The 72,089-nt window shown below is 38.5% G+C and overlaps 2 protein-coding genes across 2 annotated transcripts; both read left to right on the plus strand.

The window, feature by feature from the left end:
- The first annotated feature begins 21,962 nt into the window (after positions 1 to 21,962).
- On the plus strand, positions 21,963 to 24,562 carry LOC143869803 (triacylglycerol lipase 2-like). Its single transcript, XM_077376360.1, has 9 exons — positions 21,963 to 22,389; positions 22,485 to 22,592; positions 22,670 to 22,810; positions 22,907 to 23,017; positions 23,114 to 23,257; positions 23,341 to 23,381; positions 23,461 to 23,540; positions 23,629 to 23,724; positions 24,234 to 24,562. The coding sequence occupies exons 1-9, from the start codon at positions 22,198 to 22,200 to the stop codon at positions 24,560 to 24,562; spliced, it is 1,242 nt and encodes a 413-aa protein (XP_077232475.1). The 5' UTR covers positions 21,963 to 22,197.
- A 2,643-nt stretch (positions 24,563 to 27,205) lies between these two features.
- Positions 27,206 to 57,215, plus strand: LOC143869804 (uncharacterized). Its single transcript, XM_077376361.1, has 3 exons — positions 27,206 to 30,776; positions 56,818 to 56,929; positions 57,155 to 57,215. Exons 1-3 carry the CDS (start codon positions 27,206 to 27,208, stop codon positions 57,213 to 57,215), a joined length of 3,744 nt encoding a protein of 1,247 aa, XP_077232476.1.
- Positions 57,216 to 72,089: the final 14,874 nt, after the last annotated feature.

Below are 72,089 nucleotides of genomic sequence, written 5' to 3' on the forward strand. Positions count from 1 at the left end.
TATAGCCGTTGGGATTTGAATTAATTCTTGTATTTTGATATTTCCACCCCAAACGGTCATATTCTTTGGAGAGGCTATAAATACAATATGTAGAGAAGTTTTTCTCACTCTCTTGATCATTTGAAAACATCCTTGAGCATCAAAGAAAACTTGCAACCTATTATTGCTTGAGATTTTTGTTTTCCCCAAACTTGCCTTGCAACTTGCAAATCTATTTGAGTTGGGATTTTAGAGCTTTCACTTGCAACCATCATTGAAGAGCAATCAAGGATCTACAAAGAGCATCAAGCTTTCAAGAAGAAGCCAAGCTATTCAATCTTCATTCCTTGTATAGGTGGCTAGGGCATTCCTTATTTTAATTCCCTAGAGAGCAACCGCTTAGAACTCGGCGGAGAAGGAGAGTCTTTGTAAAGGTGTAAGGGCATCCTCATTTAATATCCCTTGGAAGTGTAACCGCCTCGGAGCCGGGCATCGTGGAGGTCTCCAATAGTGGAAATCCTTAAGGACGATCTTAAGAAGAGTGGAGTAGGGCTTTGCCCGAACCACTATACATCGGTGTGTTCTTTCTTGTCTTGCATTTCCATTATTAACTTTTGGTTTGACATTTCCTTTTTGTTTCTAATTATTTACACTAACCAAATATTTAACTAAGTGAAGAAAATTCCAATTAGGGTTCATAGGTAATTTTCAAAAGGCCTAATTTCTAACATTCCAGTAATCTAAGTTACTGGTTTGTAAAGAAAATTTCGAAAATTTACTAATTTAATACGAAATAGAATTACGGCACGTAAACCGAAGAATCGATTAGAAAATAGTAAAGAAAATATTTATTTCAAAATTTTATTCCATGAAAACTTCAATTTATAATTAAGCATGAGTTCTGGAAAGTTTCATCAATTTTTAAAATCGTTTGATATTTATTGAAAATAACCCAAAATTAAAATTTATTAAAACCGGATTAAAAAAAATCAAAGAATTCCAAAACTTTATGGTCAACTGAAAATCCAAAAATCGGTTTGGAACCAAATTTTCATAAAATTTGGACTTGATTTGACCCATTTTCCATTTTATTCTTCAAGAAATAACCCTTTCCCGGGTTATCTTTCGAAAAATAAAACGGAAATCTAGGCGGTCAAACCGTGGTCCAAGATTTCACTTTCCAGTAGTTTTGAAGTTTTTCTTAACCTAAAAAAATTCATTTTTTGAAAAAGATTATGTTTTCAAACACTTGCCTTGAAAATTGAATTTAAACTCATATTGAAGAATAAAGAAAGAAAATTAATAATTATATGGAGGAAAACTAATTTTTTATTGAAATTTTAGATTTTGAAAGCCTTTAATCTATACTATAACATATTGGAATTTCAAAAGAAAACTCATTGATTTGATATTTCAAAAATAAAACCCTAGCATGCTTGTTCTAATTCGCAAAGAATAGAGATCCTTATCGTTGATCGCGATCTTTGTCTCTAGGGTTGGTGATCCAAGATATACGCTTTGTCCAACCCTTTTATACGCTAAAAAAGATCCAAAGAACACTCCAATAATCCTTGATTGTGTGATGATGCCTTAAGAAAATCAAGAAACCCTTTTGTGAAGAGCACTTGAGAGAGATGAACACACTTGAAGAGAGAGAGGTTTTTTTTTTTTGAGGAGAGAGGAGAGAGAAAATTGGATTTTTTTTCTTGGGTGGGAGAGAGAGGGACGAAATTTGATAAAGCCCGGCCAAAGGTTGTGCTTGCTTTGTTTTTATAGATAAAGTTAGGGTTAGATTGGATTTGAAAGTTTCCAATGTGAGGACTCCTACCTTTAGTTAAGTTCTAATTCTCACCTATGACTTGCTTTTCCCTTACCTTCTAAATTGTATTTACTTCTAATATTGATTTCTTCCAAGCCAACCAATACTAAATTATACAATGGAGATCCCTCAAGATCAATCTAGAAGCCTCTCACATAGGAAACTAGCTTTTATGAATAATTTTCGTCCAAAAATGGCTGCCTGACGTTTGAGCTCAGTTTTGACCTATTTAGAGGCTGATTCAGGAAAAGTCATAAATTAAAAGGTTGTAGATCTTTTCGAGACGTTTGAAATAAGTATAATTGCAAATTTTGTGAAAAAAAAAACGTTATGACAGTTTTAGTAACCTAACCATACAAGTCATTTCTAATTATAACTCTTCCTTTCTTTATTATTTTTCTAAAACAAATATGATGTCACCAACCACCTCATCCCATGTTGGACGTTTTTGCATGTAGCCTCCTCATGTGGGGCGCCCACTTATTTGGTCGACCCACATGGGTGGGTCCACATGGACCCCACCTTGTGTGCTTTAGCCCAATAGGCCTTATGGCATGTATTTTGGGTTTTTTTTAATGAAAATTCAATAAAATCCTTTAAATTCAAAATTTTTATTGATGAACCATATGATATTCATAGTGCACCTCTTACACGTGATCGAACCATCTTTTTTGGAAAAATAACTTTTCGGGCCAAAATGCCCATATTTGACTATTACACATCCAAATGCGACCAAAATACCCTCAAATCGGTTCACCCCTAAAGGAAAAAATAAAAAAAAATGAAAGTCTTTGTGGTCAAACTTCAAATATAGAAACTTTTAAAGTTGGGTCCTTTCGGTGAGCAATATCAAACAGGATCATTTGGTATCCCCTGAAAATACCCAAAATGCCCTCAACACTAAGAATTTCCAAATTAAGCGAAACCCCTGAGAAATTCTAAATTTAGCAGGTTTTTCAAAATTCAAGAAATAATTCATAATTTCTCAGACACCTTTCGGGGATCAAAAGAATCACACAGGAAAAGACCAAATTACCCCGATGTGCAAGAATTTGGAGAGACTAGGGAAAACCCTGAGAAATTCCAAAAATAGCAGATTTCTGAAAATTTATGAACGGACTCAAGATTTCTTAGACACAACTTAGGGATCAAATATGACATGTTGAAAATGTCTAAAATACCCCCGAAGTGCAAGACTAAGAGAATACCTTGAGAGATCTAAATTTTGTAAGTTTCCAAAATCTTACGAAATTACTCCTAATTCATCAGCCGTACCCTCAATATGGTTTTGGATATATGAGAAATGATTGAAATATCCATAAGATGATGAAAATGTGGAAGCCCCATGAGTTTCTAAAAATAGCAACTTTTTTAAAATTTGTAAAATCAATCAAGATTTCTCAAATATAACTCGGGCGTCAGACGAGACACATCGGGAATGACCAAAATACCCATGTAGTGTAAAAATGGGCAAAAATGAGGGAAACCCCGAAAATTTTAAAAATAGCAGATTTTTTCACTTGCTTGGAAACTTGAATTTTCATCTTCTAGATACCATTGGAACACCCTTTTCAAAATTTGTAAAATCACTCAAGATTTCTCAAATATAACTCGGGGGTCAGACAAGATACATCAAGAATGACCAAAATACCCCTGTAGTGTAAAAATGGGCAAAAATGAGGGAAACCCCGAAAATTCTAAAAATAGCAGGTTTTTTCACTTGCTTGAAAACTTGAATTTTCATCTTCTAGATACCATTGGAACACCCTAGAAACCTTTAAGATCGTGATTCAACATCAGAATTCCTTCAACGAGGCAAAATCTACCCTAAAATGCACAGATGCCTAATCCTAGGTGGAATACAGACTCGAAACTTGACAAACTACCGAATCTTTTGCTTTTTTAAAGTGTAGCAAAATGGGGGTGTCTACATTGAGCACCAACAAAAGTCATTGAAACAAGTAGGAATTGTGCACCCTTATGAGAAGGATCTGCACAACATGAGAAGCTAAATATTATGATTTTGGATGACCAATACCGTCGGTGAAGCTCTTTGGGGGCCAAGCTTTCAAATGTGTAAGATGAGAAGATCAAAAGAGAGCAAGGGTGATGGTCTCCTAGTTGAAACTCTTCATTCTCTAAGGATGGTGTGGATTTGCAGATCTTCACCATTTTCAACAATAACTAACTTTTCATGATTTTAAGTAGGGCTGCAACAGGGTCGGGTTTTTCAAAACCCTAGCCCAACCCTGGATCCCATTATCTCGGCCATGACCCGCCCTGACCCTGAGTCAGGGCCGAAAAACCTCAACCCATTACCCGCCCTACAGGGTATTGTGCTGGCCCTGGCCCGCCCTGATTGGCCCTGATTGGGCAGGGCCGGGCCGGGCCGACCCTAATTGACCCTAGTGCAAATACTTATTAAGAGTGCCAAAAATAAAGCAACCACTTATCATATGGAACAAAATGATCAATAAACAGAGAAAGGGAACAAAATAAGACAATATGAATTCAACAACATGACGGGCAACAGAGACAATTAATAATAATAATCTAAAGAAACATCAATCCAAGATAATAGAAAACATTAGCAAAAGAAACATGCACAGATGGTTCAATTCTATAATAGAAAACTCAGGGTCGGGCCGGGTCAGGGTACCCGGGGCATTAACCCAAAACCCGCCCGACCTGAGTCAGGGTCTAAAAAAATGAACCCTGACCCGCCCTCAGGGTTAGAAAATCCAGCCCTGACCCTGTTCGGGGTCAGGGCCAAACTTGCACCCCTAATTTTAAGAATATATACAGTACCTTTATGACATGTCATTTATACACATCAACACCTTGGAGAGACTTTTGGATCTCATGCATGGAGAGACTTTTCATCTCCAGCATTGCCTATCTTTTAGGTCCATTCATTATCAAATCAAGGGCAAGATTATATCCTTGGAGAGACTTTTCATCTCTAAACATGGAGAGACATATCATCAATCACCACCAATCACCCACACGAAGCTGATTCCTAAACTGATGTGGCAGACTCATTGAAATACTACATATGTAATTTTATTTAAACCTAAGGGTTTTTAAGTCAAATGGCAGTTAATCTGTATTAGGGCTTCTAAAAGAGGATATAAATACTAATTTGCGTGGTTATTTCTCCAAAAACAACCCTAACTCAAGAAGAGACTTTCCTGGAGAAAATTGTGAGCTGCCAGAGTTCCACAATCAGAGGGAATCGAATCGATGTAAGGGTAGTTTAGATTATAATTTTGGTATTGACTGTGATGGTATGCTGTTTTTGAATTAGTTAGGGTTTGGTCGAGGGACTCTTTTTCATTTTTCGTCGCCCAAATGAGTTTCGACGAGATTACGGCAAGCTTGTTGGGCTCTTTGAAAACCTCCCATCACGAGCTTTTCAACAAATCCAACCTCCCTTAATTCTGCTGAGAAACGAAGAAGTTATGACGCTCCAAAGATTGGTGAAAATTGGATGGAAATTGCCCTAGAAGAAAAATCTCAATTCATCAATTCTGATGCCCAAAGGATCAATTTGGGCACCGGACCGACCTTTGGACACCCTAAGAAACCCTTGGGCGCCCCAATGAACTAAACTGTCATTTTTTTGGGGTTTCTGATTTAGATTGGCTCGAGCGTCCAAACGAGAATCGGTCAAGCATCCGAAGGGTTGTTCGGACTTCCGAATTCCAAAATCTGGGTTTTATTTTTTGTGGTTTGGGTGACCAAACTTCCACTCGAGTGCCCATATCTCATTGGGAAACTTCATATGTTTTACTTTAATGATGTTTCTGGCTAATGTACCTCAGTTTCGCCCAAAACCATGATTGACCTATTGTGAGCATCTTAGTTATACTTCTTGAGACTGATATCACTGCTTGGACTTATTAAGTTATAATTTCACAATGGACTTGTAAGCCCAAGGGTTCCCATGGGTTAATCATTCACCTTACCTTCTTACTTTGACACTAGCAAATCAAATTGATTAGCATTTATGGACTAATGTGTTGCTTTGAGGTGTTGTGTTATATACAGGATTTTCATGTCATAATCGCCATTACACAACTCATTTCAACGCATGACATGTGGATCAAGAAGCAAAGGAACCAAGAGCCTCCACCTACAGTGAAAACATCGTCATTTGAAGATGTTCAAGTCAAGAAGCTCGAATATGAAGATCCCACAAGTTCCTAGCAAGTGTCAAGAAGGAGCTTGGAGTTGAACATGCCATGGTGACACCTCATGTACCATTCAACATGTATTGAAGATTAAAGGAGAAGTCACATGAGCCATATCAAGTTGAAGATGTTCACTCAAGCCAAAGAAGTCCAAGAAAGTGCAAAGGAGCGGATACATTCCAAGAAGACTCATGGTATACTCTTTTAGAATGTATTTAGAGTCCTCTTGATTTTATCTAAAATTGCACTTTCAATAGATTTTCAAATGATTTTCATACCTAAAATTTTATATCTTTGGAAATCATCAACACACCTAAAAATGTATTTGAAAACCTAGGACTTAAGCCCAATGACCATGGCCCAAAGGCCCCTAATCTTTTAAACTTAAAATGGAATTTTACACAGGGCCGGTCGACCAGGGTGTCCCCGGCGACCGCGGCAAGGTAGTTGGAAATCCAGCACTTGCAAGTAAAGAGCAGGTCGGTCGACTGGGGTGAGCCAGGTGACCGCGGAAATGGTTCTGTGGAATCAAAACCATTCCATCATGGGTTTGGGCGGGTGACCGCCGTGGGTCGGTCGACTGCGGATAAATTTTTTAGCCAAATTTTTGAGCGAACAGGTAGCCCTCGCTAGGCCACCGCCATGGGACCGGACGACCGCGACGGTAAGAAATTTGAAAATAAAAAAGTGCGCCTGATAGGGGCGAGCGACCGTTGTGGCTTGGTCGACCGGTGCCGGTCTGGCAAACTAGTTGTTGGGGCTTTCGCAAGTTGACTTTTTCAACCCACTTTTTTACAATTTTACCCCCAAACGGTCATATTTTCAAATACACTATATATACACTATCAAAACCTATCTAAATAAGCTTTTGAACATTTGAGAAAGATCAAATCCCATTTCGTTGAGCCAAAACCTTTTTATCAAAAGCAAAACCTCTTTGAACTTGCATTTGCACATTCTGTCAAGAGGAACTCTATAGGCTTTACATTTTATCTTTCCTTGGAGTGTTTGTGAGCTATCAAAGTTTATAATCCGCCTATCAAGAGGCAAGAGAGTTCTTTTATTTTTTATTTTCTTCATTGTATTTGAAGGTCTACTCTTCGGCCTGTTAAGAAAGGTGAGAACATTGAGAGGGTCTACTCTTCGGCCCGTTAAGAAAGTTGAAGACATTATAAGAGGGTGTGACCACTCGCCAAGGCTTCATGCAGAAAGGGTTTGTTCCCTTTGGAGTTGGAGAAATTGGATGTACGGCTTGGAGATTCGCCCTATTGAAGAATCTCACTGTTCCCTTTGGAGTTGGAGAAATTGGATGTACGGCTTGGAGATTCGCCCTATTGAAGAATCTCACTATTTTAGTGGAGCGCCCAAGGAGGTAAACATGGAAGAGTGGAGTAGGTCTTGTGATAGACCGAACCACTATAAATCTTGAACCTTGTGGATGCTTTCTCTTCTCCTTCTCTGTTAGCCCAAGGGTTTAACAAGTACTCTCATTGACATGTTTTAATGATTAACAAACTCAAATTGATATAAAAAGACCTTATGTACTAATGATTTCCATTGGCTAAGTTATTTTGTTCATAGCTTTAGTACATTCAAGATTGCACAACAAATGGCAAATCATTCAAGATCAAAGTGATATTAAAGGCATTAAGAAGGCATCACCATCACAAAGGTATTCAAAGACAAGGTTGAATTCAAGCCCAACAAGAATAGAAATCAACTCAAAAGCTCAAACTTGGCTCAAGCATCAATGGAGTTGAGTGAAGACATGTCAATGCCTCTATAAGGTGCCAACAAGATTGAAGACCAAGCAAAATTAGAATGTAAATGGTCTATCATGTATAGTCTAGGTCTAAGGCACAAAGGAGAGTTAAAATCAACATAAATAGGATTTAATTGGTTAGTGAATGCTCATAGTGGTATCCCAACATAGTTGGACCCTCATGACATTCCATTTATCTTGATAAAATAGAGTTCCAAAAGCCCAAACCAAAACAGCACAAAAAATAGGAAAATATGTTGTGTGTAGGCTTCTCGGAACTCCGAGAATTGTTCCAGGTTCAAAAATTAAAGGGACTACGGTCACTCGGAGCTTCGAGCCCGGACTCCGAGAAGACCGTTGGGGAGCTCAAAAAAGGCATATATTTCTCCCTCTATATATATGAACCTTGGGAGCTTTGGGAACTCATATAAGGAGTTCACCTAATATTCTAAGTGCTTTCAAAGGCATTTATGCTCAATTTCCTTAAGATTTTCACTCTCCCTCTCTCTCTTGTGCCTTGACCTTAGTTTATACTTGAGAGACTTTAAGATTTTCATTTGTTGATCTTTTTATTGTGAAAGTGAGTGAGCTTTATATGTAATTAGCCTATCTAGAGGCAAGCAAGCTAAACCATTTTCTCTTCATTGTATTTGGCAACAAAGGGCGCCGTTGAAGACCCTTGGAGCTCGGATTGTACAAGGCAAAAGGAACGTCGTATTTAAGTTCCTTGGAGAAGATAGTGGAAACCTCAAGGAGCCAAACTTGAGAAGAGTGAAGTAGGTCTTTGGTTAAGACCGAACCACTATAAAAATTCTTGTGTCAATCCTCTTTGTCTCTTCACTCCTTCTCTTGTGGTAAGCTCTTTACTTTTGTCTTGAACCTTAATATTGATTTTCTAATCAATCTAAAACTAGTGCAAACAAAGTTTTTAAATTAGTAAAATTTTAAAAGAAACCAATTCACCCCCCCCTCTTGGGTTGCTAAGTGGAATTTCACTTGGTATCAAAGCTAAGGCTCTTACATAGGATTTCTCTTTGAAAACCTACAAGAGAAAGATCCAAATGGCAACATTTTCTCATAGCAATGAGGGGCAATCCACTACTTGACCTCCCTTCTTCAATGGCTCAAACTATCCATATTGAAAAGCTTGAATGAAAGTGTTTTTGAAATCTTTAGATTTTGATGTTTGGGGAAGCATCCAAAATGGATATAAAGAACCTAGTATTGATATGGACCTATGGGATGATAATGAAAGAAAAGAGTTTACTATCAATGCAAAAGCAATGAATGCCTTGATTTGTGCCTTATCTCCCGAGGAGTTCAATCGAGTTTCTACTCTTGAAACCGCTAAAGAGATTTGGGATATGCTAGAAGTAGCTCATGAAGGGACAAATCAAGTGAAAGAGTCTAAGATGAATCTTCTCTTTAGAGAGTATGAACTATTCATGATGGACCCTAATGAAACCATTGCTAAAATGCATACTAGGTTCACAAACATAACCAATGGTTTGAAATTATTAGGTAAACAATTGTCCAACAAGGACTTAGTTACCAAAATACTTAGGTCATTACCTAAAGATTGGGATCTCAAGGTCACCGCCATTGAAGAAGCAAAAGACCTATCAAAAATGGGCTTAGAAGACTTAATAGGTTCTTTGATAACTTTTGAAATGATTTTAAAAGGAAGAGAAACTTTAAACAAACAAAAGGAAGATACAAAAAGAAAATGAATAGCTTTTAAAGCAAGAGTTGAGAGTGAATAAGAAGAGAGTGAAGAAGACATACAAGATGATGATCTTGCTCTCTTCACCAAGAGATTCAAGAAATTTCCCAAGTTCAAGAGAGGAGGCAACTTTAGCTAAGGAAGAAATAGGCCTTCAAGCAAAGAAGAGATGAGATGCTATAAGAGCAACAAGGTTGGTCATATAAGGCCAAATTGCCCACTCATCAACAACAATGACAAGGACAAGAAGAATAGAAGAAATGACAAAAAGGCTTTGTGTGCGGGGGCTTGGGATGAAGGGAGTGCTTCATCCGAAAATGAATCCAACGGAAAGGATGAAGATGACTTTTGCTTCATGGGACTCGCCGATGTGACACAAGACATCTCAGTATTCGAGGTAAATGATGTTGATATTTCTCATGAATTTTCTAATGATGAACTATTAATTGCTTGTGAAAAACTTCATGAAAATTTGGATTTACAACTGGCCAAAAACAAAACAATGAAAAAGTCCTTGCATGATATAAGTAGGGATTTTTGGTTCTTGAAAAAAGAATTTGATTTGCAAACCAATGCAAGTGAAAATTTTATTTTGGAAAACAAGGCTTAATGAAGAAGTAGATAATTAATTTTTGAAAATACAAGCTTGAAAGAGGAAAATGAGAAACTTGTTTTGAAATACAAAGAACTTGATTTAACGTTTAGAAAATTCTCATGTGGCAAAAATAAACTAGATGAAATTCTTAAAAATAAGCTTGTCTCTCTAGAAAAAGTTGGTCTTGGATACCAACCATTTTCTAAAGGAGAAGCCTCATTCAAGAATAAGTTTATAATGAATTCTTCCCACATGTATCCTAGTATTAGGGCTTTTATTCCTACTTGTCACTATTGTGGTAGAATAGGACACTTAAGGTTTGCATGCAATGTTAAGAAATCAAAAGCATCTAAATTTATTTGAGTTAGAAAAGATGAGCTTTATGATGTTGCTAACCTTAAAGGACTCAAGAGAAAGTGGGTACCTAAAACTTCAACATGAGCTTTGGTTCTTGTAGGTGTGCTTAAAAGGAAAACCCTCAAAGGACATGTGGTTCTTGGGTAGCGGTTGCTCAAGGCATATGACGGGAGACGTAACCAAGTTCGCCTTCGTCACCATGAGCCATCAAGGAAATGTCACATTTGGGGATGATACAAGAAGCAAAATCATTGGTGAAGGTACCATTAAAATTAAGGATAATAAAGTTGAACATGTTATGCTTGTTGATTGTCTTTCATTCAATTTGATAAGCATTAGTCAACTATGTGATCTTGGTCACAAAGTTCTTTTTGAAAAAGATAGATGTAAGATTTTGAATGCTAAGAATAACGAAGTTAAATTTGTTGCATATAGAGATGGTAATATGTATTCATTAGCACTAGAAGACCTTGAGAATCAAAACGTCCAATGTCTCTCCGCTATGGATGATAACCCTTGGTTATGGCATAGGAGACTTGGTAATGCTCATATGGATTTGATTTCAAGATTGTCTTCTAAGAATCTTGTGAGAGAGTTACCTAAACTCAAGTATGTTAGAGATAAAGTTTGTAGTGCGTGCATTCATGGAAAACATGCTAAAGACTCCTTTAAACCCATAAGTGTATTATCTACCTCTTGTCCACTACAACTCCTTCACATAGACCTATTTGGTCCCATGAAGACTCGTCGTAGAGGAGGAAGTAGATATATATATGTGATTGTTGATGACTACTCTAGATTTACTTGGGTGTTTTTTTTAACTAGTAAAGATGAAACCTTCAAGAAATTTGTTAACTTGTGCAAGAGAAATCAAAATGAACAAGGAGTTTTCATAAATAAAATTAGAAGTGATCATGGAACAGAGTTTGAGAACATTGAGTTCGATACCTTTTGTAATGAAAATGGAATCAAGCACAATTTCTCGGCTCCAAGAACTCCCCAACAAAATGTGGTAGTTGAAAGGAAAAATAGATCACTTATTGAAATGGCTAGAACCATGTTAAATGAGCACAATGTTCCAAGAAATTTTTGGGCGGAAGCCGTTCACACGGCTTACTATATTTTAAATAGAGTGCTCATTAGACCTCACCTTGACAAAACACCTTATGAACTATGGAGTGGAACACCCCACCCCCCAAAGTTAGCTATTTCAAAGTTTTTGGTTGTAAATATTTTATTTTAAACATAAAAGACACCTTGAACAAGTTTGATTCAAAATTCGATGAAGGTATCTTCTTAGGCTATTCAACCCATAGTAAAGTTTATAAAGTCTGTAACAAAAGAAATCAAATTGTTGAAGAATCCGTGCATGTCAAATTTGATGAGTCATTTGAACCTCCTAAAGTCATTGATAAAGATGATGATGGTGCCAATCTTCTAGAGCCTCCTAGTCAAGTAGAGTCTCTTGTTCAACTCTTAGAAAATCTTGATTTAGAAGGTCAACCTATAGAAGAGGTTTAAATAGAAGGTCATCCCAAACATAGTAGAATCTGTCTAGTCACCCTTCTACTCAAATCATAGGTGAAACCTCACAAGAAGTCAAGACAAGATCTCACTATAGGAATGTTTGTACCAACATAACATTTATCTCCCAAATAGAACCCAAGTCCATAAAAGAAGCCAAAAAGGATGAATTTTGGATGGTTGATATGCAAGAGGAACTAAACCAATTTGAGAGAAACAAAGTGCGGAGGTTAGTTCCTAGGCCTAGTGATCACCCGGTTATTTGAACTAGATGGGTGTCTAGAAACAAACTCGATGAGCACGGAGATATTCAAAGGAATAAAGCTAGATTAGTAGCCTAAGGTTACAACCAAGAGGAAGGTATCGATTATGATGAGACCTTTGCTCAGGTTGCTAGATTGGAAGCCATAAAGATGGTACTTGTATTTGCATGCCATAAAATTTTTAAGTTGTATCAAATGGATGTGAAGTGTGCATTCCTAAATGGGTATATTATAGAGGAAGTTTATGTTGAACAACCTCCCGGTTTTGAGGGTTTCAAATACCCCAATCACACACACACACACACATATATATATATATATATATGTTGGACAAAGCCCTGTATGGTCTCAAGCAAGCTCATAGAGCTTGGTATGAGAGGCTTAGCTCCTTCCTATTAGAGAGTGGCTTTCAAATGGGCAAGGTTGATAAAATCCTGTTCATTAAAAGAAAAGGAAAATATATGCTTATTGTTCAAATCTATGTGGATGATACAATATTTGGTACTACTAATGATAAGATGTGTGAAGAATTCGCACACTTCATGCAAAAAGAGTTTGAGATGAGTATGATGGGAGAGCTTACCTATTTCCTAGGAATTCAAATCAAACAATGTAAAAATGGAATTTTCATCAACCAAGAGAAGTATACTAGGGAACTCTTTAAGAAATTTGGCATGGATAGCTCACAAATTAAGCCAACTCCTATGAGCACTTCCACCAAATTAGAAAAGGATGACATCGGCAAACCGGTTGATGAGAAGAAGTTTAGAGGAATGATAGGTAGCTTATTATATTTGACCGCTAGTAGGCCGGATATAATGTTTAGTGTGTGTATTTGTGCTAGATTTCAATTGGCTCCTAAAGAGTCCCATTTGAGTGCCGTTAAAAAAATATTCAAGTATCTCAAAGGAACTCCTTCTCTAGGTCTATGGTATGAAAGATCAAATGAATTCAACCTAGTGGGGTATTCGGATGCCGACTTTGCCGGTTGTAGGATTGATAGAAAAAGCACAAGTGGCACATGTCAATTCCTTGGTAGATCTCTAGTGTCTTGGTTTAGCAAGAAACAAAACTCTGTAGCCTTGTCTACTACCGAAGCCGATTATATTGCCGGAGCTTGTTGTACACAAATCTTATGGATGAAAAACACTCTCATGGACTACAATCTTGCATTTAGCAATGTTCCAATCCATTGTGATAACACAAGTGCCATCAACTTGACAAAGAATCCAATTCAATATTCTAGAACCAAGCACATAGAGGTAAGGCATCATTTCTTAAGAGATCATTCTCAAAAAGGGGATATTGAAATTAAGTATATCCACACCAATGAACAATTGGCGAATATCTTCACAAAACCCCTTAATGAGGATCGATTTTGTGACATTAGGAGTGGACTCAACATTTGGAGTCTGGATCAAGTTAAGGAATTTGAAAATGAAGCATGAATATGAGATCGCACTCTATTTGTATGTATATATATATATATATATATATATATATATATATATATATATATATATTTCTTAATAGTGACTACATGGTGTAAGATGATCAAACCTTAACTTTAAAACTAACTCAATTGGTGCCCATAGCCCACTTTATTCAAAGGGGGAGTCGGTACCGTCATCGTAATTAACCCACTTAAGCCTTGGCCCTGTGCCATCATCTACCCCATTGTTAAGTCATATAAGGTATTCATGCTTTGAATGAGTGATAACGATATATTATATCTCTTGACAATATATATGATCATTGTTATGAATGTTTAATATAATAGTTTCCTTCATGAAAATATGTGTATATGAATGTTTTCTCATTCATATATATTGAATGGTTTGTTCAATATATATGATCATTATTATGAATATTATACACTATTTTCAAATAGATCTTGGTATTGTAAAAAAAAAATTAAAATTCTCGGAACTCAGAGATTTTGCTCAGAACTCTGAGAATAGGGGCAGAGGGAAGCTGGAAAGGTTCTCGGAGCTCCGAGAAAATTTCTCAGAACTTTGAGATTTCGTCCAGGTGCTCGGAGCTCCAAGAAAATTTCTCGGAACTCCGAGATTTAAAATAGTAGAAAAAAAAGGCTGTGTTCTCGGAGCTCCGAGAATCGGGCCAGGGGCGTTTAAAGCCTTGGCACCGGTTCATTTTAGGCATTTCTCTCTTTGTTTTTCTTCTCATTTTCTTCCCTCTCTCAACCCTTCCTAAACCCTAACTCCATTTTCTCCTTTTTCCTTCCCTTTCCACCCACATCCACCCCTACTCCACCTTCTTGTTCCTCCAAAACCCTATTTTCTCCCTTGACACCTAGGTTTCTTCCATTCAAACCCTACACTTTCGTCCTCTCTCCTCACACCCCTCTTTTCTGTTCTTTTTTCTTCCATTTTCTCTTGCCTATCTTCTTTCTCTTCCATTTCCATCCATCTTCCTCCATTTTCTTCCCTTTTCTTCTTTTCTCTCTTAATTTTCTTCAAATTTCGAGTTGTTTCTCTTCCTTTCTTCCCTAATCCTCAATCCTAGGTTTACCATCCATGCCTCCTAAAACAAAAAATCTCTGCATTGGCAGCTCCTCCTAAGTTGAAGAACCCGCATACAATCCTGAGGAAGAAGGGCCTTCATGGAAGAGGGCAAAGGCCAAGGCTCAGGCTATGGCAGCCGAGGTTGTGCCCAACTTCTACCTTACTGAGGATAAAGCCAATGAACTCTGGGCTGATGTCGGCACTAGGGGCGTCCTCACCGGTAGATACATCGATCCCCCTATCCTTCAATATTTTAATTTACAAGCCAAATTTGATGCCCTACATTGGACGCCCATCCTTCACATCAAGGAACTCATTTACCCTCGATTGGTGCATCTCTTCTACGCCAATCTCACCATTTTCCCTTCCTTCTTCAAAATTGAATCTAAGGTCAAGAAAACTCTCATCAAACTCAACTATCACACTTTTGCCTCGCTTCTTGGGATTAGCCATGAGGGCTTGTTACACTATTTTTGGCCGGAAGATGGGACACATTCAATTGATGATATTAATCATGACACTGTCTATGGTTGGACTATACGGCGCTACAAACCAAATATGCCCGTGCAAGCTGCCGACCTCATTCCGGTAGGGCGAATGCTCCATAATTTCATGTACCACATCTTCACCCCCTCGTACTGGAATGCATGAAGCCCTAAGACCCTTAGAGGCCTATCTCATCTACTGCATACTAGATAGTCGCCAGCTTTGTCTTCCCTATATCATGTTTCAATACATGTTTCAGACCCCTGGCCGCTACCGCTTTTCCTTGCCCTATGGCATGATTCTCACCCGTGTCTTCCGCCACTTTGGCATCATCTTGGATGGAGAGATAACCATGACTCCTACTGCCACATTTGATGATCAGACATTTAAACGCATGGCCCTTAATCAAGCAGCGGTTGAAATTGTCTCTGATGACGCTGATTCTGACAATGGAGATGGGGACGAAGTAGAGGACCAGGCTGCACCGGCACCCCAGCCGTCACAGGATACTTCTCAGTTCTGCATTCGCCAAGATTTGGCGCACATGCAGGAGTTCATTGAGCGATCCATGGCCTCACAGTTTGAGCAGTTGTCTACTCATATCGACTCTGAGATCTCCACTCACTTCCAGACTCTTACCACACATGTTGATGACCAGTGGGCGGCCTATTACCACTACATCTCCAGTGGCCAGTGGGGCCAGCAGCCGGGCAGTTCTTCTTATCAGCCACCGTCTCCTCCAGAGCAGTAGATGGTTCTAGTTCTCTGATGTTGGACATCATTTTGATCAGATTCCTTTGATATATTAGGATTATCTATATGTTTGTATTTGGTTGTTTGTATGGCTCCTATTTGGATGGATGCTTTTATGCTCGGTTTGTCTTTTTGGGCTATTTTAGGTTTATAATTCTGTAGCTGTTATGATGTGTGGTGGATGCTATGTCCTTGGAATGGTTGTATGCACTTCTAAGTGTGGCATTTCACATCATCTATATATATCTGTATATGGTTTGCTGTGTTGTGTTTCTCTGTTCTATTTCTTTTTGCTCGCATACCTTGTATTGTGATTACTTTCTCTCTTGCATTGCACTTTCATTGTCTCCTTGGTTCTCACATGCCCTCGTTCCTTTTGTTCGACCTTTTTGGTGCTGACAAAAGGGGGAGAATATTTGAGCTCCCAAGTTATAACAAGATGCATATATTGAGGAGGAGCAAAGCTCCATTCTTATACTTTTGCAATCAATTTCAATCATTGAATGGTCAATCTAATCAATCTCTTAGGGGGAGCATAATTTGTTCTATTCATCCCTCAAGGGGGAGCTCCTACCCTAAAAAAAATTGTGTTTGTCATCATAAAAAAGGGGGAGATTGTTAGCCAAAGGGTTTAACAAGTACTCTCATTGACATGTTTTGATGATTAACAAACTCAATTTGATATAAAAAGATCTTATGTACTAATGATTTCCATTGGCTAAGTTATTGTGTTCATATCTTTAGTACATTCGATATTGCACAACAAATGGCAAATCATTCAAGCTCAAAGTGATATTAAAGGCATGAAGAAGGCATCACCATCACAAAGGTATTCAAAGACAAGGTTGAATTCAAGCCCAACAAGAATAGAAATCAACTCAAAAGCTCAAGCTTGGCTCAAGCATCAATGGAGTTGAGTGAAGACATGTCAATGCCTCTACAAGGCACCAACAAGATTGAAGACCAAGTAAAATTAGAATGTAAATGGTCTATCTTGTATAGTCTAGGTCTAAGGCACAAAGGAGAGTTAAAATCAACCTAAAGAGGATTTAATTGGTTAGTGAATGCTCATAGTGGTGTCCCAACATAGTTGGACCCTCATGACATTCCATTTATCTTGATAAAATAGAGTTCCAAAAGCCCAAACCAAAACAGCACAAAAAATAGGAAAATATGTTGTGTGTAGGCTTCTCGGAACTCCGAGAATTGTTCCAGGTTCAAAAATTAAAGGGACTACGGTCACTCGGAGCTTCGAGCCCGGACTCCGAGAAGACCGTTGGGGAGCTCAAAAAAGGCATATATTTCTCCCTCTATATATATGAACCTTGGGAGCTTTGGGAACTCATATAAGGAGTTCACCTAATATTCTAAGTGCTTTCAAAGGCATTTTTGCTCAATTTCCTTAAGATTTTCACTCTCCCTCTCTCTCTTGTGCCTTGACCTTAGTTTATACTTGAGAGACTTTAGGATTTTCATTTGTTGATCTTTTTATTGTGAGAGTGAGTGAGCTTTACATGTAATTAGCCTATCTAGAGGCAAGCAAGCTAAACCCTTTTCTCTTCATTGTATTTGGCAACAAAGGGCGCCGTAGAAGACCCTTGGAGCTTGGAGCTTGGATTGTACAAGGCGAAAGGAACGCCATATTTAAGTTCCTTGGAGAAGATAGTGGAAACCTCAAGGACCCAAACTTCAGAAGAGTGGAGTGGGTCTTTGATTAAGACCGGACCACTATAAAAATCCTTGTGTCAATCATCTTTGTCTCTTCACTCCTTCTCTTGTGGTAAGCTCTTTACTTTTGTCTTGAATCTTAATATTGATTTTCTAATCAATCTAAAACTAGTGCAAACAAATTTTTTAAATTAGTAAAATTTTAAAAGAAACCCAATTCACTCCCCTCTTGGATTGCTAAGTGGAATTTCATTCTCTTTGCACATCTTGGTGATTGGTAACCTCTACCCTTTGCTTGTTTTTATGTTTGATGTTTATTGAACAAGGGTTAGAGCATATAAGCATAAAGTAATATCTAAAACCTAGCTTTCATTGTGTTGATTATTTGAACAAGGGTTAGACTAATTAATGCTTAATTAGAAAAATAATATTAATAATCCACCTAATTAAGCCAAGAATTTTTAATTGACCAATTCACTCCCCATCTTGGGTTTTCACACTTGCATTTCAGGACTGCAGGTAACCTAAGAGAAAATCATATAAAGACATTTGGATTTTCGATTGAGGTGAGTAATAGGGGATTAGACCAAGCATCTATGATTCCTCCGCTAACCAATCACGTTGATATCTATAACCCCTGTATTATGTGATTTGATCCGAACCTTCTTTTCAATGAACTTTGGGATTGGAATGCATCCGTATTTCAGTGACCAAGTACAATAACTTTTTATTTATTTTGGAAACACCAAGTAGAGTAACTTTCTTAAGTTATATGTAACTTGATAATTCAAGTAGGTCACGTAAGTAATAAAGAGTGAAATAAGAGAAAAAGGCCCCCCTTTTGGCTTGGATACCCCAACTTCTTGCCTTTTTATTAAGTGAGTGAAGTCACGTGAGAAAAGCAGAGACAAAAAAATGAAAAGAAAAGAAACAGTAAGTGTTATCTTCTTTTCCGGCCCGCTTCTTCCCTTGGGCACCCCTTTCTATTTAGAAACACCAATTACCCCCGCCCACTTTTTTTACCACTAGGCACCCCAAAAAAAATAAGAAAAAAATAAAATAAAACAGAAATAGAATTTCCTTTCTCTCCACTTTCTCTCTCTAGTTTCTCTCTCTTCACTTGGGCCATTTCTGTTCATAATTTGATCTCGTCGTCAACATGAAAGTTGTTCGTGACAACTTCAAGAACCTATAGAGCCTACTTTCAGCAGCCAACAACAAGTGCAAGCATTACTTCAATCAACTTTGGCCGTCCGTCTGTTTTGGTCCGACCGCTAATCCAAGCCATCCAGGAATTGTGTTCCTTTCGCCATGAGGACAAATCAGACAGTTGATTCAGTTTTCGACACCGATCCTAATTATGGCTTCACCATATGTTACATATTTTGATGGGTACGACGGTCGATTTTTGCAATGCCAGAGTCCTCTAATTATTATGAGGATGCATGTTTACGGTGGATCTATGCTCTAGACGCATATCATGGGTACTATGGCTATGATCACTCAGCGACCATCTACTGAGCCAGAGAAACTATTAGAGGACAAGCCCAATGGTTCTTGATGAGCCTTGTGAAAGCGCGTCGTATTGAAGGCGAACCTCCATTCCGTCATTGGGAGGAGATCCGTTCTGAATTTATGCTTATTTATGCATATTCGGCACATCGGTATGAACTAAGATTGAAGCGTGAACGAATAATCGCAACTCGCCGTGGACTTGAAGACACAGCCCGTCGTGCAAGAGACGCCGAAATTGAAGCAGAAAACATATTTTTGGAGCGCTACATGCATGAGAAGGAAGTTGCGAACACTATTGAGGAGACAGATGCTAGTGTTGATGAGATCATTATCGAAGTTGAGCCCATGCTTATATCAGATACAGAATCTGTGATGGAAGAAATAGAGCCAGAGAGCCTAGTGACTGATGAGGCATTGCCAGAGCTTGCAGCGCATGAGCAGTTCATTGAGAATTCCGATTCCATATCAGTACATGAGCCTAGTGATAGGATTGATTCTACAGTAGATGTTCCGATCGTAATGATTCTACGGCAGTTCATTGAGAATTTTGATTCCATATCAGTACATGAGCCTAGTGATAGGATTGATTCTACGGTAGATGTTCTGATCGAAATGATTGTGGAGGTTGAGACAGAGGATTGGGTAGTGTACATATTTGATCCAGGAGGACTAGAACTCGAGGTCGAGTTCTTTTCAAGAGGGGGGAATGATGCAGATTGTAGGCCCAATAAGAGGAATCTTTGCCCATTAGGACTTTTAAATATTTATTTCCATGTTATTTTAGTTTCTAGAATTTTTATTTTCATGTTTTAGTTTTTAGGGATTTTATTTTCCATGAAATTTATTTGCCTACAAATAAGCCTCATGTATTAAAGATTTTAAGTTTTGATGAATAAAGATTGATTGGCTTCTCCCCTCTACAGGATTTTTCTTCTTCTCATTCTCCTCTAATTCTTCATCTTCTCTTCTTCCCCTAATTTCCTCCGTCCTCATATTCTTCTTCTACTTCTCCCTAAATACTTCTCTTCTACTTCTAATTTTCTCTTCTTCTTCTTCTTCTTTCTCCCCTATCTTCTATTTCTCTTCCCGGTCCTACATCACTTGTATTCCATAAATGTTGACTTGCCTCTTCATTATCTTGATCTTAAGCATGTTTAACTGATTTTCTTATTGACTGGTGTTATCTATCATGTATGCTTCTAATAAACCTGTGTATAAATATATGAACCTTCTTGTTCACTGTGACTCTGTATGATTGACACTTCACGTGAGGCTTAGATTAAAATACTGAACCATCCCACCAATGGGGCATTAATGCATGGGAAACTTCTAGTTCCCACCAATGGGGATTAATACATTGGTGTCTGGATCATGCCAATGGGAAATGTATGTTGGCTCTGTCGACAGAAATTCGGTAGGAATGAGTTCTAACAGAGTGGGCCGTCGGTGACAAAATAATGAGTTTTCTGTTTCTGGACTATGCCTATGACCTTGAGGCATTTTTACTTTAATTACGGGAATCTGTTCTAATTTCTGATGTCTGATTCTGGTCTGACCTGTTTCTGTTTTAGCCCCATTTTGTATCTATTTCTGTTCAGTCTCGATTCTGCTTCAGTATGCAAATTATGCATGATTTCGGATTGCTTATACCCTTAGTCTTATGGAGCCATCTTGGATCTGTTATTTATGTTCTACTGACAATGATCACTTTTGATGCTTAAACCCGACTGTAGAGTACTTTATTATTTCATTGGGCATTGTCTCACTTGTGGTTACATTTACAGATCCCGAAGCCTAACTCCTACGCGGACTAAAAGAAGCGAGAGTGTGACTCTTGATATATGACATTTATTAGTCTTTCTGATTTTGTTTAGAGTGAGTTATGGTTTTAAATTATATTGAATTCTAGGGAATTGGAGTGAGACCATGATTTTATATTGATATTCATTGTGGTTGGACCTTGGCTATTTGAATATAGTTAAGCATGGTTCCGATTTGTTATCTGCTTATCCTTGCATACTTGTCGAGTTCACTTTACAGGTATGTGGCACTATTACGTACTGAACCGGAGTGTTAGTTCGGGGTGTGACACTCATCTTCTCCCAAAATCCCCAATGCACAAGCCATGAGATTGATAGACACCCATTTGGGAAATTGATTGTATTTATACAAAATAATATTTATATTATAATTTAGAAATCAATGGATGTGGTATGTGCAATATGTGTCCAGAGATTTCACATGATGATCTTGACCAATGGCCATGATCAGATCAATACGGATCTCCGAGGGCTGATGGCCACACGATCCCACTCTGATGGGGACAGTTTTGGACTATATCCTACCAATAGTAGCCCTTCAATTGGACGGTCCAGATCGATGGACTTATGCTTTAATTATGTAGTAGAGATGGAAAAAACATCATATCTAGAAAGATTAAGAAACCTCCATACCCTTGTTTTTCAAATTAAGTAAGCTGTTTTTTGTCGCAAGCCTTCCGGTTTTTGGTATATAATAAATACACATACAGAAAGTGTTTTTCATTTGCTTCCCAGTTTTGTCTTGTTGTTCCTTGTGCTTCTGCCCAAGATGATGATCATAATCTTATTATCCTAGCTTACATGTAATTCGTTTGTTAAACATGTGAATGGGAGCAACGGAATGTTAGTACCTTTGATTTGTTCTGGAAAGAGAAAGACCCTCTAGAGTGCCACTCTTTGTTTTGATCGAGAGTAATAGTTCTTAGTTTTATATGCTATATTCTCTTTTGGAAGTATCTTCTCAACTTCTAATCTGGAAACAAAAACTCCAAAGGCAAGATGTTCAAATTGAAGTCCAGATCCTTCACTCAGACAAATATTAGCTACAATTCAACAGGCGACAAAATATAAAATTCAGATTGGTTGTTGGGTGATGAGAATGAGGCATCAAAAGATCACAATTTAATATGCTCAGCTTTGAAGGTATCTGCACTTACTGTACCTTAAAATGGGGCGGAATTGGAGGGCGATTTCAGAACAAAAACCTATCTAAACATGGCTGACAATTTGAGATGGCTATTTTTAGTTTCTCTATGCTGTGGATTGGCTGTAAGAGGTGATTTTGGTGTGACAAATCCACCATTTTCCGCCAACAGTGAGCGAGATATTGCTGCAATGGCGCCAGCCCCATCTGGTACATGCAAATCCATGGTGGAGATACATGGCTACGTCTGCGAAGAACACACTGTATATTATTTGAACCTCGTATCTGTTTCCTTGCTCAGTTGGGGAGATGTATGTTTCTTCGATAGGTCTTGCTCTTACAATTTAGTCTGTTTCAGGTTACGACGCAAGATGGTTATATTCTCAGTATGCAAAGAATTCCGGAGGGCCGAACTAGTACCACGAAGAACAAGCTACCAGTCTTATTACAACATGGGCTCTTTATGGTTAGAGTGTAATTTTCCGTGCATTTATCGATGCATCAATCAAACAAGTTAGAGCTAATTTTCATTTTGGATGACAGGATGGTATAACATGGCTGCTGAATTCTCCTGATCAGTCCTTAGCATTCATCCTGGCAGATAACGGGTTCGATGTGTGGATAGCTAACACACGTGGCACCACATGGAGCTGCGGACATACACACCTTAGTTCAAATGATTCGGTATGTTCATTGTCCCTAATATTTGTGATCTTTTAGTTATAGATGATCTGTTTTTCTTCTCAGTAATTAAATTTGTTTGCTAGCTGTTATTTTCAGGCTTACTGGGCTTGGTCATGGGATGAACTAGTTTCGGACGAACTTCCCGCTACTTTCCAGTATGTATACGACCAGACAGGCCAGAAACTGAACTATGTTGGGCATTCCCTGGTAAATTCACAAGCTCCTCCTATTCTGAAACTGACTTGGGTGAGGAATATATTTGGGGGATGTACTGAAATTACAATGAGTCCTTTTTTTCCTCAGGGAACATTGATTGCCTTGGCATCTTTCTCCCAGATGAAGCTTTTGAACATGTTGACTGCAGCTGCCTTGCTGAGCCCAATTGCTCATGTAGGTCAGATAACCTCCGCCATTGCAAAAGGCGCTGCAAATGCCTTCGTCGCAGAAGTAAACACATCCCCCAAAACCCTTTTCCTTAAGTAGTATTTCCAAACAAATACAATAAGCTAACAATCATCCTTTTTAAGCAGGCCTTCTACTGGTTGGGTCTCTACGAGTTCAATCCTAAAGGGTGAGATAGCCTCTCCTCTTGAATTAATCACCTTACATAGAAACTTCAGAGAAGTGATTGTTGTCTCTTAAATTTACAGGGAGGCTGTAATCAACCTTCTCAAAACTCTCTGCAAGGAACCAGGCATAAATTGCTATGACTTAATGACAGCTTTCACAGGTAGATCCGTGTACCCCTTCTGTTTTATACTCTGCTAGAAATCTTCCTTCCATTCTATTGACCCAATTCTCGAATTCATAAATTCAAGGCAAGAACTGCTGCCTCAACTCCTCCACAGTCGAACTCTTCCTAGAACACGAGCCTCAGTCGACCGCAACAAAGAACATGATCCACATAGCTCAGAGTAAGTCCTCTTAAGTAGCTGTGAAACAACCAATCAATCCAAAAGCTCAATCTATTAGAGTTGGTGTTAATTAATCATTTATACTGACACTCCCCCTCAGTCGTGGCCCCTCTTTTGGGCTAGCCGTGCACATGGATTTTTAACATCGAGGAGTAATTAGGTTTTGAACCCAAGACTTGCCGTGAGGCAATTGCTCTGATACCATGTGAAACAACCAATTAAAAAGCTTAAGCTATTAGAGTTGGTGTTATTTAATAATTTATACTCCAGCAATACCTATTTCAGAATTTAATTTGGCTTCATTTCTTGGGTTGTAAAATGGGCATAAAAAAAATTTTACTCCCATTTTTCCACATCAAAATTGATGTAAAATTTGTTTTATGCCCATTTTACGAAGAAATGGATCTTAGCCATATGTAAAATTAAGTTTGTCACACAATTTTGTTTTCATTCCATTAGAAGGAATGGTTTTCAAAGATGAACACTCTGTGCTTTTGCTCAATGGGCAGTGATTCGAGGAGACACCATAGCTATGTTTGATTACGGAAACAAAGAAGAGAACAACAAGCACTATGGGCACCCCACACCTCCAGTGTACAACATGTCTAGCATCCCCAATGATGTCCCTCTCTTCATTAGCTACGGCGGGCAGGATGAGCTTTCGGATGCCAATGACGTTGAGCGTTTATTGGACAGCCTCAAATACCATGAAGGGGACAAGCTAACAGTTCAGTACAGATCGGATTACGCTCACGCAGATTTTGTCATGGGTGTAAATGCTAACCAAGTCGTTTATGAACCCATGATTGCCTTCTTTAAGATTCAATCCAGTGTTTAGTTATATCAATCTATGTGTAGTTTTTATCTTCAATCTCTTCATTGCATTTAACCATCGAAGGCAACAATTTAGAAAACACTCTGCTCTGATACCATGTAAAAGTTGATGACTTTCACTTGTTTAGGATGATTACAATTTGCTGGAAAACAACAGCATCATGAGCTTGAAGAGATCATCAGCTTGAAACTAGAATAGTAGACCCTAGGAACCCTCCGAGAAGCTGTCCTCGTGTGCTGGTATGATTCAGTGAGTCCCGATGGTTTCTGCCGAGGAGTCTCCCCATGGGGAGACTCCTCTTCCTCAAGAATCCCTTGGTGTCTCTCCAACCAGATTTGCAGGCGCCACCTACCTGGTACCTCCTCCCCCTGTTATTGCATCAAAACCTGCGCCTCAACCACCCTCTCTGGGACGCAGCTATGCCGACGCAATGGCTAGGAACCTGTTCTTGCCGAAATCTTCGCTGGGGTTGTTAAAGCCATCCAAAACTGCCTCTGGTATTCCTGCCCTATTTCTCAGTGAAGAAGAAGTCAGAAAGGGGTCTGCTCCTTTCAAACTAGCTTTAGTTGCCAAATGTTCTTATGGGCGCCCTCCCCTATATGTGGTCAAGGAATCGATCAAACAAAAATTCCATATTTCTGTGGAACCAGTTGTTACAATCCTGGATCAAAGGCATTTATTGATCAGATTTGGCACGGAACGAGATTTCCTCTCGGTCTGGCTCTCAGATAACATGAAGATACAGGGCTACCTCCTCAGGTTCCTGAGGTGGTCACCGGACTTCAAGCCAGGTATTGAACCGCCTATTGCCCCTGTGTGGGTAACGCTTCCGGGCCTTCCCATGTACTTATTCAATGAAGATTACCTAGCCTCAGTAGGAGGGCTGCTTGGGAGAATGTTGAAAATTGATGCTCCCACCATCCAGGGCACTCGAACAGAATTTGCAAAAATCTGCATAGAGATCAATATTAGGGAGAAGCTCCACGAAAAGTTTTGGCTTGGCTCCCCGGGCGGTGGAGGAAGATGGCAGAAGGTGACCTATGAAAAAATCCCAAAATACTGTGATCACTGTCTCAAATTTGGGCATTATGAACTAGAATGCAGATCAAAAAAAGAACACGAATCAATTAATCCTCTTAAGGATCTCTCAATGGAAGGAAGGGTCAGGGCAGCAGATGTCTCGGCCCCAGATCAAGGTGAAAAGCAGAACTCTGGCAGGGTGGGGAAGTCTACGAAGGCCTGGGTAACAAAATCATTCTCCGATCGAAGAGATCCAGAGGACACCAGAACCATGCAGGACAAAGAGAATATTGATCAAATGGTTACAGGATTGGAAGAGACAAGATTTAATGAAGAGGAGGATTTGATGAACCAAACAGAATTTTTTGCAGATGAAATATCAGCAAGGATAGCCTTCAAGGAAGATATGCAAAGACAAATTCAGTTCACCCAAATAGAGCCATCAGGCACCCATGAGGAAGGAGAACAGTCTCTGGCACATTCAGCATCAGACCAATCTCTAGGGACGGAGCTAGCTGAGGAAAGTCCTTTAAACCATGAATCAAGGGAAGTTAGACCCGAAAATTCAGAGATGATCCTAGAAGCAGGAGAACCGGAGGAGGAAATTCCAAGCCGTGTTCATTATAGTGAGGGAGCAGAACCCGGGAGATTAACAAGAGAGTCGTTAACCCCATCCTCGGAGAAGGAAACTAGCACAATCGTCGAAGACGGTTCAGAGATTCATCTCTTAATTTCACCTAGAAATCAGGCTGGTTCGAGTTCTGTTCCATTACAAAATCCAAGAAGGGACATTGAAGAAGGCACAGTCTCGGCTGGAGCTAGTCCAAAGTCAACAGTTCCTAGAAGGGAGCTAATCAAATTAGGAGTTAATGTTGAAGCCAGAATTCAAGCAATTATGGACACAGTTAGGCAGGAGAACACGGGAAGTGCTCTGTTATTGGAGAAAGATTGCCTGGAGATAATGCTTACAGAAGAATCAGCTAAGTTGGGAGTTTCATCTCAGGAATCAGCCAAAGCTCAATCTGAATTTACCACCAGGTCAGGAAAGAAATGGGGGAAGCCTTCAAAATGATTTCAGGAATTATATGGAACATAAGGGGAATTAGGAGCAGGAGCTCCCGTAGCAGGTTAAATATGATTAATAAGATGCACAAGCCATGCTTCATCGCAATTTTGGAACCATTTCTAAACGAAGCAGCGATTCAAGGGGTGGCCAATCTGTTAAATATGGATTATCACATGACAAACTCAGACTCAAACTCAAAAATATGGCTGATGTGGAATAATATGATTGATATAAATATAATATCTTCGTCTCAGCAAGCTCTATCAGTGAAAGCCCGCCATCGGGATTCGGCAAAGTCTATTTTCATGACATTAGTATACGCAAGTTGCTCAGTAGTCGAAAGAAGACTTCTTTGGAGCTACCTGTTTGACTGCAGTCAATACTTTACTGATGCGTGGATGGTGGGTGGGGATTTCAATGCCGTATTAAGTGCGGAAGAAAAACTGGGATTACATCCTCCTAACTGCCGATCTACATCTGACTTCCAAGATGCAGTAGAAGGAGCATGATTGATTGATGTGGGATACTCGGGAAATAGGTTCACAAGATGTAATAATCAGATGAATGAAGGGTGCGTATGGGCTAGATTGGATAGGGTTCTTGTTAATGCATTGTGGATGACAGAATTCTTAGCATTAAAAGTTACTCACCTATCTCGAACCAATTCAGACCATTGTCCGCTACTTGTGAGCTTCAGGTCCAATGCCAATCCTCCTGTGGGGTCGTTCAAATTCCAAAGAATGTGGTGCAGGCATGAGAACTTTCAGGAGGTGGTCAGAGGAGCTTGGAGTGTGCCGGTAGATGGGAACGCCCTTGAGATCTTGTCCATAAAGCTAAAGAACACAAAAAGAAACCTAAGAGCTTGGAACTCGCAGCATTTTGGTAATGTTTATCAGAATGTTAAAGATGCGGAAGACTCTGTAATAAAAGCGGAAAGTATTCATCTGGAACTTCCAAACCAAGTAAACACTGCAAGCCTTGATGGGGCTAGGGCAAAGTTGAACGAGGCCATTCTCCAGGAAGAAATATTTCTAAGACAGAAATGCAAAGACAAGTGGCTTAAAGAGGGGGATCGAAACACAAAATTCTTCCATGCCTCAATTCAAATGCAAAGGAAATACTGTGGAATGAGGAGGATTATGGAAGATAACTCTTGGGAGGAGGACCCTCAGAAAATACGTGAGTTGGCTGCTAAATTCTTCCTCAAAGCCTTTCAAGAGGAGGGAGTTTCAGAAGATGAAGAAATGCTCGAAGCTATTCCTTGTCTTGTATCTGAAGAGGTCAATGTCTCGCTGATTCAAGCTCCCTCAGAAGAAGAAGTCAAGGAAGCCGTGTTTGGCTGCCCAGAGGAGAGTGCTCCTGGCCCAGATGGTCTTAATGGGACTTTCTTCACAGCTTGCTGGGAGGTAATTAAAGATGAAGTGGTGGAAGCAGCAAAAGCCTTCTTTGCCGGAGGTAAGTTATCGAGACACTATACCTCCACTCTAATTACGTTAATTCCGAAAGTGGAAGACCCAAAGGACTTTTCTGAATATAGACCAATCAGTTTGTGTAACTTCTGTTATAAAATCTTTGCCAAGATTATTGTAACAAGACTTGCCAAAGTTTTGCCTAACCTGATTTCTCCAGAACAGGGAGCATTTGTTAAAGGAAGATGCATTTCAGACAATATATCAATTGCCCAGGAAATGATGGTGGGAGTAGGTAGGAAAGTGCGAGGAGGTAATGTAATGCTCAAAATTGATATGGCCAAGGCGTATGATAGATTAAATTGGGATTTCATGCAAAAAGTGTTGGCGCGATTTGGATTCTCGGAGTCTTGGCGAAAGCTCATCGAAGAAGCAACCCAGAAGTGCTGGTTCTCAGTGGTTTTGAACGGGGAACCAAATGGATTTTTTAAATCTTCGAGGGGTCTCAGACAAGGCGATCCTTTGTCTCCTTGCCTCTTTATTATTGCCGAAGAAGTCCTAAGCAGAGGAATATCTAAACTGTTCCGTGAGGGTAAGGCTAAGTATTTCTTGAGAAGTAAAGATAGCACCCCAATATCTCATTGTCTGTTTGCAGATGACACCGTGATCTTTTCAAATGGAGGGAAAGCAAGCTTGAACCAGATTATGAGATTCCTAAAGCGGTATGAAGCTATGTCAGGCCAGCTAGTTAACGCTAACAAAAGCAGCTTTACCACATCAGACAAGATGACCCTCAGTAGGCAAAGAGCTATTGGCAAAAGTACAGGGTACATGCAAAAGAAGTCCCCTATAATGTATCTAGGAGCTCCCCTATTCACGGGTCGTCTTAAAGCGAGTTTCTTTGATGGGCTAATAGATAAAGTTCGGAAAAAGATTGAAGGATGGAAAGGGAAAATGTTATCCTCTAGAGGAAAACTTATATTAATCAACCATGTTCTATCAAGCCTTCCCATCTTCATCCTGTCAACATTATCCCCTCCAAAAAAGGTTCTCCAGCGCATTGACAGTATAATGGCCAACTTTTGGTGGGGGAATTCAGAATTTGGGGCTAGAAACCATTGGGTTGCTTGGAAGAAAATTTGCAAGCCAACAGACGAAGGGGGATTAGGCATAAAAGCTATGGAGGACCTATGTATTGCTTTCCGAATGAAGGCTCTTCATAGGCTTCACCAATCCCATGGGCTATGGGCCTCATTCTTGAAATCTACCTACAGCAGGGGTAAACACTTAAATTTAGTGGAGCCAAATGCAGTCTCATCAAAACAATGGAAAAATATTATTGCTACAAAACCCTTGTGGCAAGAAAATGCGAGGTGGACTGTTGGAAAAGGAGAGGTGTTTTTCTGGACAGATATTTGGATAGGGAATAAGCCATTGGTGGAATATACAACAGGATTCCAAGGAATCGATCTTAAGGGAAAAATCAAAGACATGATCAATGAGAATGGAGAGTGGAAGAAGAGTCATATATTGCCTTTTTTTCCTGGTGGTTGGGATGCAATTATGGACAAGGTTAAGATCGTCATCAACCGATCGCCTGACAAGCTCATTTGGGCAAAAACATCGTCAGGTAATTTCAGCTCTAAATCGGCTTGGGAAGTATGTAGAAGGAGTGGCCCTAAAGTGAGTTGGGCGCAAGGTATTTGGGATTCCATCCCACCTAAGATGGGTTGTTTCTCTTGGAAACTTTTCCTCAATGCCATTCCAGTGGACAGCAGAATCAAAGATCTCAAAATCCAGATGGCATCCAAATGTGAATGTTGTAAGCACAGTAAAGAAGAATCAGTTGATCATCTGTTAGGTAACAGTGGCCTAGCAAGGGGAATCTGGGAGTTCTTCGCAGACCTCTGGGCCATGAAACTTCTTCCATTGCAACCAGTAAGGAGCAGGATGCTTGCTTGGATATCATATGGCAGGAAAAGGAGCACCCAAGCTGGATTTCTCCTTGGCATGTCAGCTTTGATTATCCCTTGGGAAATCTGGAAGGAACGTTGTAATAGAAGAATGGAAGGTAAAGAGAGAAGTACAAATTGGGTGATTCAGCAAATATTAAATAAGTTAAAAACTGTGAGCTCTAGCCAAAAATTCACCAAAGAAAACAATATGGTGGAGTGTTTAGCTTTGGAGCAAATCCAGATTGATCCGCAGAGGCAAAAGATCAGCAGGGATAATTGGATTTGGTGGGAACGTCCGATGATTGGTTCGCTCAAATTGAACATTGATGGAGCAGCCAAGGGAAACCCAGGAGAGTCGGGAGGCGGTGGAGTTATGCGAGATGCCAAAGCAAAAGTTATATTTGCTTTTGCGTTCTTCTACGGGACATCTACCAACATGGTGGCTGAAGCGAGAGCTCTATTGGACGGCCTTAGGCTATGCAAAGCCTTTGGGTTCAAGAATTTCGTAGTAGAGTCAGACAGCAAAGTTCTCATGGACTTCATCTCTAAGAAAGGAAGCCACCCCTGGTCCATCTCTTTCTTCTGGCCCGAAATTATAGACCTCATGGACTTCATGGGCCCTCATCATCAGCACCAGTTTAGAGAAGGTAACCAAGTGGCAGATGCTCTTGCAAATGAAGCTTGCAAAGCTAGATCTCATCAAATTTTCCATGGATGGTCAGAAATGCCTCGCATAGCCCGGGGGGCTGCAAGATGCGACACTAATGGTTTTCCAAATATTCGCCCAAGCAAATGAACGAAGCAGGTGGTGTTGTGTAGGGTCTTTGGTTCCCCTTTGTTTGTCGCGGTCTAGAGGGCTGGTTGTTTGCCCTCCTTTTGTATTGTGCCTTCAATAAATAATATGCTGAGGCCCGCCCCGGGGTCGCATTCCTTTCCGGGTTAAAAAAAAAAAAAAAAAATGTATGTACTTCTGTTAAAAAAAAAAAAAAAAAAAAAAAAAAAAACCCTAAACAGTGCTCTTGTAGAGCACTTAAGGGATAACATTAGAAAGATAAAGATAAAGATAGATTAAGATCATCTTAATCTAATTGTTTACCTAATCTAACCTATCTAATCTATCACCCACAAGATCCAACGGTCAAATCATATGAGATCTGATCTATTCTAGCATTAAATATGTGGCTTTCATAGCTAGTAAGCCACTATACAAGTTTTATTATATTCGACGAGCGACAATGGTTGACATTCTATGGAGAAAGTCATTGATCGGATGGTCAAGATCGTCTGATTTTGCATGATTTTTGGAACATGAACCACCCATGTTGGACCCAATTTGTAACATCAATGCTTTCTTCATGTATAGCTCTTAAAAGAGTTACAGTGATAAAATGAAATGTTATTTATGATCATAAATATTTGATTTAACATTCCGAAACCAGAATAAATTATATAAAATTTGAGCATATGGGTGTTTTGGGATGGTAAAATTTAACCATTGATTTTAGGTTTGCCAAACTTTCAAACTTTGCATTATAAAGATTTCTTCCATTTCTCTATTGGGGAATTCTATACTCAGCTGCTCAGAGTAACAATGCTGCAAATGGCCAATATAAAAAGGGAAGTGATATTTACACCCCTTTTGATCACCAGGGACACCCAGCACCAGTGTATCAATGACTAGAGGGGCGCTAATGTACTCGGCGTCAAAAAAATCCAGTGGTTTTGATTGCCACGTACACTGGCGCTGGGTGTCCCTGGTGATCAAAAGGGGTGTAAATATCACTTCCCTATAAAAATTGGGCCAAAAAAAAAAAACAAAATTTACATTCAAGTGGTCCACACACTGGCAAACTGGATCGATATTCCCAATCAGCATTATTTTCAATGGAGAGTAAGTCATGTGAAATAATGGCCCTACTCAGTTTGTTTTAGACTTTTTTAATTAGCTTTTCATGGTTGTTCCAGCATCATTGGGTATCATTTCCCTCACAATCATCACCTCTGTCTCTATCTCTGATCGGATGCACCTATGTCTTGGTCAAAATCCGTTCAGATCCCCTATTGGGCGGAGCTATGTGTAGAATAAGGGGGGCAGCTGCCCTCTTCAGTTGGGCCAAACTCCTTAATGGCCCAACTCAATTGGACCCAGACTTATGTATAACCTACCCCCCTTATGTATAAAGCCCCCCTTATGAATATAATCAGGCTCCGCCATCCTTTTCAGAGTTCTTTTCGGATCTTACTTTCTTAGGCTGGGCCACAATCCAATTCGAATGAAATGTCCATTTTAGTGTCGTAGGTCTTACCTTGTGTAGTGCACAGCGGCTTAGCACTATCATTTATGAATCAAACGACAAGCCCTATCACAAACTTATTAATATATGTTAGAAACTTACCGACTTCTCCAAAAGCTTAAGCTATCGGAGAAAGGCAATATTTAATCTTTTATACTTTAACACTCCCCCTCACGTGTGGCCCACTCGGCAAACATGTGGCCCCACTTCTTGGGTTGACCATTGCATGTGGATTTTTTATAACAAAGAGGTTTGAATTCGAGACGCTTAGCTCTGATACCATGTTACAAACTTACCGACTTCTCCAAAAGCTTAACCTGTCGGATAAAGGCAGTATTTAATCTTTTAAACTTTAACAGTATATTATGTGCCTCTGTCTATAGTACCAGATGCATGCTTCTAAGGCAATCACCCCCTGCATAGGGTTAGGGAAGGGATCGAAGAGGTAAGAAGCTTGAGGGATAGCGAGGAGAATGCTCATCTAAAACTACAAGCAGAAAACTATGATGTTGTGTCTTTTTAACAAGGGTTTTTAAATATTATAAAAATGCCCCTTATGTATAATCATAAATGAACGGAAATATGAAGGGAATTTTCTAAATTCGTTTGCCCTCTATTCGAATTTGCGGCTACGTCTGGGTAAGGATACAAAATAATTTCGGACCTTAAGATATGGATCCAATGGACACGGTTCAGATCCAACTATTTTACTCTGTTGATCCTGTCCATTAACGTTCGAATCCTTTTTAGATCAATTGGACCATATGAGTCCATTGACATCTCTCTCTCTCTCTCTCTCTCTCTCTCTCTCTCTCTCACACACACACACACACACACACACATCAATCAGGTGAAAATGAGTACAACTACTTGAATTTGAAATAACAATAAACAACAACAACTAGAACAAGCTGTCGATCATAAGATGAAGTAATTATGAAACAACCACACATGTATTTTCTCTTCAAATGTAGAAATTTGGCCGGAGACTAAAGTGATTTTGAGCTACAAGGTAAGCCGACACGACCAGATTTTCCGTACTATCATCGCCCTGCTTCTTCGATGCCCGGAAAAGCTCATCGCAATAGACGGTACATGGAGGAGAAATCTCATCACCTCTGGCTTTCTTTTGCAGAGCAGAGATGACCATCCTTTTCAGCTTTCTACTATATTTGATCAGCTTCTCCATCTTCATTGCCTTCTCTCTAGTGTTTCTTCCCATGGCTTGTGGTGGTGGAGATGGTTAGAAGAAGATGATATAATTGGAAGTTACATTAGCGTGTCAGCATCACATGGAATATGTGATAAACCTTTGGACTCTTTCATGAAGCACACGTCAGTTTCTCTTTGAAGGGAAGAGATTGGAGAAAAGAACTGAATAAAGAGATTCTTTTTTTGTGTTGGCTGCTTTTGGTTTGTATGCAACTTTGTGTGTAACAAACTAAAAAACGGGTTGCTTTCGTACATAGAAATGATATTTCCACCCATCCTTTTTCTTTTCCTTAACGTTTTAGATGATCCTAACCCGATGATCTATAGAAGTTTTTATAATCGTCAATTCCTTGGTAGATCAGATGGATTAGGCCTGTGGGGATTATTTCCAACCTATTTACGTCGTGGCCCAGCAAGTTAACAGTTTGGATCATCCTATGAAGTGGGCCCGCAATACTTTTTTAAAAATACTAGACTTTAGGTGCAAAGAACACATAAAATCTCATAATTACTTATGTAGCTAAGGTGTCATTCTCTTAGACGCGGTTTGGATTGCAGGAATTTTCATGAAAAGTTTGCAAGGGAAAAATATTTCTAAAATTTTCAACTTTTTTGACACAAAAAAGATTGACATGAACCAATCCTTTTTTTTTTTTTGTTTTTTACGTAGATGGGCCTTGAAATTATTATAACATCCCCTTAAATTAAACATAAACATAGTACTTCCCTCTAAATCATGAAAAGGAAAAAATTTCCTTAAAAAATTTCTTTTCTTGGAACCAAACACGGCTCTGTTTTCCATTTTTTTGGTCCGTGTTCACTCAGTCAATTTAAGGATAGAAAGAGAAAGCATTAATTTTACTAATTTAGAAATCTCGAATCTAAAGAGGGAGAGAGAGCATTAAACCAAATTTCAGAAGAAATATATATATATATATATATATATATATATAGAGATAAGTGTTCCTACACGGCCGTGTAGATAAGCTTATCTACTCCTCCCTTTAAAAAGTACAGTGGGCCCACACATTGTGGGTGATCCAAAGCATTCATTTGATAGGTCTTATCATAGATAGGGTGTGCCCAAAAAATCAGCACCAAAGGGTCATCCTAGCCCTTCGTTTTGTTGGGCCTTGTAGAAAGAGAATGGACGCACTGTGTAAGATGCGTAAGATGCGTCCATTCTGTTTCTACAAGGCCCAACAAAACGAAGGGCTAGGATGACCCTTTGGTGCTGATTTTTTGGGCACACCCTATCTATGATAAGACCTATCAAATGAATGCTTTGGATCATCCACAATGTGTGGGCCCACTGTACTTTTTAAAGGGAGGAGTAGATAAGCTTATCTACACGGCCGTGTAGGAACACTTATCTCATATATATATATATATATGAGGAATATGTTCGTGCGCTTGAGCGTTGGAACCAAATGGTGCGCTTGAGTGCACCATTCACATGGGTCCCACAATTTCTGTGAGGATCCAAACCATTCATTTGCAAGGCCCTATCATAGATAGGGTGTGTACCAAAAATCAGCTCCATTGAATCATCCTAACCCCTCCAAAAGTGGAGGGCAAAAATGGGCAAATTTGTGGTCTGTCCATTTTGACCTCCACAAATGGATGGGTTAGGGTGATCCTATGGAGCTGATTTTTTGTACACACCCTATCTATGTAAGGCCCTTTCTAGTGAATGCTTTGGATCATCCTAACAATGTGGGCCTCATTGGTTTGAGAGCTCAAGCTCACCATAAGGTTCCAACGCTCAAGCTCACAATCCTTTTCCTCTCTCTCTCTCTCTCTCTCTCTCTATATATATATATATATATATATATATATATATATATATATATATATATATGAGAAAACGGTTCCTACACTTATGTGTAGAGAGTTTTCTACACACTAGCTTAAAATACAGTGGGGGCCCACATTATTTGGGTGATCCAAGCCATCCATTTTAAAGGCCCTCACATAGATATGGTGGCCACAAAAAATCAGATCCATAGGATCATCCCAACCCTACGATTTGTGGAGGTAAAATGGATGTCTTTAAACCTTCACAAATTAGTCCATTTTTTGCCTCCACAGTTCGAATGGTTAGGATGATCCTATGGATCTGATTTTTTGTGGACACCCTATCTATGTGAGGGCCTTAAAAATGAATGGTTTAGATCACCTAAATAATGTGGCCCTCACTGTATTTTAAGCTAGTGTGTAGATAACTTATCTACACATATGTGTAGGAACCGTTTTCTCTCTCTCTCTCTCTCTCTCTCTCTCTCTATATATATATATATATATATATATATATATATATATATATAGAGAGAGAGAGAGAGAGAGAGAGTTAATTTAGAAACAGATTAACAAAAATCACGAAATTAAAGAGAGGGGGGGTGTGCAACTTTACGGAAAATAATTTAACGCCAAAATTAAGGGGGCAACAAAAAAATCCCGAAATTAAGGGGGGAATATTATGGAAAAGATATAACAAAATCTATGAACTTAACGCTGTGGAAAAAATCCCGAATTTCAAGGAGGAATTGCCCCCGGTCTCCTCCTCTGCTTGAGTTGCATAAAAAATCTAAAATTTATAGTGAGAGACACTCAAAATCAACCTAAATGAAAATGGTCAATGTAATTTCTTTTCACGTCCAAAAGACAGTTTGCCCTCTAGTTCAAATAAAGCACAGCATATCGATCTTCTTCACCTACTTATTTTCCAATTTTTCATCTCTGTGACTCCTAAGAAGAAGAAGAAGAAGATGGAGTGGATGAAGTAGGAAAAAAAGAATCAGCGCCGAAAAAATGGAAGGTGTAGGAAAAAATGGAAAAGATGATAAAAAAGAAGAATCGATACCGGAAAAATGGAAGGCGCAGAAAAAATTGGAAAAGAAGAGAAAGAAGAGGAAAAAAGAAGAAGAATCGATATCGAACAAATGTAATATGCCGGAAAAAATGGAAAAGAAGAGGAAGAAGAAGAATTGGCGTCAAAAAAATGGAAGAAACCTAGAATCGATCGAACTCGAGATAATCTCGGTCAAACTCGAGGTCATCCCAATCTAATTCAGGGTCATCTCGGTCTGACTCGTGATCCATAAGGGTCTAGCGAGCTATGAGTGGGATCGATGCAGGGATCTAATGTCCAATCTTGCAAGACCCATAGTGGGTTCCACTGCGATCTCACGCAAGTAGTGCAACTACGATCGCATTGGGAAAGTGGCCCCACCAGGACATTACCATGAAGAAAACCATTAGATCAAAACACCCCTAATCACATCCATTGTATACATCCTTCCTCCAATCCTCATTTACCGAGTTGAGTTTAACGAAGGGTGGGAATTAGTTACCCCTTGCGTCCACCCAATAGTATACCATTCAATCTCCCAGCTTGAGCCCGCAAATGCATTTGCAAACATTTTTGAAACAAATCATTGCTTTTCATAAAACCTTTGTAAATAATTTATCAAACCGGCTAGTCGGCCACTATTTAAAGGGCCTAGCTGAGACTGAAACTGGAAATGATTTTCCTCTACAAGAGAAGTGGAGGATTAATTGTTGAGCATCACTACTGATCCCATGAGTTTACCTGATGACCCAGCACTACCCGCAACCAATCCCGCACTCGGGACTACTTTTAGATAGACCAAATCAATAAGGCGCGCTCATAAACTAAAATGACCTCTTAGAATATCCTTATCCAAATTCTCGTCCACATGCTATTATGTACACTGATCCGTTCAGTGCGTGATCCAATCATCACACCCATTCTACCTACTTATAATCAACTACCCCAGTGACTGAGATAAGCCTTCCTAATGCTTGTACGAAGGCAGGTAGGATGCGGGTTGTGTGCAGGTACGAGATATCCGATCCCAACCTCAACCAGGAACATTCTAGGTCTCTAAAGAACCGAAAGGTCATATCTCCCTGCCACATAATCTCTATGTTCATGACCAATCCTACAATGCTACCTAAGACAAATGTGTGTTGAGAAGCACTTCACACCCTCTTGAAAAGTACCCAATAAATTTCATGAAACAAGGAATTCTCATTTAAATGATAGTTTCATGAAACATTGAATTCTCATTTAAATGATAGTTTTAATATAACAAGAATTGGCTTTTAGAACATACATCCTAACACTATCTTCTTAGTGCTTGGTAATATTCTTCCTTATTCACATAAAGCTCTTTTGATTGCACTTAGGTAACTAGTTAATTTGATTTCAAAGTTAATCAAAAAGTTCTTAATTACCCAATTCACCCCTCTGTTGGGTTGCACCTGGGATTTCACCTTGTTTTCCATGTATGGTGGGAGGTTAAAAGAGGAAACTTATTTTTTTGGTTCTGATAATATATATATATATTATCAGAACCAAAAAAATAAGTTTCCTCTTTTAACCTCCCACCATACATGGAATATATATATATATATATATATATATATATATATATATACAGAGATAGAGAGAGAGAGAGAAGAGTTTCTACACACTAGTGTAGGTAAGTTATCTACACAGTAGCTTAAAAAACAGTGGAGACCACATTGTTTGGGTGATCCAAAGCATTCATTTGATGGGACCTCACATAAATAAGGTGTGCCAAAAAAAACAGCTCCATAGGATCATTCTAACCATTCAAACCGTGGAGGCAAAAAATGGACAAATTTGTGAAGGTTTACTCGTCCATTTTACCTCCACAAATCGTAGGGTTGGGATGATCCTATGGACTTTATTTTTTGGGCACACCATATCTATGTGAGGGCCCATCAAATGAATGCTTTGGATCACCCAAACATTGTTGCCCCCACTGTATTTTAAGCTAGTGTGTAATGTATCTACACTAGTGTGTATAAACTCTTTTCTCACTCACACACACGCACACAAACACACACACACACACACACACATAGATATATATATATATATATATATATATATATATATATATATATATATATATATATATATATATGTGTGTGTGTGAGAAAACGGTTTCTACACACAAGTGTAGATAAGTTATCTACACACTAGCTTAAAATACAGTGGGGGACCACATTGTTTGGGTGATCCAAACCATTCATTTGATTGGGCCTCACATAGATAGAGTGTCCACAAACAGCTCCATAGGATCGTAGATATGTGAAGGTTTATACACGTCCATTTTACCTCCACAAATCGTTGGGTTGGGATGATCCTATGGAGCTGATTTTTTGTAGACACCCTATCTATGTGAGGGCCAATTAAATGAATGGTTTGGATCACCCAAACAATATGCCCTCCACTGTATTTTAAGCTAGTGTGTAGATAACTTATCTACACTTGTGTGTAGAAACCGTTCTCTCTCTCTCTCTCTCTCTCTCTCTCTCTCTATATATATATATATATATATATATATATATATAGGAAAGTGTCTCTAGTCTCTCCCCTAGATAAGCTTATCTACTCCTCCCTTTAAAAAAATACAGTGGGCCCACGCTGTTTGGATGATCCAAAGCATTCATTTGATAGGCCCTAACATAGATAGGGTGTGCCCAAAAAATCAGCACCAAAGGGTCATCCTAGAACTTCGTTTTGTGGTGCCTTGTGGTACCCAGAATGGACGCATATAAACGTCCACGTTTATATGCGTCCATTTTGGACACGGTGTGCCCAACAAAATCAAGTTCTAGGATAGCCCTTTGGTGCTGATTTTTTGGGCACACCCTATCTATGTTAGGACCTATCAAATGAATGCTTTGGATCATCCAAACAGCGTGGGCCCACTGTGTTTTTTTAAAGGGAGGAGTAGATAAGCTTATCTAGGGGAGAGACTAGAGACACTTTCCTCATATATATATATATATATATATATATAGAGAGAGAGAGAGAGAGAGAGAGAGGCGTTTCTGCGCCTGAGCGCAGTTGGGTTATTTGCGCTCAAGCAAAAAAGATAGTTTCTATTGGTTGTTAAACGCGGGTCCCACTGTAACGCTAGACTTTAAATATTTTTCAATAAGACAGTCGAGCCCTCCACTCTTTGACACAGGAAAACAAAAGGGCATTCAAGTCCTTCATCTTTAACGCATTCATCTCTCTCTGTGGAGCGTTAAAAAAAGAGAGAAAGGTAGGGTTTTTTTGGTTTTCTGTGGTTTGTCTCTCCCACTCTCTCTCTGGTTTGACTCCTCTTTCTTCATCAACCAGCGAGGATTTCTCTTGCCTTCGACGATTGGATATAGTTTCAACTCCTATTTGTTCTTCATCGACCCTTTTTTTGGTTAAGATGAGTAAAAAACAAAACCCTAATCCGCTGTTAATCACTTCGTTTAAGATGCAATAGCTATTTACTTGTTATCTTCTCATATAGTTGTGTTGATTTTCTAGGGTTTCGTTTTTTAATCTCCTGTTAATGTATTGAGGAGTAAGATTTCTGATTTTTTCCCTCTATTAAAACTGATTTGTGAGCTCCTCAAAAGGTTTTGTCAGATGATGGGTTTGTTGTGATTCCTTATGGCTGTACAAACCACAAAATTTAGAGACGAAGAAGAGAGGAGAGACTAAGAAGAATCGTTGTTGAGAGAGAGAGAGAGAGGCGGAGCTTGGAATCCATACTCGGAGCTTGCAAGAGGTAGGTTTTCTCCTCTCGCAGATAACGCAATGGGTGTTTATTCATTTTTTTTCTTTTTTCATCTTAAGCGCTATGGTATCGGGTCCCACCGTTAACAACCAATAGAAGCTCAAATAACACTCCAGCGCAGATACGTCATATGCACTCGAGCGCAAAAACACTTATCTCTCTCTCACACACACACACACATATATATATACACGAGGCAACTGTTGGTGAGCTAGCTTGCCCAATCACATGGGTCCCACAGTTTGGGGAGTGATCCAAACCATTCATTTGCAAGGCCTTATCATAGATAGGGGGTGTACCAAAAATCAGCTCCATAGGATCATCCTAACCCCTCCATTTGTGGAGGACAAAAATGGGGCAGATTTGTGTCTGTCCATTTTTGTCCTCCACAAATGGAGGGGTTAGGATGATCTTATGGAGCTGATTTTTGGTACACCCCCCATCTATGTAAGGGACTTTCAAATGAATGGTTTGGATCATCCTAACAAAGTGATTGGGCAAGCTAGCTCACCATATATATATATATATATATATATATATATATATATTAGAGAACATTTCCTACACACTTGTGTAGGTAAGTTACCTACATACTACCTTAAAATACAGTGGGGGCCCACATTGTTTGGGTGATCCAAACCATTCATTTGAATGGTCCTCACATAGATAGGGTGTCCACAAAAAATCAGATCCATAGGATCATCCTAACCATTCAAACTATGGAGGCAAAAAATGGACTAATTTGTGAAGGTTTATACACGTCCATTTTACCTCCACAAATCGTAGGGTTGGGATGATCCTATGGATCTGATTTTTTGTGGACACCCTATCTATGTGAGGACCATTCAAATGAATTGTTTGGATCACCCAAACAATGTGGGGCCCCACTGTATTTTAAGGTAGTGTGTAGGTAACTTACCTACACAAGTGTGTAGGAAATGTTCTCTCTCTCTCTCTCTCTCTCTCTCTCTCTCTATATATATATATATATATATATATATATATATATATATATATATATATATATATGAATAGAGTTCATGCGCTCGAGCGCAAAAAAGCTTATCTGCTCTCAAGCACAGAAACAGGGTGGGGCCACATTTTGGGTGGGATCCAAAGCATTCATTTGATGAGCCCTGTCATGGGTAGGGTATCCACCGAAAATCAGCTCCATTGGATCACCTTAGGTAGGGTAGCAACTCAGGTCGGGTCGGGTTTTTTTTTTTTTGGAAAACCCGGGATTCTTAAACCTGGCCCTATCCGAGGTAGTTTCTCAGGTCGGGTCGGGTTTTTTCCCATCGTCGCCTTTTCTTGGTTTCGTGCAAAACTAAATTATTGAAAATGCCAGTTTACTTAAACCTGCCCCTAAAAAAACATCGGTTCACTAATTTACACAAGACAACACTACAAATGAGACTAACAAGTAACAACATGGATGATAGTACGAACAGATTCAAAAGAACACATATTCACTTATACACGAACAGATGATACTAAGAAGATACAAATTCAGTAATACTGTGGACCCCGATCTGAGGATGATGAGGAAACGAGTCCCTACATTCTCTAGATCTCCACATGAAGGAGAGCTATACCAAGGAACTCTCAAAACAAATGCCACCCTCATAGCATTGCACTAGTAGCGATATAAACTAGATACCTCTTGATCCAGAGCCAAGGCTCAAAACCAAGACATACTTAAAAATAACTCAGAGTCGCCATCCATGTATAGGCTATGGAACCCAAACTCAAATCTTCTGTGCAATGGATAACCAGAAAAATATATGGGTCCGTTCCTGATTATGAATAGAGAAGGTCCAAAGAGCACCCCAAATTCGTCCGAATGCAAGTACTTGGTCTCTTATGCCATTTATTATTAACTTTGAAGAGTTTTGGGTGAAAATCATATGAAATGAGAACGAATATCCCCGAGAATGACGTCTACCTAAACATGCATGACCCGGGGATAATAAGAACATACAAAATAAATAAAAAGAAGTGTCACCTAAGCATAGCTAAGTTATAAGTGTCATGCCTAATTGGTGTCAAAGTTCTGATGGGCAAACACATGCATGCTATAGTTAAAGATATAAGGTCTGTACAAGAAATAACAGATACGATAATCAAATAATCATGAAAAGCAGTAAAGAACTATAGCTAAGCAAATCATGCAAAAATAATAAACAAAAATTAGTAAAGAGTTATAGCTAAGTATATAATCAAGAAGTAATAGACTGGTAAGCAGTAAAGAGCTTGTAAGCTCAATGGTTCCCACCTTGGCATTCCCATCTTATTTTGATGATTCCAATACACAAGTGATTTAAGATCACTAATGTGTTTGAATGTCTAAGTTGTAGATCATGATTTCTCTAAGACAAGATTGCTTGGATTGAGGCCAAGAAGCACTCATTTGACCACATTATGAAGGCCAAAGACATCGGAGATCCAAGGCTTGGAATGAAGACTTGAAGCTCAATTGAAGATCAAAGTCATATTAGATTGTATAAGATCCAATCCTAGTTTAGGTTTTTGAAAGGCATAAATTAAGTAATAACACACACACACCCTAAATGTCAATGTGATTGTCCTTGTGGTGTTCCAACACTTTGGAACTCTAATGTACAATCCCAACTTGGTGTAAAGTTGGAAGCCCAAAAACAAGAAGTAAAAATTTGCTCAACATAGAATTCTCGGAGCTCCGAGCTCGGAACTCCGAGAAATCCTCGGAGCTCCGAGATTTGGTCCAGTAGAAAATTTCACACTTCTGTTTGTATTCCCGGAAATCCGAGAATTTCTCGGAACTCCGAGAATTATTCTCGGAACTTCGAGACAACTATAACAGGAAGAAAAATAGCCGTTGGTAACTTTGCCAGATTTACGACAATGCCACCAAACGGTCATATTTGGGTTTTTCTATATATATGGGTATTCCCACCTTCCCAATAATGAATCCTAACACTCAAAAACTCTACTTGAATATCCAAAGAGTGAATCAAGCTTGTTTATGCCTCTCATCCTCTTGAATTAGGATTTGGATCATTAGGCTCAAATTTGTACATCTTCTACATTCTGTAAACCCTTGTGAGGGATTTTTTGTTTCCTTCTTTCTTATCAAGAACTTGTATTCGGGCGAGTGTTCGGAGAAGCGTAGCCCACTCTCCGTGGTGAGGATCGCCACCAAGGTTAAAGGCGGTTGGAATTGTAATCGGCATTGATCTTCGCCGAAGCTAAGAAGATCACATAGTGAAGCCATCAACGGGTTTTGTTGGTGGAGTGGAGTAGGCCTCGCGTTTGGAGGACCGAACCACTTTAAATCTCGGGTGCACTCTCTCTTATATTATTGCTTTATATTTGCATTTGCACTTTTAGATTTAACTTATGTGCTTAAATTTCATCTTGATCTCTTAATCTTCAAATTTGGGTTGAGTTTTTAAAAAGGGTTAAAACTTGTTAGCAACCTAAATTTTTACCTCCTCATTAGTTACCAATTCGGGACCACCCTTGGAATTTCACTTGGTATCAGAGCCTTGGCTCTTAAAAGATTTTCTTTTCTTATAATCGTTGGTAAATTTTAAAAAAAATTTCAACAAAGGAAAGATCATAAGATCTTTGGCAACTTTCTAATTGTGAAATGGCAAATACAAATGGAACCGGACTTCCAGAAGGCCATTCCACAACTAGACCTCGCTTCTTTGATGGGTCCAACTATGGACATTGGAAGACAAAGATGCGCATCTATCTTCTTTCGATAGATGTGGAACTTTGGCACGTTGTTGAAAATGGATACATGTTGCCTTCCAAACCATTTGAAGAATGGAATGTTGAAGATAAAAGGCATGCAAATTTAAACTACAAAACTATAAACTCTTTGTTTTGCGCCTTATCTACGGAGGAGTTTAATAGAGTAGCTCTTTCTTATTCCGCCATGCTTATTTGGGATACACTTGCCGTTATCCATGAGGGAACATCACAAGTCAAAGATTCCAAAATAAACTTGTTAAAGAGCAAATATGAAATGTTTAGAATGGATCAAAATGAAAGTATTTCCGAAATGTATACCCGATTTTCTAAAATTTCTAATGAATTAGCAAATCTTGGTAAATCTTATCCTACTGATGAGCTTGTGAGTAAATTGCTTAGGTCACTTCCTCCTTATTGGGACCCAAAAGTCACCGCCATCCAAGAATCAAAAGATCTCAAGACTCTAACTATGGAGGAGCTTGTAGGATATCTCATCACCCATGAGATGCTCCTCACTAGCCGAAAGAGAAAGAAAGAGAAAGTCGTTCTCTAGCTCTAAAGGCCTCCAAGACGAACTCATCATCAAGTGATGCGGATAGCGATGAGGAAGAAGCTTTAAGAAAATTTAAAAGCTTATGGAGAAAGAAGCATAAAAAGGATAAAAAGAAGAAGAAAGAAGAAAGTGAAGTTGATGGAGCTTTAAGATGCTACAATTGCAAGAAGATTGGACACAAAAGACCGGATTGTCCACTTCTCAAGTCATCTTCCTAAAGTACAAGGGAAAGAAGGATTGGAAGAAGAACAAGGCTCTTGCCGCCGGTTGGGATGCTACTAGCACCTCGGGCAAAAGTACAAGCGAAGGGGAAGATAAAAAGGATGATCTTTGCCTCATGGCATTCACTCATGAAGAAGAGGTAAATTCTAACCCCACTTGTAGTTCATCAAGTAGTGATAGTGAAAAAATATCTTATGATGAATTGTGCACAACCTTGCATACTCAAATTTCAAAAAATAAAGTTCAAAAAAAATCTATTTCAAAATTAGAAAAGGAACTTGATCTTTTGAAAAATGAATCTTCTTCTTTCATATCTCAAGCTAAAGTAAAAATTGAAAATTTTAAACTTGAGATTGAAACCCTTAAGGGTATTTTGGATGAGAAATCTTGCCAATTTGTGGCAAGCTCCTCCAAATCTTATGAAAATGAATTTAATAATTCTTTAAATCAATTAACACATCTTCATAATGAAAATGAAAGGTTAAGATTATGTCTCCATGGATTCCTAAATGGTGACAAAATTATTGACATAATCTTAAAAAAAGCTAGTCTTAGACCTAATCATGCAATTTATGATACGACTAGTCTATCTAATCATCATGTTAGATGCCATTATTGTGGAATTAATGGTCATTACCAATTCCAATGTGCATCTAAGATTAGGGATTGTGGTGGAACTAAGAAATCTTAAGTTCCCAAAGCCCCCATATGATTCTCTTCATATGTGCTTAGATTAGGGGCTTGTGCTTAAAATTGAATATCTTTTTATAGTTATTTAAATATCCCCTCTTGTATTGAATTTGTTTTTCCAATAGGGGGAGTTCTATGTTTGTCTTTTTTCTTAAAAAAGGGGAAGCTTAAAATTGTAAGTTTTATCCCTTTAAATTTTTTCTTTTACCCCATCTTTTTGATAGATGCCAAAGGGGGAGAGAAATCTAATGTAAGGAAATGTCTGCATGCTTTTATTGAAAATCTCTTATGCTTGTCATCATAAAAAAGAGGGAGATTGTAAGCCCAATGGTTCCCACCTTGGCATTCCCATCTTATTTTGATGATTCCAATACACAAGTGATTTAAGATCACTAATGTGTTTGAATGTCTAAGTTGTAGATCATGATTTCTCTAAGACAAGATTGCTTGGATTGCGGCCAAGAAACTCATTTGATCACATTATGAAGGCCAAAGACATCGGAGATCCAAGGCTTGGAATGAAGAGTTGAAGCTCAATTGAAGATCAAAGTCATATTAGATTGTATAAGATCCAATCCTAGTTTAGGTTTTTGAAAGGCATAAATTAAGTAATAACACACACACCCTAAATGTCAATGTGATTGTCCTTATGGTGTTCCAACACTTTGGACCCCTCATGTACAATCCCAACTTGGTGTAAAGTTGGAAGCCCAAAAACAAGAAGTGAAAATTTGCTCAACATAGGCTTCTCGGAACTCCGAGAAATCCTCGGAGCTCCGAGATTTGGTCCAGTAGAAAATTTCACACTTCTGTTTGTATTCCCAGAACTCCGAGATTTTTTCTCGGAACTCCGAGACCACTATAACGGGAAGAAAAATAGCCGTTGGTAACTTTGCCAGATTTACGACAATGCCACCAAACAGTCATATTTGGGTTTTTCTATATATATGGGTATTCCCACCTTCCCAATAATGAATCCTAACACTCAAAAACTCTACTTGAATATCCAAAGAGTGAATCAAGCTTGTTTATGCCTCTCATCCTCTTGAATTAGGATTTGATTCATTAGGCTCAAATTTGTACATCTTCTACATTTTATAAACCCTTGTGAGGGATTTTTTGTTTCCTTCTTTCTTATCAAGAACTTGTATTCGGGCGAGTGTACGGAGAAGCGTAACCCACTCTCCGTGGTGAGGATCGCCACCAAGGTTAAAGGCGGTTGGAATTGTAATCGGCATTGATCTTCGCCGAAGTTAAGAAAATCACATAGTGAAGCCATCAACGGGTTTTGTTGGTGGAGTGGAGTAGGCCTCGCGTTTGGAGGACCGAACCACTTTAAATCTCGGGTGCACTCTCTCTTATCTTATTGGTTTATATTTGCATTTGCACCTTTAGATTTAACTTATGTGCTTAAATTTCATCTTGATCTCTTAATCTTCAAATTTGGGTTGAGTTTTTTAAAAGGGTTAAAACTTGTTAGCAACCTAAATTTTTACCTCCTCATTAGTTGCCAATTCAGGACTACCCTTGGAATTTCAGAGCTACAGCTAAACATATGAGTGATCAAAGAAATGATCATACACTATCATAATCCTATACAAGAAATCATAATCAATATACAAACACAAGCCCTGAAGTACTAATAACAAATCCTAAGACTTTAATGCCTAAACCCGAGTCTTTAGATGATCTGATGTTCATCCAAAAAAGCCTATGTATCCCCACCTCCACAAGAATCAGAGTCACGTAGTTCTTCACACCTATTCTAGGCTAAGATGTCTAAGACATCTAGACCTCTATCCTAGACTCGACCAAAAAGACCGGACTAGTTATTAAAGCTTCTTTTGCCATTATTTAAATTCAAGTGGATTGTGAATTTTAGGACACTCTATATGCCCTAACTAAATGACAGTTAGCCCTAAGCTGATGCAGGTGGTTCCTACAACCTATGTATAACTAGGCTGTGTAGCCTAAGGAAAACAATGAGCAGACTAACGCATCCTAGACCTAGTCATCAGTCGGCGATCTAAATCACCAACTGACCGAACGGAGGCGTAACAGACTCCTAACTCTAACACAAACACACACAACACATCAAAGACAAACTTCTAGCTTTAAAACTCTCTATCTAGGACAAATTCCTAACTCTAAAGGAAGATCCTTTTGAAAACAAGGTTTTAAAGTTGTTTGAATGATTTTTTGAAAGATTTGCGAAGTCTATTTACAAAGTTTGGCTGGACTCGGGATAGAGATCTCAAGCAGCACTACGTACCTCGTGAAAGAGGATCAAGCCAATGTAGTTCGGAAACGAATTTTTCTAACTACTCCTAAAACTTTAACATTTCAAATGTTTTTTATGTTTTAAAATATTCCAATGTTTTTGGACCTTTAACTGTTTTCACTCTTAAACGGAACACGCAAGTAACACCACAAATTAGAGCAAAGCCCTAAATCTAAAGGGGAAACCCCGAATAAGCAACCAGTGTCTCAAAGAGATGATCCACAATAAGAAAATTAGTGTCCCAATAACAGAGAAAATGATCTAAAATCCCAAGTAAGCAAAGCTCTAATAAGACTATGCTAGTCTCTAATAAAGAAGAATGACAACAACTCTAAAGGAGAAACTCCTAGCTACCAACACTAAAGAAGGGGTGCAAATGAGTCAATGACTCTCTAATAACGCTACCAAAATTTGAGGCAAATAAGTCAAAGATGCTATAGAAGAAGGGGTTGCTCTAACATGAGGCTGGGTAAGCCTCCTAAAGGGAAAAATCTCTATATGAGACAAGGCTTATCTCCAAATAGGGACTCTATAAGTGAGGCAAGGCATGCCTCCTATGAGAAAACTCCTTGCCAAACTAAGGTAGCCTCCCTAAAGGATAGACTCTAAACAACAAGGCTTGTCTCTAAAAGAGAACTGCCTTACGAGACGAAACACGTCTCCTAATGGGGGCTCTAGATGACTTTTTCATTGCCCGTGCAATGAGGGAAAAACTAATGTCTAAAAATATCCAAAAGCCAGGTCTAGCGTACTAAAATAAAAGAGGGGAGTGCTACTCGGACTAAGTCCCCTAATGATGGGCTTGGGCTAACGCCTTCATCGCCCTTGCAATGATAGATAGGACTACTAAAAAAACCAAGTTAATAAAAAAAAACTTTGAAGTTAAATAAAAAGAAAAGAATGGCATTCCATCAACTGAACTTATAGAAAGTAAAAGTTTGCGAGATCATTCTGTTTCAAGCAAATATTCAAATCAACTGACTATGACACAATTGAGAAATTATCTTGATTTTGATTATGTAATAAATCTATCCCAGCTATAACATGAACCAAGTTGTCAATGCAAAATTTATTTCTTAAACAATGCTAATGAACAAACAAAGAATGAGTATCCAAAATATACAAGACATGCTCTGTCCAAGGCTATACCAATGTTATTCTTGAAAAGAAAATGATTTATTTAAAGAGATTTCCTTTTTATTAATGATATTAGCATTATCATAGTTTACTATTCACATTAAAATAACTTATACAGTACTGTTAGAATAATTTTCCTCAAAACATTCAAGTAATTCAATCTCTGGTTAAAACCTAGTGGCATAAGAGACATAATTAATATATTGCTCTAGCATAAGTAAACCGGCAGCATAATGCTTCCACCATATAAATTAATGTGTGAAGAACTAATGAGAAACTGAACAAATGCAAAGACCGTGAAGATCGGTGTGCAAAACTAGTGAGAAATCGAACCAGTGCGAAGGCCAATAAATCCATGTGTTATCATGTGCAAAGTCATTCAAATACAGAACCAGTGTAGAACTGAACATTATCCTCTAGTACATCCTGACTATATTTTCATCAAACATCAAATTAAAACTAAACAAGTGATATACATCAAAATAATTTTTATACTATAAATTTTTATATAGGATACAAAAGTCTTTAAACAGGCAACAACTTAAGAAAAACCTTACAATTTCCAAAATGAACTAAGTAAAGAGAACTGGAATGCAATAAGATTAAGAATAATTTTATCAGCCAAAAGTTCAGGCATGACCAAAACATATATATATATATATATATATATACACACACACACACAATCAGATAATAGAGTATACAAAAACTATGAACACAACACAAGTAAGTGTACCACTTTTTACAAAAGAGAGTCTGTCCATGAACAAAACTATATAAATGATAGATGGTACATATGTGAGTTACAAAAATAAAATAAAAAATGGGCAAACTTTCTAGAGCACACATGATGCATGGAAAGTCTCGATAAAATTTCAGGAAATTCTGCAATCAAGATGAAGACTAAAGCACTTGGTTAAAACTCTAGATGAAGGTAGTACTCCAGAAATCAAGACCATAACCAAATTGAAATGCTCATCTCAATATATGTTCTATTTTCATTTGATTCAACCACATATATTAATCTAACAACATATATGACCCAATGAAAATTAAAGTCAGAAGAAGCCAATCCCATTTTTAACATTATACCTTAACTTCCAAAAGGGATGTTAAAGACCAATTTAAAATAGTACAAAGTAATTGATGTGTCAACTTAAAGTGGTGTATACATCAGCCCCTAAATTTTACACTATGGGATGATGTTAATAAAATGAAATATTGATGTGACCATCACCGCCTATTATTGGAGCAAGCCACTCCCATTCACGCCCACTAGTTTATACATTTGCAAACACAATCGTGGCTATAATTATTAAGGTAAAAATATGGCTGCCAAAATCAAAATTATAAGTGAGCTATCATAATCAGAGAGATGACTATAAAAAACAAGACCAAAAAGGGCTGCATATATCAAAGTCATGGCTGCCAAAATCAAGGAAAAAAGGGGCTGCAAATATCAAAGATGTAAGGGCTGCCATTATTAAAAGTGAAGTGGTGGCTGTTCATTTCAAAAATGAGGTGAAGGATGACAATACCAAAGTAGAAAATGGGCTGCACATATCAAAACAAATGTGAGGGATTTGCTAGACAATTCATGAAAAGCCATTTCGTGGCTTACTTTGCAGGCAATAACAACCATTTCATACCATTGGCATGTATTACTTTATTTTAAGCATTCAAGCTCCTTATACTCCACTATATGACCCTGTCAGAGATTTGAAATTCTAACTCATTTTTTGAACGGATACAATAAAAATTTTATAATGCAATTGATTGTCTGTCATGGGGCTATGGAATAACTATGTAAAAAAATCATTACTTAAGCAATTTGTCCTCAAAGCCACAAAACGATACCAAACACTAATGTTACAAAAGCTCACATTAGAAACTTAAAATTGTAAGAATATGCCTAGAATGAAATCAAAGAGTGATGAATTATGCTCTTTTCAAGGATCAGTTACTCCAAGGTAACCATCAAGCTATGAAACAACCATATACACAGAGATATGAGCTGGGTTAAATGACTTTCCCAAAAGGGGGCTAATTATTCTAATGTACTGTATACGCATAAACATTTAATTTAAAACCATTACATAATGCATTATACGTGTGTAATCTCATCAATTTTGGCCACTGAACCGCATGTGACCCCATTGTAGCATACTAAGAAAGAAAAAACATTCTATTTAATAATGAGCGCACTGTAGGACTGTTCTCCTAGAATAAAACCCAAACACCTGAACTACATTCTTGAAGTAATTCAATTAGGCATGCCATTTTTTTTTTAGGGAAGAAACCTGAATAAATTTTTTATTCCAAAACATCATTGTATGGATCGTGTATATGTATCTAGCCAATGTAAATAATAATAAAAAATATTATATACACCAAGCTCACTACAGATATATGCTAGAAATTCTGTTCCAAATCATATTAAAGATGTCTAAGTATCTTTGAATAACTTTACCTTGCTTAGATATCAAAAGAGCAACAAATCATACACAAGTGTTTATCCCCCAAAATACTTCTCTAGTGACAAATTTCTGCCTAATTTCCAAATATTCGAGAGTATAAAGTGAAAATCACCAAAATTACCACACAGCAAAAGAAATTCCACAAATAATCAACCATCACAAATCAAAGAATCAACAAGGATTAACAAAAATCAACAACAGAACTAGCACATAACTGAATTTCAAGTCATTACTTTTCAAAATTAAACCAGAAATTACCACAGCACAAATCTTAAATTTTTTCTAATTCAAAGAAGACAAAAGAGATCAAAAGTAACAAACAATCAAATCAATTAAATCCTAGAATAAATTGATAGACATACCTCAATTTCTGAATTATATTAAACAAATTTTCTTCTTCCTCAGCGTTGATCTTTTTCTTCTTGCTTTTGATCTTCCTCTCTGATATTCTTCTTGAAAATTCCTCCTTTCTAGAATCTAGATGAAATAGTGATAGATCTAGGGTTTAAGGTGTTACAGCTAGGGTTCAAAATAAGCAAAAGAAGATAATAGCAAAGGAAGAAAAGTAGGAACGGCAAGCTAAGTTGGCCAGTAGGAGCTTGGCCGAAGTTCTAATTCGTCGGCCGGAGGAGAAGAAATAATCGGAAAAGATGGAGCGTGGTTAGGGTTTTGAAAGAACAGATCTCAGATTTGATGATTGATTCAAGGAAGAAAATGCTAATACTACAAAGCGAAGAATAAATTATCCTAGATTTTGGCCGGCTGGAACTTGCCGGAGTTCAGCCGGAGCTTGATCGGAGAAGATGATGTAATAGGGTTAGGGTTTGGAAGCTTAGATCTACTTTCCCTCTCTTGTTTTCCCTCTCTTTCTCTCTCTAAATTTTTGTTGGAAAAACTTAGATTAGCCAAAATGAGGCCTTGATCCTCTTATTTATAGAAAATTCCTTTAATTAATTACCCCTTGTTGAGACAACCCCCATACAATGTATTTCAACTATGCTTTGGTTAGGAAAGGTGGTCTACAAGAAAAGTTTTAATGAAAATAAAGGAATAAAATCACCCCTTTAAGCTACCCATGGACACCCCCCTGCTACTATTTGGACAACAAATTATTTTGACAAGACAGCCCTTTTGACAGGACAACCCTGAGACTGGATAAATTACCCCCCTTTCTACTACACTATGCTACACTACGCTATAAACTACACCCGTTTGCTAGGCAAACCTCGACGGATTTAAACAAAATTTAAAAACGACCTTCCCGGGATCCTAAACTACCCTAGGGTACAATTTGGGACTCTAATTCACCTATTTGAAGGATTTTTGCTCAAATCAAACTATTACGGGTTCGATCAAAATGGGGTGTCTACAAATGTCCCATTTTGACAGTGCGTGTGTAACACGAGAATGCCAAAGCTGGACAGACAACACATTTTGATCGACCCGAAAACAAAGCAAAGTAAATTTTTGGGATTTTAATTCTAAACAGTATTCGTAAAGGTAACATGACAAAGTAACTCTGCAATAAAACTCTAAGACTTCAAGAAATAGGGAGATAATCTCTTGCCAACTCTTAACATGGAAATAATGACATCTCAAAGAGATAACCCCTCTCTAACTCTCACGACCCAACCATGTAGACAAGAACTCCTATTAACAACACGTAAATACTGATCACAGACACATTTTTTTTTATCTCTAAATCAAGGGTTTAACAAAAACAAACAAAAGACGATCACTCAAAGAGTATAAACCATTTCAATCACACAAGTAAGAATGAACCACTGAAGCAGATACAAATCAATTACTCAAAGAGTCTCAAACTAATTACTCAAAGAGTCTCAATTACCCAAAGAAACCATAACACTCAAAGAGTCTCAATCACACCAAGAAACATTTATACTCAAAGAGTTTCAACTACCCAAAGAGTCTGCAACACTCAAAGGGTCTCAATTACTCAAAGAGTCTCAAACACATCAAGAAACATTTATACTCAAAGAGTCTCAACTACCCAAAGAGTCTGCAACACTCAAAGGGTCTCAACTACTCAAAGAGTCAAACACACCAAGAAACCTTTATACTCAAAGAGTCTCAACTACCCAAAGAGTCTTCAACACTCAAAGGGTCTCAACTACTCAAAGAGTCTCAAACACACCAAGAAACCTTTATACTCAAAGAGTCTCAACTACCCAAAGAGTCTGCAACACTCAAAGGGTCTCAACTACTCAAAGAGTCTCAAACACACAGAGAAATCTTTATACTCAAAGAGTCTCAACTACCCAAAGAGTCTGCAATACTCAAAGGGTCTCAACTACTCAAAGAGTCTCAAACACACACAGAAATCTTTATACTCAAAGAGTCTCAACTACCCAAAGAGTCTGCAACACTCAAAGGGTCTCAACTCATTTTTTATCAAACCTGACACAAATCAAATACTCAAAGAGTACAAATCAAACAAGTACACACTAATCACTCGAAGAATTTTTATAGCTATTTTGGAATTTTTTGTCAAAACAAATATAAATCAAAGGTTTTTTTTTTAAGATAGAAGAAAGGAACTAGGCCATGAATCATGAAATCTAGTAATTTCTTCCTTGTTAAAAGCAAATCAAAAGGATTATCTCAGATCGACTTTACTGATGGAAGAATCAATTCTCAAAGAGAAAAATGAGAGTACATGATCTTTACCAAAGAGCACACTCAAGCAAATTGAAGGAATTTTCGGGTTGTAATCCTTTTCAAAAGATGCAAAGCATTATGCTAAAGGTTTAAAGATTGCAAGAGTGAATTTTAGATTCCATTGAGGATAAGAGTTTTCAAAAGATTTGACTTCAAAAGAGAACAAGCTGACTGAGAGGTTCATCTCAAAGAGTGTTCAAACTTCTCTAATCTCTATTTGATGAGAATATTTATCTCAAATATCACTGTTTGTTGATATATTTTATGACGCAAGTCATAAAAGATGCCCCTAGTATGATTACTTCCATAAAAATATTCATTAGAGAGCAACACAAAAGGAAAAAGGCCAAAGGCTTCCACTAATGCACACTTGGGTTTACAAAGTTTCACAAGTACAAGAACATAGCTCTGCTCAAAATCTTCTTTCATCTATGCCATCTGTTGATGCTGAAAATGAGCTGACAGCCTGTCACCTTCTGAACTCCGCTTTGCTTTGCATTTCGTCCACAGGAGCTACATGTTCTCTTTTTCTCTAGTGTTTACTCATCACCTCGGCTTTGGGAAAACTTGGACTAACAGGACCTCGAAACTTGAACTCAACTCGACAAAGGAAGGACTTTAACGAACAATGAACGAGGATGTTTATAGACACATGACTTCAATAGTAAGAGAGATTGAAATCTGCTTCTTAGTCTGATAAATATTTTAAAATGGTTAAAAGTCCACCACTCTTAGAGTCTTTTGAATCCCATGTTTAAAGGTGTTTCATTCATCTTTTCGGTATTTCTGTCATGGTTATTATCCCTTCAGATTGCTTAGTCTCAACCTCTCTAACTCAAAGAGTGCCAAAGGAAGCATTGCTAGCGCTTATTCAGACAATGTGGAAGAGCCAAAGCAAATGAAAGTCTAGCTAGCTCTTGAAAACTGTCATTTCTACATGAAGTCACTGCCATGACCAAATCGCCCTTTCAGGTTGTTAATTTGGTGGAACGTATGCCTTAATTTTTGCCTGGACTGTCTGCCCTTGCAGATTTTCCATCTAGCAGGCTCTGCACCCTAATTTTTGCCTAAATTGCCCTTTCGGGTTTTCAGCTTAGCGGGTGAATGACCATAACTTTTGCCTAGACCGCCCTTGCAGGTTTTCAGTCTAGCGGGTCTAAGACTCCATTTTTTCTTTCTTTCTATTTCTCTACAAACCTGGGCCTAAAATACACCAAAAAGACTTTCAGGTAGGCTTAGGTTCAAGCAGGGTAAACATTGGTGTGTTTGAATGTATTTAAACTAAATCTGGACCTCCAGACTGCCTACGTATCCCTGAAGAAATGGGAATCAGGTTTGCGTAGTTCGCCCATTTGGGGTTTCAAAGATTGTTTGTTGTTTTTTTTATATTTTTTAGATGGTTGTGACCGAACCTGAATTGAGCAGGTTGCTAGCGTACCCTGTAGAAAGGGATCAGGTCATAATATAGTTCAGGTTCAATATCTTTTATGACACAAGTCATAAATTTTATGCCCCGGGCATGAGTTTGTCAAAGAAAGAAGGGTTTTTTTTTATATTGGCCAAAAGGGTTTGCAAATGATTTTAAACATGTAGGTTGTTGGCTCAAAGCTCAAGTCGATCAAAGATGGCCTCCTGGTGTATCAGGCATAATATTTCTTTAACTGATCCAGGTTTATAGGTTCATTTAATTTTTCTCCATTTTCATCGACGATGTAAGGACCAGACCAGTTTGGCCTGAATTTACCTCTCGGATCAAACACTAGTGCCCTGTAGGACTTTAAGACAAGATCTCCTGGCTTCAGGTCACGGACCCGAACTCTCTTGTTGAAAGCTCTGTCAATCCGCCTCTGATATCCCTGAATATGATATAAGACTCTCAGCCTCTTTTCATCTATCATTTGCAGCTCATCATGTCTGGCTTTTGCCCACTCAGACTCTGGTAAATCAGCCTATGTCATCACTCTCAAAGAGAGAATTCTTAGCTCAACTGGCAAAATCACTTCCATTCCGTACACTAAAGAATACGGAGTCACACCTGTCGAAGACCTGACCGACGTCCGATAAGCCCACAAAGCATATGGTAGCTTGTTTGACCAGTCTTTGTAAGTCTCAGTCATCTTACTGATAATGACTTTGATATTCTTGTTCGATGCCTCTACAGCCCCATTTGTCCGAGGTCTATAGGGAGATGACTTATGATGCTTTATCTTAAACTCTTCACACAGGTGTACCACCTCCTTCTTGAAATGTGATCCATTATCAGAAATCAATTCATGAGGTACTCCGTATCTGCAAATGATATTTGCACGGATGAACTTCGCAGCTGTGTTCGAAGTTATGGAAGCATAAGATGTAGTCTCGATCCACTTTGTAAAATAATCGATAGCTACCAAAATGTACTCATGACCACTTGAGGATCTTGGATAAATCTTTCCAATGATGTCTATCCCCCATACTGAGAATGGCTATGGCGAAGACAAAGAGTGCAACTCCGAAGGAGGAATATCAATGAGATTCGCATAGACTTGACACTTGTGGCATTTCTTTACAAAGGCAAAGCAGTCAGCTTCCATTGTGGGCAAATAAAAACCAAGTCTTAAAATCTTTTTGGATAATATTTTCCCATTTATATGAGGACCACAGACTCCCTCATGAGTCTGCTCAATAAGCTCTGCAGCTTTGTCCTCGTCAACATATAGGAGTTGTATGCCATCAAAAGATCGGCTGTACAGCTCTTCACCACAAATGATGAAGTTGGCAGCTAATCTCTGAAGAGTCTTCCTCTCTTTACTTGAAGCTTCAGGAGGATGCCCTTTACCAGAAATAAGGTTCTTTATGTCCGTATACCATGGCTTACCATCTGGACACCTGGCTAATATTTCAATCGCATTCACATGTGCAGGAGCCTACTGTAATCTCACAGCTAAGGGTTGGACCCCCATAGTTGCAAAGATGTCTAGCATCGAAGCCAAAGTAGCCAAAGCATCAGCAAAATGGTTCCTGGCTCTTGACAGGTGAGTGAAAGTGATATTCTTAAATTTTTTAACCAGAGATTCCAAATATGTATTATAAGGAATCAATTTATCCTCTCGAGCTTTCCATTGCCCATTGATTTGACAAATAATGAGCATTGAGTCCCCAAACACATCTATGTCTTGAACTTGAAGAGCTAAAGCTGCCTCAAGTCCTGCTATACAGGCTTCATACTCTGTCATGTTGTTCGTGCACTCAAACTGCAGCTTGATGGATATAGGAATGTATTCCTTTTTCGGGGATACAAGCACTGCTCCTACTCCTTGACCTTAGTTATTGACAGCTCCGTCAAAGTACAGCAACCACTTGGTACTTGGAGTCTCTTCTTCAATATCAATGATTTCTTCATCAGAAAATTCTGCCTTCAGAAAAGCACTCTCCTCAAAGGAGCATCGGCCAATTGCTTAGCTATGACCCGCCCCTTAACTGACTTCTGAGTGACATAAGTGATGTCAAACTCGGACAATAACAATAACCATCTTGCGGTTCTTCCAGTGAGGGCGGATTTCTCAAACAAGTACTTTAACGGATCCATTCGTGAAAGTAAAAGTACCTTGTTTGAAAATAAATAATGTCTAAGCCTTTGGGTCGCCCAGACCAATGCTAGACAAGTCTTTTCTAAAACAGTGTACTTTAACTCATATTCTAGCATCTTCTCACTGATGTAATAAATAGGCCTTTCTCGCTTAGATTCTGGATCTTTCTGTGCAAGCATACAACCCATTGTTGTGTCTGTGATTGACAAGTACAACAACAATGGTTCGCCTGGAACAACATGAGATAAAACAGGAGGCAAAGATAAACACTGTTTAACTTTTTCAAAAGCTTCCTGACACTCTTCATTCCATTTCTTAGAGGAATTCTTCTTTAAAAGCTTAAAAATTGGTTCACATGTCATAGTTAAATGAGATATGTACCTTCTCAAGTATTAACCTTTCCCAAGGAAACCTCTGATCTGCTTTTCTGTCTTAGGCGGTTCCATTTCCTGGATTGCCTTGATCTTTTAAGGATCAACCTCAATTCCTCTTTCACTGACCATAAATCTAAGGAGTTTCCCTGATGTAACTCCAAATACACACTTGTTTGGATTCAGACGAAGCTGATATTTCCTGATTCTCTCAAATAATTTTCTCAGGACAACTGTATGCTCTGGTCTAGTCTTTGCTTTAACGATCATGTCATCTACATAGACTTCGACTTCTTTGTGAATCATATCATGAAGAAGAGTAGTTGCAGCTCTCTAATATGTAGCACCAGCATGCATTACCCTATAGCAATATGTACCCCACTGAGTAATGAATGTTGTTTTTATCATGTCCTCAGGTGCCATCTTGATCTGGTTGTATCCTGAGAACCCATCCATAAAGGATAACAGAGCATGTCCAGCAGTATTATCCACTAGGAGATCAATGTTCAGCAATGGAAAATCGTCTTTTGGACTTGCCTTGTTCAGGTCCCGAAAATCGACACACATTCGAACCTTCCCATCCTTTTTGGGCACCGGTACCACGTTAGCGAGCCATTCAGGGTATTCAACTACTTGGATGAATTTCACCTCCAGAACTTTCTTGACTTCTTCATAAACTTTCAACTCCCATTCAGTTTTGAGTTTTCAGAGCTTTTGCTTCTTTGGATTAATGCCAGGGATTAAGGGTAATTTGTGCTGAACAATCTCCTCATTCAATCCCGGCATGTCATCATAAGACCAAGCAAAAACCTCCTTGAACTCTTTAAGTAGAGTGATTAAATCATTGCGCTCCTCAGGAGATAAAGTTTTGCCAATTCTTATTTCTCGAATAAAGGTTTCATTACCAATATTCACAGTTTCAATTTCCTTTGCGAGTGGTTTTGCTCGGCGACTCTCCTCCTGTTGAATCATATGTTTGATTTCAGGGGCAGTTTTGCTGGCATCCTCATCAGAGGGGGAGTCTTGATTGTTATTATTAACATTATCATATTTTAAACCAGATTCAGTAGAAGAAATAGAAACAGGAATGCACAAAGAAGAAGAGCCCTTTATTTCATTGAAAGTAGAATTGAATACATCAAATGATGAATAGCCCAAATCAGGCTTTACAACGGACTCATGACACGTATTTATAGACTCGATTGATAAGTTGACCTCAGTGCCAACTGACTCAAACAGATGCAAAGAAGAAACATCAGGCCCATCAGCAGAAACAGCCTCCAACTCGACCTCACTAGGAAAAGTGGACCCATCACCGACTTCAGAAATAGACTTGACCTCTACGGTACCTGCATCAAAAGAATCATTAGAAGGAAATGATTCTAAATTAGACTCAGAGACTGACAGATACTTATGGACAACTGACTCTTTCAAAGAAATAGGACTGGACTGAAAGGTAACCTGAGGTAGGACCTGAGAGGTCCAGTTAGTCAAAATTCCCTCGGCCGGGGTGATAAGGTGAGTGGGGTTTAGTACGAGCGGGCTCTTGCTGATCATGGCCACAGTCTGTGACCTCTCATGAAAAAGTGAGTTCAGGGCGTCAGGCGCCATTGCATCTGCCCAGTCTATTTCAGCCTTCATTTCAGTTCCAGTGCCTTGCAGACTCATCAACTCATCATCAAGCTCTAAGTCAAAGAAAATCTCGAAGCCCGACAGCCACTGTCCGGTCGATTCATATTTCCATGTCTCAGCAAAGCCACATAATGGAATATCAGATCATTCTTTGCGGAATCTCCCATTCATAGTCAGATCAAATGGTCCCATCGGCAAGTCCAAACCTCTACGGCGATACTCTGCCCATTTCAACATGTATCGCTTCATTTCTCAAATTTCTGCCTTGGTTGGCTTATATCCAAGCCCAAATAGACCATTGAAGGTGTGAACAAACGGCCATTCGGTTAAACCCTGATGGTTTCTGCCAAGTCCTGCACCTGGGATATAACCATGTAGACGTATCATCTTAACTACATTTGAGTTTGTACTGCTCAGGAAGAAGATCTCTTCATTCATCGCTTCTTCAACAGTTATAGTTGCCACTTCCAAGGAGAAACCAGTCAAACTAATATCTCCTGCCTTTCCCATGATCAATTCTTGTGAAATCTGACCCACTTCAAAATCTGGGTCTCCCTTAACAGTGATCAACAAGTAAGGTGGGTGAGACAGCTCCTACTTTATGTAACCAGGGACCCCCCAAGAGCAACAAAAAGGAGGCTCTAATATCTAACACTTGGAATTCGATATCAAATTCTTCTCCCCCTATCTGTACCTCTGTGGCTAGAGTTCCAATCACATCTCTTCTAGTCCCATCATAAGCAAGAATACCTTGGTCAGAGGGGACAAAGTCCTCTGGTCCGAAACCAAGAGTAGTTGTTGTACTGAGTGGGCATACATTCAATGCAGACCCATTATCAACAAGTACTTCGGGCACCTTCTTCTTATTACAAATGACAGTAATCCGGAGCGGTTTCGCATGGTCTCTCCCTTCTGGTGGCAAATCACTGTCTGTAAATGATAGAGACTTCGCTGCTCTAGTCATAGAAACTATACCGACAAGCTCGTCCGGAGTTATCTCAACAGACACTTGAGCGGAGTTTAGCTCTTTCAGCACCACTTTTCGATGCTTTGAAGACGACATCAAGAGACCCCAAATAGAGATATTTGCTTGGGTCTTCTTCAGCTGTTTCAGAAGATTATCATCTTCTTCATTTACCACAAGTCGATTCTGCCTCTGGCCATCAATAGCCCTTGCAGTCTGAGCCGGATTGTCAGTGCTCAACTCAGGAGGCTTAAAGACTCACCCTCCCCTAGTCACACTGATCATCTAGCAGCAACAACTCATCGTCATCCATACTTAACACATAAGGAATTCCGCTGACATTTTCTTCTTGGAAGTCATCCATCCCTAAAACGTATGCGGTCTTCCTTCCTTTCCCCATGTCATCATAATGAGGAATATACGACTGAAATGAAGAGGACTCTGCAATCTCGATGTCGCTGAATGAAAATACATACGGCTGCTTCCCTTTCACATCCTCAAGTTCTTCCTCATTAAACTCCAAAACATATGTTTTATCTGACATGATAGCACATATAAGAGCAGAGGGATCAAGGATGGGCTTATCCACAAAGATGGCATTGGTTGCAGGAGGGGGAGCAGCACGATGATTCGGGAGAAGATTCTAAGTAATATTTGGTCCTTGAACTACAAGTTCATCCTTATCGATCATATTTTGAATTGCATGCTTCAAAGCGAAGCAATTCTCAGTTAAGTGTCCTGGACCTCTATGATACTCACAATATTGATCTTTCCTCCAATTTACGGGTAATGGATTAGGTCCAGGTTTAATATCCGGAAGTCTGATCTTCTTATCTCTTATCAGCTTTTTAAGTATCATAGGCCGGGGATACGGTAATGGATCGAACTGTCTGAACTACCTTTTCACCATTGGTTTAGCAATTTTCGCAACAACCCTGGCCACTGGTCTAAAAGCGGGCTTGAAATAATTCACTGCATGGACCTCTTTAGGGGGGCCCATAGGCCTCTTGCCTTCCCGCACATCAGACAAGGTCTTTGCTCTAAGGCCCTAAGCTATAGCGTCCTCTGTCTGGGTGCCAGATTTTATCAAATGATCAAAAGTTGGATAGTGTTGAGGTGCCATAAAATGGAAGTACTGTGAGGATAGACTTTTGATCACTAACTTGATTTGATCATCTTCTGGCATCCTCTAACTCAACTGTGCAAATTTGCGCCTCCAGCGCCTGATAAATAACATGAAAGTTTCTTGGGGACCTTACTTTAGCTGTTTCAAGTCTCTCTTTGTTATTTCAATCCCTTCCTCCATCGAAAACTGTTCAACAAATAGGTTAGATATATCGTCCAAAGTCCTGGTTTTCTCAGGCTTCAATCTCAAAAACCACTTTTTAGATATTCCTGTGAGAGACATGGGAAATACCTGGGCCATTTGTTCAGGACTCAGCCCATGTTGCTGAGAGAGCGTAATAAACCATCTGACATAGTTTCTTGGGCACCCAGTGCCATCATACCTATCATAATCTGGTGCCTTGAACTTTGGCGGTAAAGTAACACTAGGGGTCTCAAAATATTCAGAAATATCGAACCTCTTTGGCCCTTGGAACTTCATGCTTTCAATATCCTTAGCCATCTTCTGACATATATTGAATAACTCCTTCTCCTTATTTGTCTGTGGAGCACAATATTCTTCGGCATATTAGTCCTCGTCGAGGTCAATCTCCACGGGAGGAATATGAGGTCTATTGAGGTTAGGAAATGTAGCAGGAGGAGGTTGGATGACAGGCGCTCTAGAAGTAGAGGTCTTGTCGGTATTCTGGGATTTTAGTATGGCTATTTCATCTTTCAATCCCGATATATCTCGAGACATGTTTCTCAACATTTCTTGTATGACCAACATGGGATCAGTTGAATCAGCCATTAGGTCAGACTCAGATGAGTTAGGTAACTCAAGTGTAGGGGATAAAGATTCTCTGGATGCTACAAGTGAGTCAAAGTGACTGACAAGTCTAGAGACAGAGGAAGGTCTAGACCAGGTAGGTTTGGACTGGTTATCTTTTGATGGAGCGATGGTTGCTCTCTTTCAGAATCCTGAATGGAAATGAACATATTAGATTAAATGAATGATGAGAGAAATAAGACATTCTGAGCAAATAAAGATAAGAGAAAACAAACACACTTTCATTGATAAAACTTGATCTGATTACAAAGATAAATTGACAAAATAAAGGATAGCATGATCATAATATTGAAATTCTGGACTACAAGATGCTTAGGACATAAGATAGATGAAGATTCTCAATCCTCCCTTTCCTCCAATCTTGCTTTCTTAGCCTTACGATTTTCGATGTCCTGCAATAACCACTGATAATACCCTTCAGACACTCCACAATAAGTCTTGCCTCGCATGCTCCATGATGATCGCATTACTTTATGATCCCAATCTCTACAGATTTCTTTGGCAATATGACAATTGAATTTTACAAGAGGATGATCAGGTGCTGGGAGATAAAACTCAGTTCGAAAAACCCCATGCGAACACTCAGTTCGAAAAACCCCATGCGAACACTCAGTTTGAAGTCCTCCAAGCTGACGGAAGATACGGTCCGGGATATAGAATGAGGTTTTCTCCAGACCAAGAAATTGAACAATTCTATTAGCTCGGGTCTGGGTTACAAACTGAGGATAAACAGGGAACCACCAAGTAATTTGGTGAGCTTGACGAGAAGCTAACCACTCAATCCATTCATCATTAGTATAGGAGAAAGTTTTGTGTTCCCATTGGTCAAACTTGGACAAGGTAAAGTCTTTGTTTTGCAAAGGTACATAAATTTGGAGTTTTAAATAGAGCCAAATATACAGAAGGACTGGGGATCCAGCAAAAGTGGTACAGACTCCATTGACAATGTCATCCAATCCATTTAGGGTTTCTGCAAGCATGGTGGGGATTGGATTACTCCCTTTGAAAATTTGATAGACAAAGTCCAAAAGTTTAGGGGAAGCATAATGGATATCTTGGGAAAGTAACCATTTGGAGTAGACACATAAAACCAGGGCATGACTACGGCTGGTTTGGAATTCTTTGGTTAGCTTACCGGGCTGAGCAAAAAATTTGGCCAAATGGACACACCCTTCTCCCCTAAGATGGATTTAACTGGAACGACTTGAGGGGGAATAAGTTGCTCAAAGACATTATTATAACCTAACTTGGTATCAATTTTGATCAAGGGGCCAGAGCGATCGCGGTCCATCAAATAACACCATTCGTCAAAAATTGGGCAAACCTCTTGCATGCCGAATCGAAACACATGGACAACAGGTTGCCAAAAGGTGGCGGCTGCCTTAAGGAGGTTCCAGTCAATCTTATGGGTAGCAAGACTGTAGAAATAGGAAAAGTTATGACCAGAGAAGCTAAGGCGATCACCTCTACGATCAGAAATCCACTCTTTCAAAAATTCATTAGACATGATAAATCACCTGATAATCAAGGAAGGTAAATAGGATAAGACTAAGGTCAACTTTAAATATAGGGTTACAAAAAGGATGATATTGACAATAAATCATGCACTCAAAGGATACGGGTAACATCATACTTTTTCCATTGATGATTTCGACATGATCCAAAAGTATATAAGATAGATGGTAAACGATCATGGATCAAATTGGAAATCAATGGCTCAGATGATAGATCATGGCCATAAAAATGACAAAGTAGGGTCAAGGACCAGATCTAAATTTGTATGATGGATGGATATATTTGATCAACTTAGACAAGAGGTTCCTACTAAGAAGTAGGTCCTGGTCTAATAATTAAGAATTACAAAGATTGAATTTATCATCAATGAAACAAGATATAGACCATGGCCATAAGAGTGTCAAAATAGAATCCACTAACCAGGTCCAAATTTGAAAGATGAACTGATATCAAGGATAAACTTAGACAAGGAAGCCTCACAAGATGAGTAGGCCCGAGTCCATAAGGATCGAATTTACCATGAATGGATCAAAAGATAGACCGTAGCCACAAGAATGGCAAAGAAAGAGCCACAGGCTAGGTCTAAATCTGAAAAATTGATTGATATGATTGATTGGATTAAATAAGGAACCTCACTAAATAAGTAGGCCCTAATCTAATAATCAATAAATATAGGTATATATGCATATATACACCCTAACCAGGGGACACCATCCCTAGTCTAATCTACCAGAGTCAAGGAAATCTTGACTCTTGACAGACTGATGAGTGAACTAGGACTACGTTTGCAGTCACATGAATTGAGCTACCCTAATCTATAGATAGGATAAGGCCCCTAACTCTAGGCTCCACAAGTGTAAGTAACACATGTTCGTCCCTATTTGCAAACAAGAGGACAATGCAATATAAAGAAGGGGTACCGCTGCGAGGTCCACCTGGCCGGGTGTATAGTTACTTGTACACTGTGACATAGAGTCCAGTGTACGAACTATGTCTGTTTTACACACGAAGTGTCCAGGTGCTGAGTATACTACTGGTGCGGTGGCACTAGAAGGCGGGTATAGCCCTCACGGCTCCTACTCATAGTATCTCGAATAGGTCATCTGACAGTATATCCACAACAAACCATAGCAGAAAGTAACCACAAAATAGATAATATATGCAGGGATGAGAATGGTGTGTGAGCCCTTGTTTTATTTACGCACCTATTTGGTGCCCCTGGATTCTAACGATAGAGTTTCCATTTAACTTAATTTTGGCCCAAATCTGTTCTAAATTAATTAAAATGGCATTTATACAGAGTTAGGCAATGTTTCAAGAACTCCTCAGCAGAGTCGCCAGCCTGTGGACCCCGATCCGATGATGATGAGGAAACGAGTCCCTACATTCTCTAGATCTCCACATGAAGGAGAGCTCTACCAAGGAACTCTCGAAACAGATGACACCCTCATAGCATAGCACGAGTGGCGATATAAACTAGATACCTCTTGATCCAGAGCCAAGGCTCAAAACCAAGACATACATAAAAATAACTCAGAGTCGCCATCCATGGATAGGCCATGGGACCCAAACTCAAATCCTCTGTGCAATGGATAACTAGAAATATATATGGGTCCGTGCCTGATTACGAATGGAGAAGGTCCGAAGAGCACCCCAAATTCGTCCGAGTGCAAGCAATTGGTCTCTTATGCCATTTATTATTAACTTTGAAGAGTTTTGGGTGAAAATCGTATGAAATGAGAACGAATATCCTCGAGAAGGACGTCTACCTAAACATGCATGACCCGAGGATAATAAGAACATACAAAATAAATAAAAAGAAGTGTCACCTAAGCATAGCTAAGTTATAAGTGTCATGCCTAATTGGTGTCTAAGTTCTGATGGGCAAACACATGGATGCTATAGTTAAAGGTATAAGGTCTGTACAAGAAATAACAGATACGATAATCAAATAATCATTAAAAGCAGTAAAGAACTATAGTTAAGCAAATCATGCAAAAATAATAAACAAAAATTAGTAAAGAGTTATAGCTAAGTATATAATCAAGAAGTAATAGACTGGTAAGCAGTAAAGAGCTACAGCTAAACATATGAGTGATAAAAAAATGATCATACACTATCATAATCCTATGCAAGAAATCATAAACAATATACAAACACAAGCCCTGAAGTACTAACAACAAATCCTAAGACTCTAATGCCTAAACCCGAGTCTTTAGATGATCTGATGTTCATTCAAAGAAGCTTACATATCCCCGCCTCCACAAGAATCAGAGTCACGTACTTCTTCGCACCTATTCTAGGCTAGGATGCCTAAGACATCTAGACCTCTATCCTAGACTCGACCTAAAAGACCGGACTAGTTATTAAAGCTTTTTTTGTGATTATTTAAATTCAAGTGGATTGTGAATTTTAGGACACCCTATATGCCCTAACTAAATGCCAGTTAGCCCTAAGCCAATGCAGGTGGTTCCCACAACCTATGTATAACTAGGTTGTGTGTCCTAAGAAAAATAATGAGCAGACTAACGCATCGTAGACCTAGTCATCAGTCGGCGATGTGAATCACCAACTGACGAGACGGAGGCGTAACAGACTCTTAACTCTAACACAAACATACAAAAAACACACAACACATCAAAGATAAACTCCTAGCTCTAAAACTCTCTATCTAGGATAAACTCCTAACTCTAGAGGAAGATCCTTCTGAAAATAAGGTTTTCAAGTTGTTTGAATGATATTTTGAAAGATTTGCGAAGTCTATTTACAAAGTTTGGCTGGACTTGGGATAAAGATCCCAAGCTGCACTACATACCTCGTGAAAAAGGATCAAGCCAACGTAGTTCGGAAACAAATTTTTCTAACTACTCCTAAAACTTTAACATTTCAAATATTTTTGATGTTTTAAAATATTCCAATATTTTTGGACCTTTAAAAGTTTTCACTCTTAAAGGGAACACGCAAGTAGCACCACAAACTAGGGCAAAGCCCTAAATCTAATGGAGAAGTCCCGAATAAGCAACCAGTGTCTCAAAGAGACGATCCACAACAAGTAAACTAGCATCCCAAGAACAGAGAAAACGATCTAAAATCCCAAGTAAGCAAAGCTCTAATAAGACTGTGCTAGTCTCTAATAAAGAAGAATGACAACAACTCTAAAGGAGAAACTCCTGCTACCAACACTAAAGAAGGGGTGCAAATGAGTCAATGGCTCTCTAATAACGCTACCAAAAATTGAGGCAAATAAGTCAAAGACTTGCTATAGAAGAAGGGGTTGCTCTAATATGAGACTGGGTAAACCTCCTAAAGGGAAAACTCTCTATATGAGACAAGGCTTGTCTCGAAACAAGGACTCTATAAGTGAGGCAAGGCATGCCTCCTATGAGAAAACTCCCTCCCAAACTAAGGAGCCTCCCTAAAGGATAGACTCTAAACAACAAGGCTTGTCTCTAAAAGAGAACTGCCTTACGAGACGAAACACGTCTCCTAATGGGGGCTCTAGATGACTTTTTCATTGCCCGTGCAATGAGGGAAAAACTAATGTCTAAAAATATCCAAAAGCCAGGGCTAGCATACTAAAATAAAAGAGGGGAGTGCTACTCGGACTAAGTAAGTCCTCTAATGATGAGCTTGGGCTAACGCCTTCATCGCCCTTGCAATGATAGATAGGACTACCAAAAAAACCAAGTTAATAAAAAAAAAACTTCGAAGTTAAACAAAAAGAAAAGAATGGCATTCCATCAACTGAACTTACAGAAAGTAAAAGTTTGCGAGATCATTCCGTTTCAAGCAAATATTCAAATCAACTGACTATGACACAATTGAGAAATTATCTTGATTTTGATTATGTAATAAATGTATCCCAGCTATAACATGAACCAAGTTGTCAATGCAAAATTTATTTCTTAAACAATGCTAATGAACAAACAAAGAATGAGTATCCAAAATATACAAGACATGCTCTGTCCAAGGCTATACCAATGTTATTCTTGAAAAGAAAATGATTTATTTAAAGAGATTTCCTTTTTATTAATGATACTAGCATTATCATAGTTTACTATTCACAGCAAAAGAAATTCCACAAATAATCAACCATCATAAATCAAAGAATCAACAATAGAACTAGCACAGAACTGAATTTTAAGTCATTGCTTTTCAAAATTAAACCAGAAATTACCACAGCACAAATCTTAAATTTTTTCTAATTCAAAGAAGACAAAAGAGATCAAAAGTACCAAACAATCAAATCAATTAAATCTTAGAATAAATTGATAGACATACCTCAATTTCGGAATTATATTAAACGAATTTTCTTCTTCCTCAGCTTTGATCTTTTTCTTCTTGCTTTTGATCTTCCTCTCAGATATTCTTCTTGAAAATTCCTCCTTTCTAGAATCTAGATGAAGTAGTGATAGATCTAGGGCTTAAGGTGTTAGAGCTAGGGTTCAAAATAATCAAAAGAAGATAATAGCAAAGGAAGAAAAATAGGAACATCAAGCTAATTTGGCCGGTATGAGCTTGGCCGGAGTTCTAATTCGTCGGCCGGAGGAGAAGAAATAATCAGAAAAGATAGAGCGTGGTTAGGGTTTTGAAAGAACAGATCTCAGATTTGATGATTGATTCAACGAAGAAAATACTAATACTACAAAGAGAAGAAGAAATTATCCTAGAATTTGGCCGGCCGGAACTTGCCGGAGTTCAGCCGGAGCTTGATTGGAGAAGATGATGTAATAGGGTTAGGGTTTGGAAGCTTAGATCTACTTTCCCTCTCTTGTTTTCCCTCTCTTTCTCTCTCTAGATTTTTGTTGGAAAAACTTAGATTAGCCAAAATGAGGCCTTGATCCTCTTATTTATAGAAATTTCCTTTAATTAATTACCCCCTTGATTTGTTGAGACAACCCCCATACAATGTATTTCAACTATGCTTTGGTTAGGAAAGGTGGTCTACAAGAAAAGTTTTAATGAAAATAAAGGAATAAAATCGCCCCTTTAAGCTACCCATGGATGCTCCCCCTGCTGCTATTTGGACAACAAATTATTTTGACAGGACAGCCCTCAAACTGGATAAATTACCCCCCTTTCTACTACACTATGCTACAATACGCTATAAACTACACCCGTTTGTTAGGCAAACCTCGACGGATTTAAACAAAATTTAAAAACGACCTTCCCGGGATCCTAAACTACCCTAGGGTACAATTTGGGACTCTAATTCACCTATTTGAAGGGTTTTTACTCAAATTAAACTATTAGGGGTTCGGTCAAAATAGGGTGTCTACAAATACACGAACATATTCACTTATGAAGAAACACATGATAGTATGATACTACAAACATATTCACTTATACACCTCTCATGTCCATGTCTAACACATTATCATTGTCAAACTACCACAAGCAGATTCAAAAAAAATATTGAAATAGACATAAAATTATAAGATGTAACAATAGAATCATAAGAAATTGGCATAAGATTATTGGATGATACATCATGTAAGAAATTCCACCAACAAGAATAAACTAAATGATATAGAAGTTAAGTAGCACCCTCTTGTAAATCAATACAGAAGTTAACATACTTTCCTTGTGAGGGTAAGTTTTGCACAAGTGGGGTTTTCTGGATCTTTTTTGCCACATACAATTGCAAGTTGTAACAGAACTAAAACTGCAAGTGCACCATCCGATATCTAGAGCAGCTACAACAAACAAAATAAATGCATGAAAAAATCCTAGAATAAAAGCATGGGAACAAAACCTTGTTTGTGGCATTTCATCTAACATAGGGCATTATCACAACTGCAATTGTGACATATAATCACAACTAACATAATCACAAGTGTAAGTGTCACACATATAAGAGAGTTTGAAATACAAACAGAGAGCCATTTTACACAATTGAAAGCCAAAATTTAATTAGTAACATCATAACAGACCCGAACAAATAAAAAGGTGAGGCTTTCAATCTTAGTCATCAAGCTCTGAAGCGGTGAACACATAACGACGCCTAACAAATCATTCAACTCTGCAACCAGAAAGAAAAGATGATCACTCACTATTTAGAAAAGTATAAAAAGAATATGTGAGTTTTTTTTTAACATGATTAAAAATAACATACATGATTAAAAATTCACATATGAAATTTACCCCATCTCAAAATATGGTATAGATATGGCAAGATTGTTACATGCTACTGAATTTGTAGAGGTTCGGCGAGGCCTTCAAAAAAGGAATCAAAATATGTAAGAATTTTTCAAATATATTCATACTTATCAAAGCAAATTAGTTGTTAAATTACCTGATTCAATGATTTCAATATCATTTTCATGTTGGTAAAATTCAACTTCTTCATTCATATCCTCTCCACATGTATCATCTAGTAGCCAATCTTGAGTGCAAACCAATGCTTGCACAATCCCAGGACTCAATAAACTTCGATAACTATCAAGAACTCTACCTCTAGTGCTAAAAGCTCACTCTGAAGCAACCGTAGATATAGGAATGGCCAAGATATCACTAGCCATCTGAGAAAGTAGAATGATATTTTGAGCTGTTAATTTTTCACCTACTCAAAATATCGAAGTCATCAGTGGGATGATTTTTTTCTTCCAAGTATTGTTCCAACTCTGATGACGACCTTACTTTATTTTTTGCTGCATTCATCTTGAAAAATATTTTTGCATATTAGAAATCCTTCTCTCACTACTACAAGTTCCACTATCCACTTCTGGCTCTTTTTCCATTGAGTGTACAACACGCTTTTGCCTTGAATTGTAAGTGGATTCATACTCAGCATAAATTGCAAATGTCTCCCGCTTAATACATGAAACTTGTGCTTTAGCTTCATTCTTAGAAAAATTTTCATCATACATAAAGCTAAGGTATTCAATCTTATACCTGGGATCTAAAACCACTACAATAGCAAACATCACATTGCAATCCTTCAAATACTTATCAAACTTCATTTGCAACTTCTTTGCCATTAAATTAATAGATGCATCATCATGCCTTGCCATATCATGCAAGCATACTTGAATTTCAAAATTTTCATGAAAATAAAGATTGGAAGTGGTATATTTATGGCCAGAGAAAAATTTTGTTGCATCACAAAAAACTTTTAGAAAAGTGCAAATAACTTTATGTATGATTGCAATAGCAATGTGATGTTTGCTATTGCAGTAACCCTCATAAAATTTTGAAAAACAACCTTATCAACAGTATTAAATGGCAATTCAAGCATGAATAACATGATTGTCAATTCTCTTCGAGCTCGGTTTTGGTTAAACACCCAAGGAGTAAGACCTATGCCTTCCTCACCATCATCACCCTCTCTAATTGGATTAAAAGTTGTGGATCCCGCCCCGAGGGTGGCCCACGAGGGTGTGTGTTGCGATGATAGCGCCTTTGTCCATTGATTTTGAATATGATTGCCTTTCTCATAAATTTGGGATGAAAATCCTAATTTATGAGAGAAGCCATGACCAGAGTCGTCACCTAGATTACGGATCTAGGACCCATGATTAACTCTGTATATTTTGTCTACGTTCACGAGTTGGGTAAGTTACCTGGTTACAAAAAGGGAAGGTGTTTAGACATCCTTCTTGTCCGACGAAAGTCGGTCTTTACCTTTTAAATGCTTTAGTTGTTTAAGTTTTAACTAAAGGGGGTGATGTGAGTTTTATTTGGGAAACTTAAATATTACTAATGATTTGGCCGTTCACAGTTTAGACTCATGCGGGCCAGGAGTACATCCTACATGCAACCACATGCCTACTTTTTTTACATTTTATTGAGATTGATGAGATTTGGTTTGAGTTGGATTAGATTGTGCGAACTACGTTACATGCACCTAAGACTAATGCAATGGATTTTAGTTGCACTTTTAGTATATTTGTGAATTTTGGATTCCAAGAATTCTATTTTAGAGAACCTAGAGTGTGATTTCTAAGTTTAGAACCTTACAAGTTTATATCTTGGATGTTTCAATTTAAGTGATTATGAGTTCTTAGATTCTTTAAGATTTTTGAATTCTTTTGAGTTCCAAATCTAACAAACACCACTAATCATGCAAAATAACTAATATGCAAAGTAACAAAGCAAAACGACTAACAAGCATATGATACTGAATAAATCTAAACATGTAATTAATTATGCAACTAGACAAAAAGAAAC

The sequence above is a fragment of the Tasmannia lanceolata genome, unplaced genomic scaffold (genome assembly GCF_043159265.1).
Source record: "Tasmannia lanceolata isolate RefF3 unplaced genomic scaffold, GAP_Taslan_0.1 ptg000003l, whole genome shotgun sequence".
Classification (NCBI taxonomy): domain Eukaryota; kingdom Viridiplantae; phylum Streptophyta; class Magnoliopsida; order Canellales; family Winteraceae; genus Tasmannia; species Tasmannia lanceolata.

Excerpts from the sequence above, each read along its gene's own strand:
- LOC143869803 (XM_077376360.1), top strand. The coding sequence starts at position 22,198 with ATGGCTGACAATTTGAGATGGCTATTTTTAGTTTCTCTATGCTGTGGA. Across the intron at positions 23,258-23,340 it reads CAAATGCCTTCGTCGCAGAA|GCCTTCTACTGGTTGGGTCT; the intron begins GTAAACACATCC and ends CTTTTTAAGCAG. Across the intron at positions 23,725-24,233 it reads CATGATCCACATAGCTCAGA|TGATTCGAGGAGACACCATA; the intron begins GTAAGTCCTCTT and ends CTCAATGGGCAG.
- LOC143869804 (XM_077376361.1), top strand. The coding sequence starts at position 27,206 with ATGAATGAAGGGTGCGTATGGGCTAGATTGGATAGGGTTCTTGTTAAT. Across the intron at positions 30,777-56,817 it reads TGCAAGATGCGACACTAATG|GAGCCTACTGTAATCTCACA; the intron begins GTTTTCCAAATA and ends TCACATGTGCAG. Across the intron at positions 56,930-57,154 it reads TGGTTCCTGGCTCTTGACAG|CTTGATGGATATAGGAATGT; the intron begins GTGAGTGAAAGT and ends CTCAAACTGCAG.